Source organism: Clarias gariepinus, chromosome 14 (assembly GCF_024256425.1).
Source record: "Clarias gariepinus isolate MV-2021 ecotype Netherlands chromosome 14, CGAR_prim_01v2, whole genome shotgun sequence".
In the NCBI taxonomy this organism is placed as follows: Eukaryota; Metazoa; Chordata; class Actinopteri; order Siluriformes; family Clariidae; genus Clarias; species Clarias gariepinus.
The window spans coordinates 31,123,673-31,195,761 of NC_071113.1; the positions used below are offsets into that span (position 1 = coordinate 31,123,673).

General features: G+C 40.0%; 3 protein-coding genes across 4 annotated transcripts in view; 1 reads left to right on the forward strand and 2 right to left on the reverse strand.

Annotated features, from left to right (window-relative positions):
* LOC128541061 (proton channel OTOP3-like) overlaps positions 1–7,668 on the reverse strand; it is a 10,305-nt gene extending 2,637 nt beyond the window's left edge. For both annotated transcript variants that reach the window (XM_053511161.1, XM_053511160.1), the window contains exons 1-5: positions 7,199–7,668; positions 3,407–3,543; positions 2,728–2,786; positions 711–838; positions 1–393 (exon numbers count right to left, since the gene is read on the reverse strand). The exon at positions 1–393 is cut by the window's left edge and continues 365 nt beyond it. In XM_053511161.1, the coding sequence (XP_053367136.1) occupies positions 1–393; positions 711–838; positions 2,728–2,786; positions 3,407–3,543; positions 7,199–7,562 (1,081 nt within the window). In that variant the 5' untranslated portion in view covers positions 7,563–7,668. The remainder of the gene's footprint in view (positions 394–710; positions 839–2,727; positions 2,787–3,406; positions 3,544–7,198) is intronic.
* Positions 7,669–10,442: 2,774 nt separating this feature from the next.
* On the forward strand, positions 10,443–19,168 carry LOC128541062 (pre-mRNA splicing regulator USH1G-like). Its single transcript, XM_053511162.1, has 4 exons — positions 10,443–10,606; positions 16,519–16,957; positions 17,161–17,697; positions 18,789–19,168. The coding sequence occupies exons 1-4, from the start codon at positions 10,443–10,445 to the stop codon at positions 19,080–19,082; spliced, it is 1,434 nt and encodes a 477-aa protein (XP_053367137.1). The 3' UTR covers positions 19,083–19,168.
* Positions 19,169–30,331: 11,163 nt separating this feature from the next.
* On the reverse strand, positions 30,332–50,671 carry LOC128541070 (legumain-like). Its single transcript, XM_053511171.1, has 13 exons — positions 50,588–50,671; positions 49,855–49,952; positions 49,025–49,106; positions 48,808–48,893; positions 35,880–35,955; positions 34,017–34,079; positions 33,838–33,904; positions 33,625–33,743; positions 32,297–32,410; positions 31,780–31,989; positions 31,217–31,381; positions 30,986–31,053; positions 30,332–30,887 (listed from the first exon to the last, which is right to left on the reverse strand). Exons 1-13 carry the CDS (start codon positions 50,657–50,659, stop codon positions 30,842–30,844), a joined length of 1,266 nt encoding a protein of 421 aa, XP_053367146.1. The 5' UTR covers positions 50,660–50,671; the 3' UTR covers positions 30,332–30,841.
* Positions 50,672–72,089: the final 21,418 nt, after the last annotated feature.

The window sequence follows — 72,089 nt, forward strand, 5'->3', positions numbered from 1 at the left end:
GCATCCCCATCAGCGAGCACAGAGCCATAGCAGGCATGACGCAAAGGTGAAAGTAGTAGAACATGAGAAAAGCATCCACACGTCGCACTTTCTGCCCAACCCACACCTGGTACACCAGGAACACCACAATCCCAATGATCAGCACCAAAACACCAAAGATCAACCCGAATAAGATTCCACCACGGCGCACGATCCGCAGCGTGATCTTCTGGGCCTGGCCGGAGTGGGATCCAATCACATGACGCTCCACGTTCTTCCACATGACATAGAGCATGCAGCTAGCTAGCAGGCTGAACTCCATGTTGAAGGGATACAGGACCTCATAACCTTTACGCAGAGCGGCGCACACTGGCTGCTTTCTGCACTTACACTTCATCATATTCTCACCATCATCTGAAAAACATTTCTTTAAAATTTTACAAAATTCAATCAGTCACCAGTTCCTCTTTTTTCTATCTTTTAAAGTTAAAACAAAAGCACAGATTCTCATTTATTAGTGGTGACATAACTTTTATAAGGGGTGGGTGGTAAGCTGCCCCAGCAGGGGGCAATTAACATATACTGGTAACTTCCATAGAAACTTTAAAACTGAACATAACTGTGGATCCCATTGTTGTAGAGACACGGGGGAGGTCTCATCTTGCAAGCAACATGCTAATCACATTGGACCCATCAAAGAGCAGCACCCAACAGCATAAGGTATAACGTACCTAATTTCACATGTCTGATGGACTCATTGTACTGTCTCTCCATTTCTATCTCCATGTGGATGCTGTCATCTGTTACTGCATTCAGCCATAACAAGACATCTGTACACAGGGTTAGCATTAGTCCAAACCTATGACACACACACACACACACACACACAAATATAACCGTAAAATATAAAATATAACAATCTGCTCAGTTACAGGAACATGCAAAAGTTTCGGCACCCCTGGTCAGTATTTCTTTTGATTTGAATAATTATGAGAGTTAAAGATGACCTGATCTTTTAAAATGCATTAAGATAAATATTAAACATTTAAGATTTTTATTTTTTTGGACAAGCAGAGTTAGTGGTTTGTTTTTTGTATGCAGGTTTAGAGTGAGAATTAAGAAATGAGATTTAGGCTCTGGTATAAGGTTTATGGTAGTAAGGTTATGGACCGTAATTGACTCATTATAGCTGCAACTTGTTCATAATCCTCTTAAGGAAAGGCCAGATGAGGCAAAATACAAAGCTTTATAGATACTCTTATGGTATCCCAGTAATTAGTAATCATAGGCTTCTCTGCCTAGCATTATAAAAAATAAAATAAATAATACAGCCATGCCCATGAATCAGGATAAAGCTAGATGTTTTCTGGGAGTTGTTTCCTTAGTTAATGGAATTAAGAAATGGGAGTTAATTTAAAAAAAATGCATGTCAAGATAGAGTTTGGAAAAGCTTTCTAAGAATAGAATAGAATAGAATAGAATAGAATAGAATAGAATATATTTTATTGTCATTCAACACATGGCATGTCTAACAAAATTAGGTGCTTCACACATGATACACAAGATACACAAATTACACTCTACACAAGGTATAGTTACAGTTATATAGCACTTTTACTTATAAGCACCTCCTTGTTAGATTGCAGGAAAAGAACATCTAAATGTTTGTTTACTGAAGGCCTTGTCTGATGTAGCAGACTCTGGAGCGGTGGTGCACAAATACATCCTGCATTTAAGAATCATCAGGAAAAAAAAAAAAAATTTGCAAATTTCTGTAAGTAAATTAATGTCTAAAACAATCTGGTGAAAAAAACTGAACCTAAACACACCTGAAATTCCACAGTTAGACCCTTTACACTCCTTGCTGGCTAGAAGAAAGCATTTTCAGGCCACAATACTTGCCAGAGGGAATGTAACTACAGGGTGTAAGAACTTTTGATTGTTATTATGAAACTGTTACAGATTGAAAATATTAAAGAAACTTTTTTTTTCTCGTTACCTTTATACCTCTTGAAAATCTGATCATCTTTCACCCAGTTAGCTATTCACAGAAACATTTTAACCAGGGTGCACAAACTTTTGCATGTGATTGTACATATGCTATTATGTTATACATCTCCTCTGTAAAATGTGTGAGTGGGTAAATATTCATCTTCTCATTTATTTTTTTTAAAGGAAAACGTGATGTAGCAGGAGAGACCCAGAGGTCCAGACGTAAGAAGCTGTTTACAGGAGGGACTACAGAGCTGGGCTTTAAAGGAAAATGACCAGCCGCGTTTGAAGCTTGTCCTAAGACAAGCTGGAGATTCAGCAGACATGAAAAAAGATTTCCAAATTTTTTAGGCAAGAATTCATTATTTTAACTGTGCTAAAAATCGACAAACCCAGCACTGCGCATCACCCTGAAGACACCAGCCTCACTGTAAAGCATGGTGGTGGTGGCAGCAGGTTAATAGCTAATCAAGGTCTCTTGTTTGTTTCTCAGATCCCTTCCCAGTGCATTTTAACACTGTGTGATATTTTTTGTACATCTAATTATAGTTGAGTGAATTTCAGTTGGGCTAAAATATGTATATATAAAAAAAAAAAGTTTTGATGGTGATGGTACATTTTGTAAGCTGTGGAAATAGAGGCTGGTGAGGGAACGACTGTTAAGAGGTGCTAAAACATAAGCAAGAACAGAACCTAATTTATTTCATAAAGTAAAAGGCTAAAAAGTTAGCATGAAGGTAAAGAAGGAGCAGGTACCTGGTGAGGGCTCTGTGTTTGTGGATGCAGTCTTTGGAATGAGCCCAGAGCAGGTAGGTCTACAAGCATAAGGAGAACTCTGAATCAACTTTTTTAATGGAATAAAAAATATATTTCTTATATAGAAGCTAATATATACAATTTTTTAATTTAATATAATATAATGAGAATAAAACACGAAATTCTGTTAAATACTGTCTCTGTTAATTACTAAGCAATGGTGTGGTGTGATGAAGCAAAGCTGCTGTTACCATGGAAACCAGCATGGATTTTATTCAAAATCGAGACGAAGAGCACTGTGAGAAATTTGAAGCAACTCTTTAGAAATAATTAGCATTGTAGGTTTAGAAAGATTACATTAATTTTTATTTCTTATTCACAGTTAAAAAAAAAAAAAGTAAAAGTTGTTTTAATAAAATTTAAAGCAAATAACTAATTTATGGGATAAAGTTATTTTCAGGAGGAGGGTGTGTGTGTGTGTGTGTGTGTGTGTGTGAAACAAGAAGCGCATGCGTGATACATGATACTCTGTACTCGTAAACCAGGACTTGTTTGTTTTCCAAGTCAAAATTTATTAAAAATCTTTGCTCGTCTTGCGGAACACTCACATACTGTGTTACTTGCAATCCGATGTTCCACTGTATTAATGTTTATAGTAAATGTTTAAGAAGGTGTTTACCTGCAGGATGAGGAATGGAGTCTGGAAGAAGGGCTGAAGCACTTTAGTTGATGACTGACATTTCACCATCATGCAGTTGTACGCCATCATGAACACACACAGCAGCAAACTGAATCCTGAAAACAGCAAGAGGACCACTGACACACACACACACACACACACACAGAGTTAAGGTATTGCTGTATTGCCGTGTAAAGAAACCCTAATTTTCACTTTTCACCCGGGAAAACCTTCAAGAGCACCTCCATAGGAATTCTGTCTGCTTGATCACTGAACTGAAACTGTTCCACAGGTTTACTGTATGTTTTAGGATTCCTTAAAATAAACCTTGTTACACTTAAAGTGAATATGCTAAACACATTAGGAGCCAGTTAAAAAATAAATGCAAAAAAAAACAAAAAGTTTTTAGTTAGAAAGTATATTAGAAGGATATTATAGGGTATGTAGGTTTTTTATTCTCATACATGATATTATGTTAAAAATTAGTTATAGTCTATACTTTCTTCTGTACATGTTCTAATGTATTTCCATGAATTCTTTAATTCTGCAACAATGTGACAATGACCACTTTTAAAAGCACAATACACAAATAATATTTATCTAAAATAATACAGGGTTAATGCTGATAAAACTTGAATAACTAATTCAGGGCCAAAATAAATGTAACCGGAAGCATAATAAAACAAAAACTGACAATGTGCGTATATATTTCTTTTTAAAACAGAAAGTCACAAAAGTTAAAAAAGTGCAGAGCAAGTAGCATTCATGATACAACACACCAAACCACACCTACCCTGCAGAATTAAAGTGGAACACACCCGACAGTAGCTTAGAGACGAGGTTAAATATGGGGAAGAGTGGGGATGTACTGTATGAGATGTTACGGTGTTCACGTTAACCAGGGCGACCATAATTCAAGGCAACAGTGTGTGTTTGGAGTTTTAGTCAATGTCGCGTGTTAGACTTTCCAGCGGTGGGTGAGAGAGATGCAGGGTCATGCAGGCATCTGATGCATCTGAGCGGAAAATAAAATGATGGTACTGACACTTACTGCTGGAGATGGGGTATAACATGGGATTCTCCAAGAGTCTGAAGAAGCACATTACAACCCTGAACATCTACGGGCCACATAAATCCCACCCATTTCAAGATGTAAAACATGCAGAAAAACACACAGAAACACACACACTTATGAACCATGCTTACTGCTAATGAACGACTAATGAGGCTTTTATTCCTTAATAAAGAGCACTGACAGCACCAGGAAGAACACAAGACTAGTACAGGATGAGTGATATTAAAAAAAGCTATCATTATGAAAATCTTTTCTTTGTATTTGTTTCTAAACCCTTGATTCTCTTCTGCTCCAGCACTATGTACACACCAGTAACTTGAAAAGCCAGTTTGTCCAGGAGTCATGTTCAGATTTTAATCACATTTCTTTATGATTTTACTGGAGAATACTATAAAGTGTCGTGTGTTGGAGCATTTAAATTCCTTAATATTTTGATCTGCAGACCACTAACAATGTTATCGTAATTGCATTAACAAATGACAGAACAGATATTTAACTCTGCATTCTATTAAATTCAGGTCTGTTTTATTATTTGTAGATTTGAATATTTACATAAATACAGGTGTACATTTGAATCCTAAATGACAAGCCCGAGGTGACGGGGATAACTACAGAAGATGAGACGAACTGGGCTAAACTGTGAACTGATCTTCTAGATGTGGTTATAAATAAATAAGCAAGTAAAGTATGATTAGGTAGTAAATAGAATTGGCTAATCAGATTTATTGGTATTATTATTCGCTTGGTTAATGCTAGCTAAAGAACTAAAACTCATTATGTTCATTTTAATTCTACACCAGATGTGTGTCACAAAACAAATTATAAATTTACAAATTACAAATTTTAATCGTCACATACACATTTACCTTATACGACACCCGTGACCTTTAAATTTTTTTTATATATTTTTAACAGCGCTTCTTTAAATTTCCCCAATATTATTTAACATACCAGTCCAAGTGTTGTTTATGTTTCAGAACTATTTTAAGTGTTTATAGTCAAACCATAAGAATGACATAAAAAAGAAAGAATCCATATTAATTTTTACAAAATCTGCTGCTTTAGAGGTTTTAAATCTTTTTGTTAGATGTTACTATGGTATACTGCCCAGATAGCATTACTTTGTTGGCAACATTTTCATAACCTTTTGTCAGTGCTCTGCCGTCAGGTCAGTCTATCTTTGGTCCCACTAATGGGCCAACGTTGGGTCAATGGACAAAATGACGTTGGACCAACCATTGATACCATGTTGGCCAAACATATGCAATGCCGTTGGGCCAACGTTGGTCCAACGGCACAGTGCTATCTGGGTGAAGTATAATTACTAACATTTCATAAATGTCAAAGGCTTTTATTGAAAATTACATTAAGTTTATACTAAGAGTCTGCAATTCACCCTGTCATGCTGTCAATCAACTTCTGTTCCACACCCTGACTGATGGCGCAGCCCATTCTTACATAATCAACGCTTGGAGTTTGTCAGAATTTGTGTGTATGAAGGTAAGCACTACCATCAGTCCTGTGTCATGCCAACAGTAAAGCATCCTGAGATCATTCATGTGTGGGGTTATTAACAGATCTCTGGCCTGTAACTCGTAATGATTCGTCCCAATGCTGAGTGACTCGCATCACATGATCTCATTCTTCTCTGTGCCATACATTTTATACACACTGCGTAAAATGTGCTTTCTCATTGTTATCTATTATAGCTCGATGTCACTGAGTATATTTATTGACAGTCAACTACGTTATGCACACTTTATATCTGCTTTACATATTCTTTATATTTACATTACCTTTATTTTTTTAAATATGATGGTAAACTTTCAATGAACAGTGTGGTGGCGAAACTCCATAGATGTGATAACCTGGTGATTCAGTACATTCAGGTGGTCAGCTGACTTAACTACATAACGTTGCTGAGTTTAGACCAGAGCAACTGAAGCAACCCCAGATCGTAGAGGCTTGTACAGTGGACACTATGCATGATGGGAGCATCGTTTCATGCGCTTCCCTTATCAACAGATAACCACTGAAGGAGCTTCTGTGCGCACAGTACAACTTTCAACACATGTTGCTGTGCAAAGACTTTCATGGCTACTCGATTGGTAATCAGGGACTATTGGGGAAGGTTCCTCAGGGAAGTATACCAGAGAACATCTGGAGGACTGAAATAATTTTGACTAAAATAGTGGATGATTTGTTATTCCCTTTAACATATGGTATTAAAAAGAAACTGTTAAACAGAAAAGGCATTAAATGATAAAAGTTTTTTGTTAAAGTTATTTTTTATTATTCTATTGCTGAGGGCAAACAGCAGCATAAATCAGCAACAGAATCATGAATAATCAGTCAAAAAATAGTAACTAGCAGTAACTTTGCAACTAGCATATATGTTTAAAATTTGTTCTATTGAGAAATAGCACTGTTTTTGTAATTTGTTGTTTATGCGAAATGTGTTTAAATTATAAAATGACTCTTGTTCTAATATTAACACAGATTGGCACAGTTAATCACCATGTTTGAATATTTTTAAATGAATATAATAAACTTTAATATGTTTTCACGTTTAAGTTATTTTCCGCAAATGATGATAATGTATTGACTTGGCGAGAAAGTGAAGAATGACCTGAAAGTAAATGAAATCACGCAGCTTTTTGTGAAATCTTGTAATTAACCTAAGTTAAGGAGTAATATACAGTAATATATTTACTTACAAAGGACTGTAGTACCCCCCGCGTGATGATCAGTGTGTGGAGCTGCTCCAGGCCACCGTCGTGTCCACAGCAGGTACCACATCATCCACACCACACTGAGCCCCATCAGCAGCAGGAGAAACACTCCAGGCTTATTATGAGGACGTCCATCCGCGTTTAAAGTGTTGCCGGCGACCAGCGCGGCTCCCAGCAGCACTACGTTGATCCCAAAAAGTCCAGAAATAAGTCTACGTCCTGTAGGAACCCACAGGACCACAGCCTGCTCAGAATCACTGCCCTCTTCATCCTCCAAGTCACTGGTCTTTTTCAGGTCATTGTCTGAGTCCAGCTCCAGTTCCTCTGTTTCTCTAGTTTCAGCCTGCATTCCTCCGTGGTGTCTGTATCTCCCTATCTGTATTTATATTTATCCATAGAAAGGAGAGCAAAATATGTCTTCCTTCTTAGTAGAGACGGGAAAAAGTGTGTGCGTGGGTGTGGTGAGTCACAGTATTCTCAAACTGGGCGTGTCTGTGCTGAATGTGAAGAAGGTAAATATTCCGTTCTGATCTGCAGAGTTGGACTGAAATGTTTCATACAGCAGCCTCGGTGTCCCTGTGTCAAGTCCAGGCGCGTGAAAGGTCTAGACGTACAGTATGTGGAGCTCCACAGTAAACAAATGGTTTCTTATCAGAAAGTCAATGTTTAATGACTTATTCACCTTGTGGCAAGTCAAACAGCACAAAAGGATTAATGTACTGTAGACACCAGTAATGAGCGTTAAAGGAAACCTACTATGATTTTTATTGAACATGTTAAAGCTTCAGCTGAATGGCATTGGTTCTTAAAATTCCTTCGATTCATTCCTTCCCCAACCTGCATTATGGAAGTAAACTTCCTTAGCCAATCACAAGGCAGAAAACAGAGCCTTTATAAAATGAGTGGGAAACAAATTACTGCCCGTTTTTCTCTCCCGCCTGTTTCTCAGGGTTTTCAGTATGTTGGGATGCGAGATTATTAATACAAAATGGCTTCAAAAATTTTAGCCTGAAACTCATTAGCCATTTATTAAGAGATAAATATAAAGAAAACTAGCTACAAACTACTTCTATATAACATTGCGTAATTTCCTTTTTGTTTGTTTGTTTGTTTACTTTAAATTAAACCTCATCTCTGGACCATGTCTTACCAGCACGAAGATGAGTCGTCTCACAGTGCGACCACATTAGCCAGATGCACACAGTTAGCACTAAACATTAGCTAACACACTTGGCAATACAGCTAACCAAAACAACTTTAGTTCTTAATAAATCAATGAACTCTAGTCATGTTTATCTATACCACTTATCCTGTGTATCATGTGGGGCATGGAGGGTGCCAATCCATTGCAGGGCACACACACACACCTGACAATTTGGGAACACCAATTAACCTAATCTACATGTCTATGAAATGTGGAAAGAAAACCTGAGTACCCTATAGAAACCCATCAAGCTTGGGGAGAACATGCAAAGAGCTATTTGGCTCTTTAACACCTCACTACAGCGGCATGGAAGTGTGGACTGGGAGATCTAGGCTAAGGCTTGTCTGCTATATATGTCACAGTGTTACACACACAACTCTCTCATCTGTTAGATTTAGTGTCTGCTCAGTTCATCTCACTAGTACAAATTTTGCCATTAGACACAAACTCAGTTTTATTGTCACTTTCATGCTGTTCTTTGCTTAAGTAATATTTTTTGCACTATTGTTTGCTGCACATAAAACTGCACATCAAGCCTGCACTTCAATTAACTTAACATTTCACTTAGTATTGACTTTTTTACTCATAATTCATATGTTGCTTACTGTATATATCTTGTAGTTTTGGTTTGTTTGTTCTTAGCATTGCACCAGTAATGTCTGGTCAGTTCTCACCTTGTGTCTACTGACTGTATGTAAGATATACAGTGTACAATCACACCTACAACCAGATGTGTTACTGTCTGTATTGCTGCTGGATATCTGGAATTTGTTTTTTGGATCATAAAGTATTTATCTACATATCCATAAATCTTTCCATCTATTCCTCACAATTACTAGCCTGAAGCTTTATCCTGCTCCAGTGTGCAATACAAGCTACTGCTATTGCCCAAGTTAAGCAGGCCAATTAATAAATAATAAATAAAAGAACATAACTTTTAAATAAGAACACTTACAGCTTCAGGATATGAAGTCATACCAGAATATTGGTAGCCAGTCTTGAGTTTCAGAATTAAAGCTAATCCAGTGAACAATAGTCTACCAAACAAAGGTCTGATGTGACATCTTTAGCGCACAATGTCAAAAAAAACATTTCCACCATAAATACTCTTTTGCCATTTCCTCATAAGACACTCACTCACTCATCCCCTATACCGCGTTATTCTGTATACAGGGTAGCGAGGGGCCTAGAGCCTATCCCAGGAGACTTAGGGCATGAGGCGAGGTATACCCTGGACAAGGTACCCACTCACATGCTTATTCACACACTATGGGCAATTTGGGAATGCCATTTAGCCTAACCTGCATGTCTGTGGGAGGAAACTGGAGTACCCAAAGGAAACCCACCAGCCACAGGGAGAACATGCAAATTCTATGCACACAGACCCCAAGGAGGGAATCAAACTCAGACCCTGGAGGTGCGAGGCATTGGTGCTAATCACTAAGCCACCGTTCCACCACCAGAAAAGACACTATATAATGGAATAAATAACATTAACAAAGTGATAATGTGCCTTTGAACATCCCCAAGTGTTTTTTTGTAATTAAGATTCCTTCAATACCACAAATCATAAACTGGACACTGGAGACTCCATACAGGTTACAGAAACATCTTACAGAAAATGTCTATTTTTGCTGTACACATCTGTGATTAAGCTGTTCCCAAAGAAATGACGATGCATTAAAGTGAGCGTGTTAATACAAACCTTAACGACTATTAGAGCTGTTTTACAGAATTCAACACCTTCTATCTAATTACAATCCAGAATCAGAATTCAGCAGCTGAAGAAAACTCAGTTTACACTAAACCAAACTGTAGCATTACATACTGAGTGAATTATTGTACCCTATTGTCCAATAGGAAGCTGTTTAAGAATCAACCAATTACATGCCCTGACTAACGTCCCAGCATCCCACTGCTGCCATGACAACGCCCTCATCCTCCTCCTTCTGCTTCTTGATTTCATCTTACGCTCCTCACCAGACAAATCTCTGGACTTTAATCCCGCTTTCAGTTTGTTCCAAAATGAATGACAGATATCACCGAGCGGCGCGAGATGGTCATGTGACCATACTGAAGGAAGCCACCAGGAAAGAACTGAATGCTAAGGATGAGGATGGTATGACCCCGGTGCTCTGGGCGGCTCATCACGGCAACCTGGAGGCTTTGAGAGTGATGCTGGGACGAGGGTGAGTGTTTCATCACCAACCAAACATTCCAACAAAACATTCCTTTCATCTGTCAGGTAGGATTTCCTCAAAGTACATTATTCTGTGCTATATTGTAAGACAAAAAAGATAATTATTATAAATAATATAAATAGATTAATATAATATTATATACAGTATATTTATTATATAAAAATAATTTTTATTTATTATTGTCTACATAATTGTAATATATTATGGATTTTTTTCCCATACATAAAACATTGTAAAATTTATGAAGGAACTGAACATTTATTATATCTCTCATTTAGATAAACTGGATAGTAGAAATACGTCCACCATCATCTGTGCAAATAAAATGCACAAAGAAAAAACTAAATAAAAAGCACATTTCCTGCCCAACTGAAGGACATTTTTAAATAAAGTAAATGGTTTCTGTATACTTCTATACTAAAATAGAGAATGTTATATGAAATGCAGTATTATAAGTATATCCAGGAAATAGTTATTTTTATTTCACTGAAATTAGACATTTAGATAAAAATCATTTACCTTCTGCGCAAGAAAAATGTGTCATTTTATATTTAAATTTTTTTTTTTTTTTATATATATTTTAATTATTTATTATTAATATTAGTATTAGTTGTTTTGTCGTTACCATCCTCTCTAAATTTGCAGTACATTTCTGTTTTGCATTTACAGGCCACAAAACAGAAAGTTGCATAAAGTGTACAATACATCAGCTGGTGTGTGTTTGTGTGTGTGTGTGTGTGTGTGTGTGTGTGTGTGTAGGGGGGGTTAAGGAACAGAGTTACTGGTATTTGCATTTTAATAGCGCTGTTAGAAGAAAAGGTCAATGAGGTACGACATGTCAAGTGTGTAATGTAGTCTATTCACTTCTCGTCACACAGGCCAACATTTATCACACACACACACACACACACACACACACACACACACACACACACACACAAATAGATATGTTCTTAAAGGCAGAATCTAAAAATATCATGCACATATTTTAGATACTGTATTTAATTATGAAGTTCACAGACATTTAAACCAGATAAACATCATGACATTTTGGTTAAAAAACTGTTTTAGATGTCAAGTCTAGCTTTTTAAAAATATTTCTAACATTAAAAGTCTGGTCTTTATAATAAATGTGTTGTTTACAGTCAAATTATGAAATCCACAGGGATAAAGCAGTAAATAAATGATTAGTCCAAGGTTAAATTATCACCAGTGAAATGTTGACGAGGTTTCTGAGTTTTTTATGCAGTACAGAGTGACTGAACCTTTTCTTCAGCACAAAATAGGCAACATGATGAACTGAGTTATATATATATATATACGTATACATTCTCACAATCTGTGAAAACATTCATGTAGAGATCTATATGGCGTTTAGAATTTGGAATGTATTTAAAAGTGCTGACTGTTACCATGACAACCTGATCTACAGCTCTGTTTTATTGAACGTTTCCAATCGCAGGTTGCGGGTTTGATAAGGGCAGCATGTGTAGAGATAGTGAAGGAAATGAGCTTGTCATTAAGGTTTAAACAGGAGAAGGTCATTAGGTAATAAAACTCTTTATTAATCCTATCCTTATCTCTGGTGGAGGATGTTACTGACAGAGAGAGAGAGAGAGAGAGAGAGAGAGAGAGAGAGAGAGACTTTGGAGTGTGTGTTACATAGAAATAATAATATGTTGTGAGGAAAAGGTGTGTGAGCATTAGTATCAGTCCAAATTTGCACGTGTGCGCGCGTGTGTGTGTGTGTGTGTGTGTATGTGTGTGTGTGCACGTAAGGTCAGGGTAAATGAATTGGAAACTCTTCCGCTGACAGCTTTATGACCCGGGTTGTATTACAGCTGTTTCTTTAATGTTTTTTATGCTCTCGGTCTCTAAAAGGTTAAAGGTCACTTAGGCTCCCCTCAGTTCACTTTAGTTGTTCTCCTTGGCTAATTGGAAATTCAAAAGCACTGGCATTTTCTCACTGGGGTCCAGGAACCATTTCCGATCACACTTGGCCAAATGGTTCTGAGCTCGGGAACTAGGGCTGAAACGATTCCTCGAGTAACTCGGGTAATTCAATTACAAAAAGTGATGGAGGCAAAATCTTCTGCCTCGAAGCTTCTTTTAATTAATTTTAAAAGCTTGCGTTATGTTTTTGCGCAATTATTTGTTTGGCGTGACACAGCACACTTCCGAATGCAAGCCGCCAGTAAACACTGACGGAAAAGAAGCGCTTACGTCACCCACAAAGCGGAAGGAGATGCAAACAGTGAGCTGTGTACTGATTTGAGGGAGCGTCCTGTTGGAAGGCAGCGATAAAAATATCAGCGAGCCAAGAGATAAAGAAAGCAGCAAAAGAAAACAACAGAAATTGTCAGTAAAGACTTATATGTTATGTCTAAGCTGTAGATTTTTTAACCTTTTCTGAAAGTTTAGTTGCACACATTAGTGTTTTTGTATAATTATTTATTTTAATGTTTGCCGTAGTTTTTTTAAATCCTTAAAGTCATGTGAAAAAACTTTTTTTTAGTTTTTGCATCTCAGAAAAGGCTTTAAAATAAGTATGTATGGCACTGTAATGCACTTAATTCATCTCAGTCAACTTTAATACCCCTATATACGCAGTTTCGTGCGGTGGCCGGAAGTACGGTTCATGATTCACCGTGGGTTTTTCCGCTGTGATTACGTTTCCGTCTTTCCGCGCAAAAAATTAAACATGTTTAAGCCACCTTAAAAACATGTTTAAACATGTTTACTTTTTTTGTTGATCCTCGCGGAAGCGGATCTTGCAGAACTTTGCGGAACGTCAGCGGAACGTTGGGGGGCAGTCGCGGCGGCTCATGGTGCCTAACCCCACATCTCACCGCGAGTCAAACCGCATAGGTGAGATAGGGGTATAAGTTATTTCTTGTATTGTAAATAATGACAATGTTTTTTTTAATAAAATACATTTAAAAAATAAACATTGATTTTTCTAAATAATAATAATAATCTTTGTTTCTCTTATATATTTTACATTGCTGCTTAATTAAGCAAAAGAACATTTTATATGATTACTCAATTAATCGATTACATTTTTGGTAGAATACTCGATTACTAATATTCAATAGCTTCAGCCCTACTCGGGGAACAAATCCCTGGACCGATTGCAGAGGTGGTCTCGGGAACAAATTATGTATGTGTGTGTGTGTGTGTGTGTGTGTGTGTGGTAAAGTGGTTAGCTCTGTAGCCGTGCACATTCAGGGTTAGATTCCCGTTTTGGTGTTTGTGTGTGTGGGTGTAGTTTCTATGTTCTCCCCGTACTTGGTGTGTTTCCTCTGTGTGTAGTTTCACAGTCAGCTGGAGGTCCTACTCTGATTGTAAAAAGGGAATAATGGCCATCGTTGGCCTCCACGGTCCATAGATAGATGGATGGCATTGGCGTATATTCTAAACTCAAAGTATCACCTGGTATATTTTCTCTCGATATTGAACCTCCATCAAAAGGATCTCTTATTCAAAATGTCACGAAATAACCTTACATTTAATATAAACCTTTTCCTAAATTAATCTTGTTTTTTTTCCCTTATTACAATCTATAGTTTTCTCGAAATATCACTCAACATAGCCGTGCCCTTAATTACACTACTAAACCCCAGCATGGCATGGAGTCGTGCTGCTCTGTAGGCTGGCACAGGCCCCGCCCGCCCACACTCAGAGAGGCCGTTTAAAGAGGCGTGGCCACGTGTTAAACATTCACGCTGATTAACTGTCTTGAGGCGTTGCGTAGCAACTGGTATGGCCTTGTTATTAAACTGCGTGCAGCTGCCTGCGCTTCCGCTTAGCAAGGCATGTGTGTTGTTCTCAGGAATTACTCTTTTACTTTAAAAAGTTAACGGACTACAAATCAGCCCTGTGACAACGATCACACACACACACACACACACACACACACACACACACACACACAAATAGTGACAGCCACAAGCACACACACACACACACACACACACACACACAGCTGGGTCAAAGACAGCAGGGTTTTGTTTAAATAGCAAATCTCAGCATTAGTCTGAAAAACTAATTCTTTACTGAGTGTGTGTGACATATTGTTTTAATCCTGATAAAATATACACTACCGCTCAAAAGTTTTAGAACACTTGCAAATTTCTTTGTTTTTGTTTAGTGATTTATTTTCTACATTCTACAACAATACTGGGGATTTCAAAACTATAAAATAACACATATGGAATTAGGTAATTACGTAACAACAAGAAAAACAACAGTTAGTTGTTATTTTAAGACACAGAGGTCAGCCTTTCTGTAATAGTTCTTGCAAGAACAGTATTGTGTCAAGTGCATTTGCAAAATCCGTCAAGCACCATAATGAAACTGGCTCTCATGAAGGCCGTCCCAGGAGGGCGAGACCAAAACCTACCTCTGTCTCAGACCAGAAGTTCATTTAGAGTTATCAGCTGGAAAAATGACCAATTAACAACCAGCACCTCAGATTAGAGGCGTTATGAAGTCTTTACAGAGCAGAAGTAGCAGAAACATCTCACCATTAACTGTTCAAAGAAGATTAATGCATTTTTTGGACGCCTTCAGCATTTACAATGTAGAAAGAAAAAAAAATCAGGAACCATCATGGAGTTAGAAAGTCACCCCAAACTTTTAAACGGTAGTGTGTGTTTAACTTTTTAAGGTAAATACAGTTAGGAACAAAGAAAAAAAAATAAGCCACTTACAGAGGACAGTAACTTTAAACATTTTGTAAAATATTTTTTTAAATAAAAATTGCTATGAGCAACAAATTAAATTTAATATAATTGTATTTTATTTGTATAGCGCTTTTAATAACGGTAATTGTCGCTAAGCAGCTTTACACAGTCAAAAGAAATGTATGGAAATGTGTGTAAAATGTGAGTGTGTGTGAATCAGAATGATCAGATCGTCCCTGATGAACGAGCCAAGGGTGACGGTGCTGAGGGAAAAACTCCCTGAGATGGTAATAGTTCAAGTTTAAGTCGGCTTTATTGTCATTACAACCACATACAGTTAGTACACAGTGAAACAAAACAACGTTTCTCCAGGACCAAGGTGCTACATGCAACATAAACTTACAACATAAATTAACAGAGACACTAAATTAGCTAACCAATAGGAAGGAACCTTGAGAGGAACCAGACTCAACAGGGAACCCATCCTCATCTGGGTGCATTACTGTAAACTAATGTAAGCTCCTGTAGGTGTCTAGACTATTTGTGGTTCTTTATGCCTGATTTCTTACAAGCAAAAAAGTTACATTTTTGTCCATAAACATATAACTAATTTTGTACAAAAAACACACAAACAGGTCACCTAAGACTTTTGCACAATCCTGTTTTTTTTTTTTTCTTTAATGATATATATTTTTCTATGAACTTTTTCTAAGGTTTTTCTTTTTACACATGAACAATAGATTTTTAAGTACAATTATTATTTAGACAAAAAAAAACATGCACAAGTTTAGCCAAAGATTAACTATAAAACAATTTATATGTGCATATAATCTTAAGTGTTATGATCTGGGGTTGATCAGTTACTCAGGTCGAGACTCAGTAACGTTATGGGGCAATAAAATGAAGTCAGCTGACCACCTGAATGTACTGAATCACCAGAGGAATCACATCTACGAAGGGTTTCTTCTTCCCTGATGGAGCGGACATGTTCCGGGATTGTATTTTCACACAAGAACTAAACAACACAGTGTGTGGAGTCAAAGATTGAAAGAAATCTTAGATTGTGAGACAATTTTTCCCACTGAATCTGTCTGGCCAAGTCTCTTAAACTAAATGAAAATGAAATATGTTCTTCTTTAAAATACTCAACAAAGATAATCCTTAAATCACTTGCTCTTATTTTCATTATTTTTCTCTCTCTTTTTCTTGTCTCAGAGGCAAACCGGATAAGTGTGACATGTGGGGAAACTCTCCTCTCCACCTGGCTGCTGCCAACGGTCACCTCGACTGCATTTCCTTCCTCGTGTCATTCGGTGCCAACGTGTGGTGTTTGGACAACGACTACCACACGCCGCTGGACACGGCCGCTATGCGAGGACACATGGACGCCGTGCGGTATCTGGACTCAGTCGCTGCCAAACAGAGCACCGTCCACCCCAAGCTGGTGAAGAAGCTGAAGGAGCGAGCGTTCCACAATGCAGAGCAACGCATTAAACACTGCGCAGAACTGCTGCATGAAAACCAGCTGCACATGGAGAAAAAGTTCCTGAAAGAGACGGTGGATTATGGAGCGTCTGGGTCCGTCAGGGTATCGGGCTACGGGCGCAAAATCCCACAATTCAACACTGTTAACTCATGTGTCACCTACACACAGGTATACACACATACAGTAGCAGAATTAAAAGCAGAAAACTTGCTCCCTATTCTTTTCCACTAGGAAACATGCAGCAAACAGATTACTGATTATGGAAGGAGTCTCCAGTTTCAGTGTAAAATATAAATTCTTTTAGTTTAATTATGTATCTCTAATTAAACATGCTCTATGTTACTTCAGACTTTTTGTTTTAATCCCTGCAGGCTACACTGAACCCCAAAACAAAAAGTAGGACAAAGAACCCAAAGTGTCTGGAGAAGAAGCAGCACACTGACGGCTCCTTTAAGATATCAGAAGATGGAAGGAAAAGTGTGCGCTCCCTATCTGGGCTTCAGCTGGGGAATGATGTGATGTTCCTGAAGCAGGAGATGTACGCAAACCCTCGGCGCAGACTCCATGTTCGTAACATGTTCCCTCAAAACCTGAAAGGTGATGATGAAGATGATGGTGATGATGATGATGATGATGAGGTTCTGGTTTCTCATGCAGTGAGCGATCCAGGTTTGTACAATGACCCGGGACAGAACTCTCTGTTCTCCCGGCCTGGTCTCGGGACGTTTGTTTTCCGGCGAAACTACAGCAATGATGGAGTTCGGGAAGCTGATTCGTACAGTGTAGATGAGGAGTGGTTGTGGAGAGAGCAGAATATTTACTTTAGAGAGTGTGTACATCTTCGATCTCCCAGCCTGGATCAGAACACCATCAGCAGCTCTGCAAGTCTTCAGAAAAGGAACCTAAAGGTACAGAAACACACCAATCATAAACAACAATCATTTGTCAGATTATAACACGTAATTCTACTCACACTGATATGGGAAATAACATTTTAGGATTTTATTCCATTAGTCAGTCTCTATTATCTACATTTCCATGACGCCATGAGTAGTTTGTCTTTAAAAGGTGTATGATGAACTCTAATGTTGTCATTTGTACCCATGGTTAGCACTGTATTTAATTTTTTTGTCCAAATGAGATACACTGTACTGTTTACTATAACACTGTGACCGTATGTGCGTGTAAAACATATTTTATTGTGTGTCTGTATGCGTGTGTGTACAGTACAGCGCGCGTGTAAAGCAGAAGAAAGTCTCATTAGAGAGGTTAAAGATCCGTTTTTTCTCTCTCCCTGGGTCAGCATGTCGTTATGTGTGTGTGCAGGCGTGATTTATTTCTACTTTTTTTAAAGGTAGTGCAGGTTCATTTGTTTTATTATTACTTTTATATTTTGTATTGATTATTATTATTTTTTTGGGGGGCTGTCTAATGAATAATTTGAGTTTCCATTATCTCTTAAGAGGAAATTCACTATCACATCCATGGAGGTTTTCTTCTTCCCTGATGGCACGGATATATTTCAGGACTCGGAGTGTGAAAGTGTGGTTCAGGGTACATGAGGAATGGAGAAATGAACATGTACAGTAAACTGTACAGTATGTAGCTTCTAAAAATAACACATTTAATAATGCATACACACACACACACACACACACACACACACACACACACTCAAGCACATTTACACATAAGCAGGTGAAACTAGAAGATTGAACAATGCAGAAGAGCTGAAGGCGGCTAAGCATCCTGGTCTTCCATAACACCTCAGCAGTGCCACAGGCTGATAGCTTCCATGCAAAGCCGCACTGAGGCAGTAATTGCTGCAAAAGGGGCCCAAACCAAGTACCGAGTACATACAGTGGCTTGCAAAAGTATTTGGCCCCCTTGAACTTTTCTACATTTTGTCACATTACAGCCACAAACATGAATCAATTTCATTGGAATTCCACGTTTTTGTAAAATGTGCTTAGTTCCATGTTGTACTGATATCTTGCAGGCTTTTCTATGGAATTGTGCTGATGATGACGATGATGATGATGAAATATGGTATGATGATCTGCAGCCCTGCTCCTCTCCCCTGGAGGTGTTCTTGGTGTCTCAGGGTCTAGGCGAGTTCCTGTCCCTGTTCCTGAAGGAGCAGATGGACCTGGAAGCTCTGACGCTGTGCTCCGAGCCTAACTTGGCCATCATCAATGTTCCACTCGGACCCAGGAAGAAGCTTCTGGAAGCCTGCAGTCGGCGCAGACACACCCTGGAGAGGCCACGGGCCATGTGTGACACTCTGCTCTGAATGCGAGCGTTTTTATGATCAGATTTTTAATAATTAGAGCCAATAAATATAAATAGTTTTAGCTGCAACCGAAGGCTTTGTGTATACAGAAGTGCTGTATAGTTTAGAAATTATTTCTTTCAACAAAATACTAAAGTGATAACACCAACAGATTACATGTTACTTAAATATGAATTACTCGTATTTGTTTGCTTGCAATATATTTAATTACAGGTTAGACAAAGAACCTAAAGGCTTAGACATGAAGGTTTGTTTATAGTTGACCATTTTAATAAATGATCATAAAAAATGAATGAATAAAGAACAATATTTAATTGATAAGTGGTGTTTTTTATTTAGGTGCTGTCTGACTGAACACAGGTGTTGCAGGTTAGTAATCAGGAGATCCTAAACTGAGAAAAGTTTTTGTCCATGACTTTCATGTTTATAGGCTGATTGGCGGTCTGAGACCAAGTCCACACAGAGTCGGGTATTTTTAAAAACTGTGATTTTTCTACTTTGCTTCTTTTTCAATAATTCGGGCCACACGACCTACATTTTTAAAAAAATCTTAAAACGCATGGTTAAGTGCTGTCATGAGCTTCCATAATCAATAGAGGGCCAATGAAAAGCCTAGACAAAACATCATTATCGTGAAGAAGTCTGACCAGGGCTCGTCCAAAACTGCTGTCACTGTCTGCGGGGTCTGTCTGCCGCTGGAGTTCTGTATGTAGCAGCAGTGAGCTTTATAGTACATTCAGGCACCTCTGTTTATTAAAATAATGTGTGAGTAACTGCACGTGAATGTACGCGCATGTAAAAAGTCCAGTAAGAAGTAAACAGTCACTGGTTTACTGTACGTAAGTCCCCAATTGCACAATATATCCTCATAAACAAAGCTGATGTCAAATCAAAGACACTAGCACACAGACAATGACGTCATCGGCACATAAGGTGACGTTACTACAAGCAATAATCTCTGTTCCTCCTGTCCGCACAACACCACTGAAAACCATATTACCCAGCAGACAAACCCTAATGCTTATGTGTTTGGAGTGTTGGTGAGCTTCTATTCCTCTCTCTCTCTCTCTCTATAAGTGTCTATAAGAAAACCACTTGTTAGTGAGACTCATCAGAAAAAAAAAGCTTCAGTTTGCTAGGAAGCAAAAAGACTGGACTAATGTATAAAGGTCATGTGACCTGATGGGTCCAGATTGAGCCTATTTCATTCCATTTGATGAGCATGTCAGGGTACTGAACTAGAGAGACCCAGCACACGGCGAGAGCATCACACTAAACTATAGTGAATGAACGAGGTCCTTACCCATTGTGGGTGTATTTGGGTTTTTTTCTTAATTAAAGTTAAAAGGCAAACTATTCTGTTTGCTTTAAATCTGTAGATCCTGAGCTTGATATAAATGCGTTGGCGACCATCATAACACAAGAAATGATCAGAACTATGATCTTTATACACTGTTTTCCTGCATCTTCTCATAACATAACCTTGATTGTCATCAGAACTTTTACCGGTGGTACAGTGGTGTAGTGGTTAGCGTTGTCACCTTGCACCTCCAAGATCCGAGTTCGATTCCCGTCTCTGTGTGCATGAGGTTTGTGTGTTCTTCGTGGGTTTCCTCTGGGTACTGGTTTCCTTCCACAGTCCAAAGATACTGTATGCAAGTTAGGCTAATTAGCATTTCCAAAATTCCCTGTAGTTTGTGAATGTGTGTGCCCTGTGATGGATTGATGCCCTGTCCAGGGTGCACCCTGCCTCGTGCCCTAAGCCTCCTGTGATAGGCTCCAGGTCCCCATGACCCTGAATACAGGATAAATAGAAGTATAGAAGATGAGTGAGAGAGGAACTTTTACTGCTGGGAGGTGTATTGTGTGATGTCACTTTAAAGTTCAAATATTAAATCAAAGAATTTACAATATGAACACACACTATCCTTATGTGCCTTTTTTTGTCACATAAACATTTCAGCACAGTGTAACACAGTGTTTATGTGCTGCATGTGTTTATGTGACGTGTTTGTAAGCTGGGGTCAGAGAACAGGGTCACAGCGCCACCTGGAGCATACATAAAGGGCCTTGTTTTACTGGTGGAGCTGGGGCTTAAACTTCTCATGAATTACCCTGAGCCTTAACCCGCTGAGTTACCCCTGCCCCAAGGTGGGTAAAGATGATGTTCTGTACCTCGACCTTGAATAAAACACAGAGGTGGAAATTTAAGCTAAAACATTTGAGAGTCTGTAGTACAAATATGAAACTGTTGAATTCTATTAGAGTGTTGATATTTAAATTAGCTGTTAATAATAAAAAGTTTTAAATGCACCACTACATGTCATGCAGGCTGAATATTAACATTTAAACTAAAAACATATTATTATTATTATTATTATTATAAAAAAATCTACATGAGGATGAGAGTAAAATATAGCTAAACATTCTTAACATGTAAATCAGGATGTACCGCTCTTGTCTCATGTGTGTGTGTGTGTGTGTGTGTGTGTGTAGCCACATTACTCATTACACTGCTGCTCACATCAATAATCTGATTATTGTTCTGCATTCTCCTACACGCAGAAACATGGATGCTGCCATAAAATCTGTGTGTGTGTGTGTGTGTGTGTGTGTACTGAGACCCCACACAGTCCCCAAGGTCAGGATCCCCTTTGACACATAAAGTTCCATGTCCTATGTTCTATTGTTACATTAATTCAATTCAATTCAATTCAATTCAATTTTAATTGTATAGCGCTTTTAACGATTTACATCATCACAAAGCAGCACTTCACTTTATTTATTTATTTATTCTTTATTTTAACACTTTTTTAAATTATGAAAAATATATAAAGAGTTTATCTGATTAACAGCATTAAAAAAATTACAAGGTAAAATATCTAGAAATTACAAAATAACTAACATTTATAACATAAATAGATTAACTAAAGTCCAGAAATTTTAACAGTAATTGAAAATTGAAGAGTGGTGCAGTGGTAAAGTTCTCGCCCTATCATCCGGAGATCGCTGGTTCGAACCCCGGGTGATGCTGTTTTCCTCTCACAGCCGGAGGTCTAGAGAGAGCTGATTGGCCGAGCTCTCTCAGGGGGGAGGGATGAGAGGTACTTGTGCTCCCACATTAATCACGGCTCTACAGCCAATCAGGGGCGTCTGTAAGATCGCGCACACGGAAGGAGCGGCTAGCGCTTTCCTCCGAGTGTGTTACTCCGCCCCTAACAATGCGCACGCGAGCTGTTCGAAAAGATGTGGTCGGCTCGCGTCACGTGGTTCGGAGGAAACACGGGATAGCTTTCGTCCCCCCGACTGAGTGGTGGTAGTAGCCTTGATGTGTGTGGGAGCCCCCTAGTGACGGGGAGGAATTGGCCACGACTAGATTGGGGAGAAAAATCGGGGAAAAAAGAATTGGACAGGACTAAATAAAAAAAAAAAAAACACAAAAGTAACACAATGTGACATCTGGAGATTTGTTCACTGTAGATTTGTGTTAATCCTGAAAACTGAATTTTCCTGCTGGTTCATAAATCACCGTTGTCATGGTAACCTATAAACACATCAAACACTGAATCTACTGTCCAACAGGAAACAGCTAACAGACAACTTCCTGTTTATCCTTACCTCGTCGTTCTTAATTTTTTTTTCACCTGAAAGGGAAATAAAATATAGTGTTGTAGTGTTTATTAATAATTTCCCATTCCTGGTAAACAGTAAATAACATTTATAAATCAGTTAAACTAAAATTAATAAATGTATGTATTAAACAATTTCACATTATAACTTGTTGAATGTTGTTAATTCTTAAACAGAGCAGAAACACAGTAATAAAACTACAGTGAAACCTCGGATTGCGAGTAACGCAGTTTGCGAGTGTTCAGCAAGATGATCAAAGATTTTTTACTTTTATTTTTTATTTTGACTTGGAAAACGAACAAGGTTTACGAGTACCAAGTATCATGTATCACGCATGTGCTTCTTGTTTTGACGCCAAGTGTCACGTGATCACAACTGAGCCAATGGTTTTTCTCTTTTGTGCTGTGGAATTGTGGGTAATCGTCTTCCCTGCTGGGTCTTGGTGCTCGTCTCTTACTTGTATAATCAACATCCGTGCACGCGTGTACTGTTTACTATAACACTGTGACCACGTGTGCATGTAAAACATATTTTATTTTGTGTCTGTATGTGTGTGTGTACAGCGCTCATGTAAAGCAAAAGCAAGTCTCATTAGAGAGGTTAAAGATCCATTTTCTATCTCTCTGTATTAGCTGAATTTAAAGTAAGCTCCCCTCTCCCTGTTCTCGTCTTAGCTTAGTTTACATTTACACACACACACACACACACACACACACACACACACACACACAGCGCCTGTGCACACAAACGGAAACACTTATCTGTCAGGATTTATTTCTCCTTTTTTTTAAAGGTGAAGTGCAGGTTAATTTGTTTTATTTTTACTTTATATTTTGTGCTAATTATTTTGATGTATTAATTTTTTCAGGCTGTGGAATGATTAATTTAAATTTCCAATATTTCTTATGGAATAATTCGATTTGGTCTATGAGTGTTTGGCAATACGAGCCAATGCCGGAACAAATTATGCTCGTAATCCAAGGTTCCACTGTACAAAACAGTGATTTTAGGAATTTGTTTGTTCTCAAACAGGAGAGAACTTGTGTAACACATTATTATACATTTTCTTTTATTTATCTAATTTGTTTTTATATTAATTCATGTTTTATACAATATTTCTATTTATAATATTAAATCTACACAAATGTATGCATCATTATTGTATTGAGGCAGTATTTTTTCATATGTTTTGCATATGTGTGTGTGTGTGTGTGTGTGTGTGTGTGTGTGTGTCAGTACCTCTGCTCATGATAAGTGCAACAGTGAGGACTACAGCCACTACAAACACACTGATGTAGATCACACTGAACTGAACCTCAACACTCAGGGGGGTTTTATCTGATCAGATACAGAACAAAACAGACATTTAAATATTAATGGGATCAGAAGAAAGTCACTTTATTTTAATATCACATTTACAACAACAGCAGTGGATCCTAATTGCTAATAAAACACACTTAAGAATTAATAACCGATAGAAGTTAAAAAGAAAATAAAGCTAGAAATATATCCTTAAAATCTATTTTTTAAAAATCTATAAAAATCTATGAATTAATAAAAGCATAAGAAACAAATAAATTATTATATACAAGAAAAAATAATGAATTAATTATAAATTCAAACTTGATATTTAAAATTTGGAAATTTTAGTGCATTTGACAAAAAAAGAGAACATTTGTCAGTGTCAGACTGAGCAATTATTAAAAAAAAATCTTCAGGTTTTCAGGTTTGATTTAAAACTAAAAAGGAATCAGCCTTAATGTGAGCCGGGAGGCGACTCCAGTGTCACCGTCACCTCTATTGTTTTAATTATATTACACTTTAAATCAGATACAGAAAAAAGACCAGATGTCAAAAACACAAGACACAAGATCAGACAAAATAAAAAGATTAAACAGAGAATAAAGGAGAAGATTAAAGACTTTTGGTGAAGTTTAAGTCTGTTTTTAAACTTGGACACTTACCTGTCATAGGAACTGGAACAGCAGGAGTACCTGAACATGTCAATAAATATTTAAGATCAGATTAAGATTATGAGATTGTGATTGTACAGTGATGTGTAAAAAGTAAGTGCCCCCTTACCTGCTGTAATGATTTTGGTGCTTACAGGATCTGTGTGGAAAATGTAACGTTAGTAACCTGAAGACTTTAAGGCTTTAGTATCTGCTGTGATACTACATAGATGTCTATAAAGAGGTAAATAAATAAATAAATAAATATATAAATAAATAATAAGCTTTTTTCAGTTTTAACTGAACATCATGAAGCAGAGAACATCATGTTGGCTGTCAGGTTGAATAATGATATTATTATTATTATTATTATTATTATTGTTATTAATAATAATAATATTTTTGTTGATGAAAATTTTTAGATGAAATTAATTTTTCAATAAAAAAAATTGATTTATTTATTTATGATGGTGGTGTACAGCAGCACAAATTCCAAAAATTGTGTCGCTGATAAAAGATTTACGGACCTGACTGTATGCTGAAATGACAGATTTCAGTTTGTAGAATGTTAATGTCTGTTTAAATATATGAAAAAATTAACAGCATAAAATCTGCCAAAAATAAGACAAAAAGATCTGGTCTTATAGTAAACACTTATTGTGTTGTTAGCAATCATGACTGAATTAAGCTGGTTTACATATAAACGTCCTAAACAGCCCTAAAAAGTCTCACCTAGGTAAAAAAAAAAAAAAAAAAGTAAATTTTAAGATCGATATAACACAATTTCTCATAATACTTTTTATCTCCCGATCAGATCTCTATGATCATGCACTTTTCATTTTTCCTTTTTTTGTATTTCAAATTTCCACATTACATTACATATATATATATGCATGAATATTTAGAAAAAAAAGAAAGAAATTTAAACTTAATGTAATGTGGAAATTTGAAATACAAAAAAAGGAAAAATGAAAAGTACATAGATATGCATGAATATTTAGAAAAAAAAGAAAGAAATTTAAACTTAATGTAATGTGGAAATTTGAAATACAAAAAAATTTGAATTTCACATAAAAAGACATAAAACTGAAAAAGTGTATTATTCTAAAATTAAAAAATAATTAAAAATAACAACATGAATTTTACATGGTTTAAAATTTATTTTTTGCTTTTCAAGATTTTACCAAAAATTATCTTTCATACAAAGCACTGAGGAAGCCCTGGAATTTTAATAATGTGTGTGTGTGTGTGTGTGTGTGTGTTAACAATAATTATTGGGCAGATAACAATTTTTTTTTTACTAAATAAACTATAGTTTTCTGTGTTTTTGAACACATAATATAAGGTGTGTATATAATTTGAAGCATTTAAACAAAACCACTTTTAGTAATTTGTGGAAATATCCTTAATATTGCACAGAATGCTTTAAGTTAGGCAACAATTTTTACAGGTCATATGCATCTAGATGCATTTTAGTATCAATACTCTAAAATCATCTCTCCAAAACGGCTGAAGTTTTAGGTAATCACAGTTAAAACACATTGTGTTTATATAGAAGTCGTAGTGTTTACCTGTTACAGTAACATTGATGGTATGGCTTACAGAAGGTGTAGGTGACTTTGTAATACACCTGTAAAGTCCGGCATCCTGTACAGATACATCCCAGAAAAATAGGAAAAACATTCTTTCACTCTCAGTGATGCTCCTCCATTCAGTACTGATGTAATTGGAGTGTATTAAAGGTTTGCAATCATTTTTATCATTAGTTCTGCACCATGTCACTGCTATGTTCTCCCAGCAGTTTGGTTCACTGACTACAGTACAGTTGATTTTCAGGATGGATGTTACATTAACTCTCCACACCGTGTTCCTCGGGACTCTGATAGACGGGATACAGTCAGCCTTGGACTCTAATACACACAATCAGACAAAGAGCAAAACAACATGAGGTAATGAGTGTTAGGAGTTTCAACAAGAAAAAGAAGAAGAACCATGAATAACAAAATATTTCACTTTCTTTTTAAAAATTTAACTTTTTGTGGCGATGCAAGTTTTTTTCTCAAATTGCTTGATTTTCTTCTCTTTATTGTACACACTAGAATGTGTTAAATGTATATGTGGGCAATTATATTAATTATATTATTACATTATTTTAATAATGTATACTAATACTATTAATTAATATTATATACACACTGTTTACTGTCCCTTAGTGTCTTTAATATCAACACTGGTTTAGATTCTCAGTGGATCTCCCTGAAGCCCAGCTCGTGACTCAAGAAAGAAAAAGAATCTAAATCTGATAATAAACTGTGTTTACTCAGACGAGTACATCATTCCCTCATAAACAAAATACCAACATATAAAGTGATTTTATTTTTTAACTTCTAGAACTATCGAATAATTACTTTTATAATAAAAGTACATGGTCATGTAAAAATTTTTGAAAGTATTGTTAGTCTAAAGAATAAATGAAAGTGTATAATCATAACAATAACCATTTTATTAAATTCATTTTATTTGATAATATACATCTTGCTAAATTAAACTAGTATTATTTATTTATTTATTTGCTTATTTATTTATTAACATTTTTTTAAAAAATTCTGCACTAAAATGGCAACAAAAAGAATTATTAAAGAATTAAAGTTTTATTGAGAGTTATTTTGAATAACAGTTTTTAATGGATTTTATCCAAATGGATTTTGTGCTTCTGTTCACTTGTGAGTTTTTATGTAACTTTTTTCTGTCACACAGGATTAAATTAGAGTTAAAGTTTAGTTAAAACTTATACTGGATTTAAGGTTTAAAGTCTTTTTTATAAAGAAAGTTACAAATTTTAAAACAAGATAAAAATATTTTACACACCAAAATAAATATCTGCTTTTTTATATATAATAAAGTTAATAAAGTAAGTGTAGTACAGGAGTACGCTGTGTAACAGTGATGTCACATGATTTCATTCTATTTGAGATGATTATGGTGTGAAGTGGACGAGTGAAGCTGTAACTCACCGTGTGTATTAACGCTGAGACTGAACAGGACCAGCATTAACACCCTGCTGAGGATCAGGAGCGCCGACATCTTTACTCACAGTCTCACAGAGTCATCAAATAGAGTCTCTCACACACGAGCACACACACATCAACACACGCACACACACACACAAACACACTCAAACACATGACATCACATCATGCACTCAAACACATGAGCACACACACATACACACGCACACACACATACACACGCACACACAGATACACACGCACGCACACACACTTGTTCTTGGTGCGTCTTCACATGCTCTGTGAGTTGAGGTTAGCTCAGGACCGTTACACACATCCGGTGAAGATCTCTGAGAGCACAACCTTTTGTTCAGACTTTTCAAACACATGTCCTGAACCGAATGAGTGTGGCTTCCTGAGTGAAGCTTTGCACATCATTGAAGACTCTCTCATCTCTCCATGACATCGAAAAGTGACATCTGGACCGGACATGAGCTTCAAAGTCTCTGTATAATCTCAACATGTTACTATAATAAGTTACTATAATACTATGTTACTAATAATGTTACCCCCAGAGGGCGCCATATGCTCAGACTCCATTTTGTGTTCCTTTGTGTTTTCTTATGGTTGAACTCCGAGTCCCAGAGTGCACCTGGGTCAGGTGATGGGAGCGCTCACCTGAACCGAGGTGGCTGATTAGTTTAATTATAAGTAGTCGTGTGTTTAGTTGGCCCTTTGTCATGAGTCTGTTTAGTTACCTTTTTGTAAATACTCTGTCTCTGCATCATGGCATCATAACTCATCATCTGTTTTGCTCCTATTTTGTTTAGATCCTGTTTTTGTAAAGTTCCTATTCTGTTCCACCCCTGTCTTGTTTTTGTTAGCTGACGGTGCTGTTAGGTTTGGTTAAACTGTTTAGTTTTTAGTTAATTGACTGTTGTGTGTAACCCTTGTTGTCTGTACCAGGCTAATTTCCTTAGTTCCTGTTAGAGTAGATTAATGACTCCATGCTCTTTAGGTTATTGTCTTTATTTCGCTTTTTCAGAGCTCAAAGATTGTAGATTGTTTATCCCTATTGGGGTTTTCTTCTAGTTTTACTGTTTGATCCTTCTCAGTTTCATAGTGTGAGTTTTGTTTAACAGTTACTTCCTACTGAAATGTCATTCAGCAGCCAGAAATCCTCGTATTAAATATAAATGGAAGTAATGACATTACTAAATGATATTTTAAGGAAAACAGTCATGATTAAACATGTTTGGAAGATATATTACGTGTTAAAGTCTGTATGCAGACTAAAAATTTAATCTAAAATGTCTGTGGTTTGACAATTACTATAATAATAATTATTATTAATAATGTAACTGGTTATGGCGAGGTGGCTATAAGGAGTAGATTAAACATCTGGTATCATGGAGTGAAGACAACAATCAGGAACTAAACACCAAAAAGACAAAAGAGATCATTGTGGATTTCCATCAAGCTGGCCATCACACTCATGCTTCCATTCACATGAACGGAGCTGCTGTTGAGTGTGTAACCAGCTTTAAGTTCCTTGGAGTCCATATCTCTGAGGACCTCACCTGGTCCTCTTCTTTCCTGGTTAGAAAGGCATAGCACTGTCTGTACTTTATGAGAAGACTTAAAAAGTGACACCTGTGTCCCGGGATGCTGGAGAACTTTTACCGCCGTGCCATTGAGAGCATTCTTACAAACTGCATCTCGGTGTGGTGCAGCTACTGCACTACTCGGGACCGTAAAGCCCTTCAGAGGGGGTGAAAAACCGCCCAACAAATCATGGGCACCCAGCTACCCAGCCTGGAAGCCTAGAAACGCTGTCTGCAAAGGACGATAAGCATTATCAACGATAATCCTCAAATCCTCTCATCCTTGATTCCTCTACCATCGGGAGGCGCTACAGATGTATCAGAAACCGCACCAGCAGACTGAAAAATAACTTTTTCATGTTGCTATTACTGCATTGAAAGTTCAGATATTAATATCACAAGACAAAGAAAGACCACATGAGAATCTTTTACATGCAAAATCGTGATCTTTATCACAATTAACAGCACAACTCTAATTTTAATTTGTTTCAACTGTGTCTTTGTGTTTACTCTATTTTTAGATCTAGTCTGGGGAAATATCTATTCTTGCCCTTGTGCAGTTTTCTCGCATTACTGTACAACTCACCATTTAGGCAGATAAATACAATCGTGTAAAAGTGCCCCCTTTTTAATTGTGTGTGTGTGTGTGTGTGTGTGTGTGTATGTGTAAAACCATAATATAAAAATCTTTGATCACAGTGGGTCTTATTATTAGGCAAATACAACCTCATACAATTTTTTTTTTTCACCATGCCATTATTTATTAAAAAAAATTAAGCCAAAAGGAAAAAAATGTCCCACGGTGCAGTACTAGACTTCCAGAGGATTTAAGACGGTAAGTTGCAGCCAGATGCTGCTAATCATCACCTTCTGATTAATTGATCATTAGGTGTGCAGAGCTCTGTGAAAATTTGGGAATCCCTCAGGAGGAGCTGGAACCAGTTTATGTGAACTGGACTGACCTCCTCAGCCTGTTAGCACCAGAACTCCCAGAGAGAAAAGTGCGAAGAGAGTGATGAATAAATGAAGGAACACATGAACCATCAAAGTATTGTCTTTGAGTTTTATTACAGACATTAATTATAAGTTGCATTAATTAAAACATAACTGCATGTCAAATCTTTTATAACTTTATTGTAAGATGTGAGTTTGATTACAGTAGAAAATCACAATCACAAATATGATTGAATATATTTATACTTTTAAGACTAATTATTTTTTATAGTTTTTTAAAATGTCGATTAAAAAGCTTTTAAAAAAGTCTTTGGTAATGAAACTTTTGGAGATTGTACACAAGTGTGTGTACTGTAGCTTTACGTACAAATTCTTATCACCTGTCAGTATCATCAGTATCAAGCGTTAAATCTAATTAGAAATATAATATCTACAGTGGTAACTGTAATGTGGTTTCCGAATGCCTCATTAGATCAGGGTGTACAATCAGCTCAACACATGCTTCTTATACACAAAGGTCATTTTATGTGATACTTATATAGAAAGCAGAGACGGTCACAATGAGGAGGAATGAAATCTGCTGCGGCTCTGTAGCCTTGATTGTGTTTCCTTTAGAACTGAATCCTCTGACTGACGTAGTCAATGGCTGCAGTGATACTAAAGGAGACAAAGAGTGAATAAAACACTATGTACAGTAGATGTAATTAATTAAATTAATCAAATGAATTACTGAGGAACTGAAAACCATCACGTACCTCATAACGTCCTGGCAGCACTCACACAGATTCACTAAAACCTGCAGATGTGAGCGAGTGAAAACAAACTGCACAGAGAGAGAGAAAGAGACATTAATATAACTATAAACAGTTATAAACGATATATTTGTTGGATCATACAGGAAAATTTTGGAAACGTTAAATACTGTAAATAAACGAGTATCAACCGGCACCAACAAACCAACTAACTAACTAATTAAAAGGAGGTACCTCATCATCCTCCCAGTTGAAGAGATTTGTCCTAAAATGCTCGGCCACCACTTTGAGTTCGTAGGTGCGAGTCACCTCGTGTTTTTCACTCAGAGCTCGTGAACCTCGATCAGAGGTGCAGCGCTGAGCGATCCTCTTCATGGCCTTGTCCATCACACTCTGCTTCTGCAAATGTAAAGACACTGATTAATCTACTGTGCAAATATAAAGGATAAAAAAAAATCTGGTGCTTTAACTGCATTTGTTTTTGCCCTAAACATCCATCTGTTCTGTATAAAGAAACACACTGATTTGACTGCTTATCTACAGGCACTCGTCTATCACTCACCTTATTAAATACATTAAAAAACACACGCACTTTTCTTTTGGTTCTTGAACCAATGAGCTCTGAACAATTTGCATAAATACATGTGATTGGATAAAATGAAACACTAAAATGTATACTTTGAGATGATGGAGTGGATGTAGATGAGAAGTGTAAATACTGTAAGTGCAAAGGTGTGTATCATAAACTGAACTTGCACATGTGACAATAAGTAAAGAAGTGGAAGCGATGCACTCACCCTCTGAAGCTCATTGTATTGTATCTCAAGATTCTCTCTTCTTCTGGGGTTCCGTTCTTTTTTAATCCTGTTTCCTTGGATTAACAGTGGGACATTCGTGCTCTCTACAACATCGGTCACTTTAAAGCGGCGTGATCGGGATTTGTAAATCCTCCGGAATTCATAAGGAGACTCTCCCAGAAAGTTACTCAGGGGCAGCTGGAGCATGAACTATAACACGTGTTGTAAATACACAATGAAGGTTAGCTTTAAAATATTTATATATATTATTTATATTTTGTGTTATGTAAATAAATGTATTTTTTTGTGCTTAATCATGTTGATCAATACCACAACCTGTCCATTTTAAGCAAATCCAAGTCCATAATAATAAAAATCACCTTTATATACAGTATGTGTATACACTTTTTTTTGAAAGGTTGAATTTTTCTTTGTTTAAATTGTTTCGTTAAATGCTTGAGTTGATTCTCTCTATTGACTTATATCTAATATGATGACATGTTTCTGTGATACACACCCTGTTCCCATAGTGACATGGTGTCTGATCCACTTCCCATTCCATCGCTGTCTCCATGACTTTTTCTTTTATATAATCAAACTGGTCCTCAAGAGTGTTCATCCTGAGGTTTGTCTATCATTGAAAGAGAAAACAAGAAACAACTCAAAAAATTGAATAAATAAATAAATAATATAGAAAAAATCATCTTCTATACCACTTTATCCTGTATTCAGGGTCGCGGGTGCCAATCCTTCGCACACACACATACATACACAGAATCACACGCTCATTCACACACTACAGGCAATTTGGGAATGGCAATTAGCCGAACCTGCATATCTTTGGACTGTGGGAGGAAACCGGAGTACCCGGAGGAAACCCATTAAGCACAGGGAGAACAACCTACAAACTCCATGAACACTGAAATGGGAATCGAGCCTGGCCGGGAATCGAACCCGGACCCTGGAGGTGCAAGGCGACAGGGCTAACCACTACATCACCATGCCGCTCTTATATAATATGATATGATATGATATGATATGATTGATATAATACAATACTCCGGGTCCTGGTTGTTCAACTGCTGTTGATAGGAACATAATTAATTCCCGGGTGACGTGCGCTGGGTGCACTTGGTGTTCTGGTGCCTTTCATTGTAAATGTTAATATGCTAGTGTTTTGTAATGTTAATGTTGTAGTTGATCGGTGTAAAGTTGATCAGTATTACACAGCAGCTACTGTATAAACCATGGTTCCCTCACCAGCCTTTCTTTTCTCTTGAAGTAATAAGACAACCAGAGAAACTGTAGAGAAGCGTAAACTCCTTGGCCCTGAAAACCTACAGTTGCAGCTTTACCTCTGATTGTTACCTCTGCTGACACTAGAGCCTCCTTCCACACATGTTACATAAACATCTTACTTCAAGAAACCTTAACCAAATCTATATGTGTTTACTTTTTAATTATTATTATTTTTTTTTTTTTATCAGCGGAGTGTGTTCTATTAACGAACTGTTGCTATGGAAACCATAACATATCAGAGCAAGTGCATTAATATACACCTGCACTGCTGTCGGAGCTGCAACCTTCAACTCCTTCTGACCAAACAGGATCCATATTTTAGTAGAGTTGTGATGTAAATTTCTAGGAATAAATAGATGATGTTCTTAAATAACTAAAGAAATCAGATTAGTTGGATTAGTTCAAAGACTTCAGAACGTCCAGTTAGAAAAAGATTTAAATTTAGTGTGGTGACAAGAACTCTGCTTTATCGCACCATCCTGTTGTTGATTATTTTTTTCTAACATTAGCACACACGATGATTTATGCCTTATATAAAACACTAACTCTCTTGGTGTGGTGTAGCCAGTAAGCTGTGAATGCATCGGCGAGAAACGCGTTCCTTTTCTTGTCAAAGAAGCAAGCGTATGAGCTCTCGTCTGGTGCGCTCGCTGCAACCGCGTACACTGAAACGACACATTACAGGTTTAAAGACATAGCAGTACTTTTTTCCTTTTTTTTTTTTTTTTTACATAAAAATAAATAAGAAAATGTTCTGACCATTGCCTAGGTTTGGCAGCTCGTTTAGCATTGACCCAGCATGGCATGCTTCCATATAAATAACCATCTGCATGGACAGACAAGCAGGCAAAAGCATTTTTTTTTTAGAATTTTGAGATTGCAAATGTGATGTTGCTCATAAACCAAAAGTTTAAGTCCTTCTACTGTAATATATCTACCTCTGAAAATTTGCCTTTGCTGGACATCTCTTTCACCGTGTCAATGAGGTCATGTGCATAAAGCTGTAACAGACAAAAGCGATTTAATACAATCAGTAAATCAGTTTAACATAAACAGTATTAAGAAAAAAAGTGCATTATTATCATCATCATATTGAAGGAGCTGTTAAAGGATCTTTGTGTGAAATATGGGGTCCCACAAGGGTCAGTTTTAGGACCTCTGCTGTTCTCCATATACTGTACATGCTTCCCTTGGGTAACATTATTTGAAGACATGGGATTAGTTTCCATTGTTTTGCTGATAATACCCAGTTATACATCTCAACAAAACCAGACGAAATATAGAAGTTGTCTAGATTAGCTGAGTGTGTGCAAGATATTAAATATTCGATTATGTATAATTTTCTTTTATGAAATTCAGATAAGACAGAGATATTACTTATTGTCTCAAAAACCAGCACACAACAGCTCTCACAATTTACCCTGCGTTTAGAAGGATGTACTGTTACTACCAGCTCGACAGTGAAAGACCTGGGCATAATATTAGACAGTAACTTGTCCTTTGAAAATCATATTTCCAGTATTATAAAAACAGCCTTTTTCCACCTTAGAAATATTGCCAAGTTTTTTCAAGAAACATTTTATCCGTATCTGATGCAGAAAAGCTAGTTCATGCATTCATGACCTCCAGACTGGACTATTGTAATGCATTACTAGGTAGTTATCCTGCATCCTCAATAAACAAGCTTCAGTTAGTCCAAAATGCAGCCGCCAGGGTTCTCACTAGATCCAGACAATATGATCATATAACCCCAATATTATCATCCCTGCACTGGCTACCTGTTCAGTTTATAAATAAATACAAACTAGCATTACTTACGTACAAGACTCTAAATGGTTTAGCTTCCGCATATCTAGCAGTCTTCTGACACATTACAATCCACCATGCTCCTTAAGATCACAAAACACCAGACTTCTGCTAGTTCCAAGAATATCAAAATCTACAAAAGAGTGTAGAGCGGTCTCATATTTAGCTCCTAAGCTTTGGAATAGCCTTCCAGACAGTGTTCGGGGCTCAGACACAGTCTATCAGTTTAAAAGTAGACTCAAGACCAAGCTTTTTAATCTAGCATACACACAATTCATCACATAACCTCATACTCCAGTAAATCTAAATGCACACTCTCATCTAGTGCTGCTAATATCCTGACCGGCAACTATACTAATTCTTTTTCACCTGTTCTTTCTTTCTCTACCCATCCCGAGGCATCTGGAAATTGTGTCAGCTCCAGTAAACAAAGGCCAACCCTGCGAGGATCCTGATGCATCCAGAGAAGGACCAGCTCCATCTGGATTCTGCTTCATGATGGTTTGTATTTACACATGCTGTTCCTAAGCTTCTCGTGATCCAGACCCTTCTGTGTCCTCTACACCTGCTGACTGATACCTGTGCTGAACTGAACTCTACGATAACTAAGACAACTTCTGTTATACTAATCTTCCAGCAGCCTAACACACACAATGTCGTTATATAATTCCATGCTATCTGTTTCCACCCAGATGAGGATGGGTTCCCTGTTGAGTCTGGTTCCTCTCAAGGTTTCTTCCTATTGCCATCTCAGGGAGTTTTCCTTGTACCCTTGGCTTTCTCATCAGGGACAATCTTATTATTATCTAAACACATTTTTTCTCACTCATACACACTTCCATAAATTTTCTTTTTATTTTGTGAAGCTGCTTTAAGACAATGACCATCATTAAAAATGCTATATAAATGAAATGTAATTTAATTTAATTTAATTGATATTTAAGCAAATGACAATTACATTTCTGAGAGTGGAAACAAAATCTGGCTTCACTTACTGTAGAGCTGGGAAACTTAAAGACCCCGTGGCCTCCATGGTCTGATAAGTAGATGAAGATAGAATCGTTTGCACGACTGTAAAACAACAAATATGGAGAATAAATCTGAAACATGGAACGTCTTAGAAATATATTCAATAAATCCAATTTCAGTCACAGCAGTACACAGACTCCAATAACTTCTATCAAAATTTGTTTATTTATTTTAACGTTTTCTAAGTTTTAAGACAATAGTAACATCACAAAAAGCTGCTTGTTACTTTTGCTCATATCACACACAAAAAATTTTTATAGAATGTGTGAAATAAATTTATTTGTGTATGTGACAAATAAAATTTGAATTTGAAATCATAGTGGGATTATCAGGAAGTCTCAAGATGTCACGCTCTCAGCGCGCCACGCTGATCAAAGACCGCCCTCGTCTGCTGACATTTCCCTTCTTACGCTGTCATGCTCTCCACCACGCTGGTTTGTTTTCCCACGCTGTCATCTCTCCCTCACACACCCCCGGACCGCCCCGCCAACACACCGGCTTCTCATCTGGCGCTGATTTCTTCCGGCTTATAAGGAGGCGCGGCGCGCGAGCGCGCCGCTGGATTATTGTGTGTTTTTGCTGCAGTTCTCTCGCGTTCAAGTTCATGATTTCTTTCTCACGTTACCGACCACGCTTTGTCCCCGTTTTTGCCTCTCGCCTCACGCTTAGGATTTATGATCGCACTCGGATTTAACGGCTTTGAACTTTCGCTTTCGTTTTTCGACTACGGCTCTGCTTAGTGTTTGTTTTGGCTCGTCGCCCCCGCTGACGGATTACACGGCTTCGGACTTCCGCTCTCGCCCCTCGACTACGATCCAGATTCGCCCTTCTACTGCTACACTGCTCCTTATCTCTTTGCTCTGCTCGCCCAACGCCTCACAGAACCACCTGCCTCTCTGCACCTGGATCCATCTCTCCGCCTGCTCGTTCTCACCTCCTGACAGAATAATCCAGCCAGTTATGGATCCAGCAGAGTACGACAGGGTGAGAGTGGCTCTGAAGAACCAGGGCACTCTGCTCGGGAAGCAGCAGCAAGAGCTCCTCACCACCAGGGAGACTCTCGCCAACATCACCACGGAGATGCAACATCTCCGATTAGACTCAGCACGGTCCACAAGCACGGAAGCCCAGCGCGAACCACGCTTGCCAGCCCCACCCACCTACGCAGGGGAGCCAGGTACATGCAGATCTTTTCTCTCCCAATGCTCACTGATCTTTGAGCTACAAGCGTCCACCTTCTCCTCAGAACGGTCACGGGTGGCTTACATCATCACCCTCCTTACAGGCAGAGCCCGAGAGTGGGGCACGGCCCTCTGGGAGGTTCGCGATCCATGTTGCAATGACTTTGGCGCCTTCTCCAAGGAGATGAAGAGGGTTTTTGACCGTTCTCATATTGGCAGGGAAGCTGGGAGCAGGCTGTTGAGGCTCCGCCAGGGAGCCCGCTCCACTTATGATTACGCCATTGAATTTCGGACCCTCGCTGTCACCAGTGGGTGGAACAACAGGGCCCTATCTGACACCTTCCTCGAAGGTTTGTCAGAGGCAGTCAAGGACCAGCTGGTTTCTCAGGAGCTTCTTACCGACCTCAATGAACTCATGGACCTTGCCGGCCGGGTCGACGCGCGTCTCCGTTCAAGGCAGGCCTCCAGAGGACTACTCTCTGCTCGGAGACCCTCATTTCCCAGAACATCTCAAGAACCTCCTTCTCCGAGAGAGCCCAAGCAGGAAGGGCCTATGCAGCTAGATAGGACCCATATCTCCAAGGAGGAAAGACGGCGTCGCCGCCAGGAGGGAGCCTGCTTCTATTGCGGGTCCTCAGGACATGCACTCAAGACCTGCCCATTAAAGAAGAGACGTCCTCTAGTCAGACTGGGAGCACTAGAGGGCGCTCCTCCAGCTAGACTCCCAGAACCTCGCCCCCTACTCCCCGCTACGCTAATCATCGGCGGTAAAGCTCACGTGATTCAGGCGCTCATCGACTCCGGTTCTGACCGTAACCTTATCAGCACCGCTACAGTCAGGAAGCTAGAGATTCCCTGCGCTCCTGTTGAACCTCCACTCTCCGTTCAGGCCCTAGATGGCACTCCCCTACCCGCCATCACACGACGCACCCTCCCACTTACCCTAAGGACCTCGGGTAACCATTTTGAGGAGATCAGTCTGCTGGTCATTGATAGATCCCATGCCGCTGTGGTTCTTGGTTTGCCCTGGCTTGCCCTTCACTGTCCCCAGATTGACTGGACTAAGCAGACCATCACGGGCTGGGGCTCCTCATGTTCCAAGTCTTGTCTTCTCTCTGCTCTTCCTTCTGCTCCAGCTAAGCCGGAAGACCCTCCGGACATCTCAAATGTTCCCGCTGAATATCACGATCTCAAGTTAGTCTTCACCAAGGCTCGGGCTACCTCACTTCCTCCTCACCGGCCAAATATTACAGAGACTTCTCGAAAACAACTTATATGTCAAGGCGGAGAAATGCGAGTTCCACACGACGACTACCACCTTTCTAGGGTTTGTCATCTCCCCCTCGCAGCTGGAGATGGAACCGGCCAAGGTTCAGGCAGTCTCCAACTGGCCAACCCCAGCCTCGCGACGAGACCTCCAACGATTCCTTGGTTTTGCCAATTTCTACCGCCGGTTCATTCGAGGATACAGCTCTGTCGCCGCACCATTAACCTCTCTGACTTCCTCCAAGACGCCCTTCTGTTGGAGTGAGGAGGCAGAGAGAGCCTTCGCCAAGCTCAAGAGAAGGTTCACCTCAGCTCCCATACTAATCATCCCCGACCCTTCCCGCCAATTCGTAGTGGAGGTGGATGCATCAAACACCGGTGCCGGAGGCGTCCTGTCCCAAAGGTCGCCACAGGATAACAAGCTGCACCCCTGTTCCTTTTTTTCCCATCGCCTATCCCCGGCTGAGAGGAACTACGATGTGGGCGATCGAGAGCTACTAGCCATCAAGCTAGCGCTAGAGGAGTGGAGGCACTGGCTGGAGGGAACCGAGCTCCCGTTTCTAGTATGGACTGATCACAGGAACCTCGAATACCTACATAAGGCCAAGAGGCTTAATGCCCGACAGGCTCGCTGGTCCCTTTTCTTCTCCCGGTTCAACTTTGTCCTGTCCTACCGACCCGGCTCCAAGAACACCAAGCCTGATGCTCTATCACGCCAGTTTTCATTTCCCCATGACCCTACGCCGCCCGACACTATCCTACCCTCGCGTTGTCTGATAGCAGCCGTAGAACTGGACATTGAGGCTACGGTTAAGCAGGCACTGACTCAGGAGCCTGGCCCAAGCAATGTCCCTCCAGATTGTCTCTTCGTTCCCCCTCGCCTACGCTCCCAGGTCCTGGAATGGGGCCATGGCTCCAAGCTGTCCTGTCACCCAGGCTCTGCTCGGACACTCTTTATTCTTCAACAACGCTTCTGGTGGCCCACAATGGGTAGGGACGTTTCCAGCTTTGTGGCAGCCTGCGACATCTGCACCCGCTGCAAACCCAACAACCGCCCACCGGCCGGCCTTCTCAGACCATTACCCATACCTCACCGGCCCTGGTCGCACATCTCGCTGGACTTCGTGACGGGCCTACCCTCCTCTGATGGGAACACATGTATCATGACCATCGTTGACCGTTTTTCCAAATCCGTCCACCTGGTTCCACTCCCCAAGCTTCCCTCCGCCAAGGAGACTGCCGAACAGCTAATCCTTCATGTTTTCCGTCTCCACGGTCTCCCCTCTGACATAGTATCAGATCGTGGTCCTCAGTTCAACTCACGCTTTTGGAGAGCCTTCTGTAAACTCATCGGGGCCACCCCCAGCCTGTCTTCCGGCTTTCATCCCCAGTCCAATGGCCAGACAGAACGCAAGAACCAAGCTATGGAGATCGCCCTCCGGTGTATGACCACCCAGGATGCCACTACCTGGAGCAAGTTCTTACCGTGGATCGAGTACGCTCACAACTCTCTGCCTTCTGCCGCCACAGGGCTCTCCCCATTCCAGTGCTGTTTGGGCTACCAACCACCGCTGTTTCCCTCTCAGGAGGAGGAGGTAGAGGTCCCCTCGGCGCAACATTTTGTCCGCCGCTGCAAGCGGACGTGGTTACGAGCCAGACGATCCCTACTGCAAGCGTCCAGATCGTACAAGAGACAGGCTGACCGCCACCGCTCCAAGACTCCCAGGTATCATGTGGGAGACAGAGTCATGCTCGCCACCAGGGACATTCCCCTAAGGACACTTTCACGCAAGCTCTCTCCACGTTTCATTGGTCCATTCACAATAACCAAGCTAATCAATCCATGCGCTGTCCGACTTTTACTCCCTTCATCCATGCGACGCATTCATCCCACCTTCCACGTGTCCCAGCTACGACGCATCGTAAACTGTCCTCTAAGTGGGTTTCCACCTCCGTGAAACCACAGTGAGCACCTCTGTTAATTCAAATCACAGGCTGGCTGGCAAAGGGGGCCATAGCGCATGTTCCCCTCCCAGACGAAGCCATCCGGCGCCAACACGTCGCCCTAGCTCACCTATCTTTCTCTTCAGGGCAAAGTTCTAACGCCCAAAAGCGTTCTCCTTCCTGCACGAGATAGGAGCTTGAGTGTCATGCGGAATCCGAGCGCAAGGCCGGCACAGCTGTTTCCTGCGTGCGCCGAATTCCATACAGCACTCCAAAAGAGTATAAGCTAGGCCAGGTGGTAACATTACTGCTACCAGAGTGGTTTCAGTGGTGGCTAAGTGCCGGGGGATTTCATCTAAGGGCCAATCCCCAGAGGCAACAAGGGTTACGCGCCGGGAGCTTCGTACCCTTTCTATGTGGTTCAGACCCTCGTCCTTGACTCTGGGTCCCACTCTAGGTCCGTGCTGTCGTCGCGAGTTGCTAACGGCAGACGTTTTTCCCTTAGGGGCCGGAGCGCAACCTTAGATGGCCGCCCAGCCCAAGGGAGCTGGAGAGGTCATCTTCTCGTGTGGCACATTAATTGCCCCGAAACGATGACTCTATTTCTGGCCCTGAAATACTCCCTCCAGCAACTGAGAGGCAACAGGGGGTTACGCGCCGAGAGCTTCGTACCCTCTTCATGGAGCTAGCGCCTTGGCATCAACATGTCATTGTAGCTCACCTCGTTTTCTTTAGGATCGAGTCCCAACGCCACGGAAAGTGTTCTCTTTCCTACACAAAGCATACATTGAGTGTCATGTGAGATCCGACCGCAATGCGGGCACAGCTGTCTCCTGCGCGCGTCGAGTCTATTCTGAACACTCTAAAGGAGTTCAAGCTAAGCAGGAAGTAACTTTCACCGCTTCTGTGGTGGCTAAGTGCCTGGGGATTTCATCCAAGGGCCAATCCCCAGAGGTAATGAGGGTTATGCGCCGGGAGCTTCGTACCCTTTTTATGTGGTGCAGACCCTCGTCCTTGACCCTGGGTCCCACTCTAGGTCCGTCCTGTCGTCGCAAGTTGCTAACGGCAGACGTTTTTCCCTTAGGGGCCGAAGTGCGGCCTAAGATGGCCGCCCAGCCCAAGGGATCTGGAGAGGTCATCTGCTCGTGTGGCACATAAATTGCCCCGAAACGATGACTTTATTTCTGGCCCTGAAATACTCCCTCCAGCAGTCAGGAGGTTAACATGTCCTAGCGTGGAAAACTACACTAGGACATGGCAAAACATGCAGACCCAGTCCACTGCCGAACTGCTTCAGTGCTGGAGCTTCTGCAAGAAAATTGACCTCAGGCTTTTGCCCTAGTGCACTCAGAACATACGTAGCCGCTCCTCGCCTACGTCCTGACTGATGGGGCTGGTGGAAAGCACCCCTTAGTTGCAGGCTTATTCACGGGCCTCATCAGCCTTCTTATTGTGCTTAGGCTTCGCCATTGGCTAGCTAGAGCTATTCTGCATCCTCACCCAGCTATCTTCTGCAGTTGTCTTCGAAGCTTCTGTTCTCCGCCGTTACAGCCACGGGGCAGTAAGACTTCATTAACTGCGTCTAGTTCATGCTCATTAGGATTTACAGTACACCACCACACTAGCCAGTGGCGTAAATCAGAGCAGATTTCATATGTCTTGGGGCCGCAGCCGGAGGGTAGCCGCCATTAGACGAGTTGGGTTAAAGATGCTAGCGCTCTAGCCTAGGAGTACAGGAGAAATTCTGTCCCTCGGGACCTTTTACACTCCAGCCCAACTATCTTCCACAGTCGAAGCCTTCTGTCCTCCGCCGCTAGCTCCGGAGCAGTTAAGACTTCAGTCGCTGTGTCCAGCTCATGCTCTTCAATTTACAGCGCACCTTTGCATTAAGCCAGGGCCGTAAATTAGAGCAGGGTTTCATACGTCTTGGGGGCGCGGCCGAAGGGCAGCCGCCATTAGACGAGTTGGGTTGGAAATGCTAGTGCCCTAGCCTAGGAGGACAGGACAAATTCTGTCCTTCAGGATCTTTTACATTCCAGGACATAAAACATGTAGACCCAGTCCACTGCCAAACTGTTACAGTGCTGGAAGTTGCTGCAAAAAAAAAAAAAAAAAGCCGTTCTGCATTTTTACCCAACTATCTCCCACAGTTGAAGCCTTCGGTCCTCCGCCGTTAGCTCCGGAGCAGTAAGTCTTCATTCGCTGTGTCCAGCTCATGCTCTTCAATTTACAGCGCACCTCTGCATTAAGCCGGGGCCGTAAATTAGAGCAGGGTCTCATATGTCGTGGGGCCGCGGCCCAAGGGCCGCCGCCACTAGACGAGTTGGGTTAAAGATGCTAGTGCTCTAGCCTATGAGGCGCGTGGCATACTTCGCCTCTAGTGACTAGGGCCGTTCGACCAGGAAGCTTGCCTTTGTCTATTGCTCCGGCAGGAGGGGCTTCCAAAGATGGCATGCGGCAGGCTGCCTTTCCGCAAGACATCGGTCAGGCGTCATGGTTTGATGCCATGCTTACGGGGTCTAGGACTCCTTGGGGGTACTGTGCGCACACGACACAACCCTGGGGGTCCAGACACTTGCAGTGCGGCGGAGTGGGTATTCTCGTTCCCATAGCGCTTTCGCGCAGCATCGAGTGTAGCTTTTGAAAGGGAACGTCTCGGGTTACTTTGCTGTAACCCTGTTCCCTGAAAAAGCGGGAACGAGATGCTGCGCTACAATGCTGCACTGCATGCGTGACTGGACATCCTTCAGACAAAATTGACCTGAGGGTGTTTCCGGTTCATGCCTATTTATAACCTCCAGGTGCACCTCATCGGTTGACGTCACCTGCCTGAGGTTATAGATGCCAAAATATTTGGCGTGTTTGACACACACGTGCTTCACAACCGGTCACGAGGAATCGTTTCCCATAGCGCTTTCGCGCAGCATCTCGTTCCCGCTTTTTCAGGGAACAGGGTTACAGCAAAGTAACCCGAGACGATTTAAATGAAGATTAAGGTGGTGGTTAACAGACGAGCCGACAGGACAAGAAGGAACAACACTAATAATGGATCGGCTTTTATACGCTCCATGCATAAAAACAAAACATAGCAAGTCCTAACAAACTGAAATGGGTTTGAGAGAAATCGTAACAGGGCTTTTCAGAACAATTCTAGTAAATACATGTTCTGTTGGTAAATTGTTTAAGATCACAGGCATCGTGGTACAGGATGTGTTACAGCTCACAGTGGAGTAGACAGTCAGATGTCAGTTATTTGTGAGTACGTTTTAACATTTCACGGCTGCTATGTTGTAATTTTGTAGGAGATTAGGACGAGTGATGCCACAGAGACAAGCAAGTAAGCACCATTAGGAGTTTTAATTCAAAACTTTTTTTCGCGCTCTCATGTAGACTTCAGGGATATGTTAAAAGCTCCTAAGTTTGTAATTATGAAAATTAGTTAATTAATAGCAGTTAATACTGTAAAGATTGCAATCGAAGGATCTTAAAAGCGCTTATGTTTTAAAATATTTTATTACAATCCTAAACAATTTTAGCAAATAATCTACTCGAACCACACCATACACTGTTCCCTTTCAAAGGCTACACTCGATGCTGCGTGAAAACGCTATGGGAACATCTTGTCATGTTGCCGGTTGTAAAGCATGTGTGTACCAAACACGCCAAATTTTTGGCTTTTATAACCTCGGTCAGGTGACGTCATCTGATAGGACGCACCTGCAGGTTATAAATAGGAGTGAACCGGAAACATTCCTCAGATTCTTGTCTTCACCTTGTCTAGTTGTGAGCGTGTTGTGTCTAACCAGCAAAAATAAGTGTTTAACTCACCGATAATGGCAGAGTTTAAACGAGATGTCCCTCCGTGTGTATAATCCATATCGGAGGGCGATCTCTACACTTTACTGCTTCGATTAAGTGCTACGCGTGCGCCACGCATTCCTTGAGAATCTTTGAGCCGCCGCGCATTCCTGGGGCTTAAACTCGTGCATCCGGCAGAGCAGTGAGAGACGGATTTAAAACTCCTTTCTTTCGCGTTCTCATCGGATCGGGAAATCCCTCTGTCCGCTCACAAGCGCGCGCCGCGCTTCTTGTGAATGGGCAAGGATAAACATCCTCTCTTGCTTCCGCGGAGATGGTAATAGGCTCTAAGCACTTAACAAAAAAAAAAAAAACATAGACGGCAGGTTCTGTCGGGTGACCAGGGGCGGAGCCTCAATGACGCTCTCTCCCCTTTTCTTAGCAATCTCCATAAAAGTTAACCCTTTCATGGAGTAAGCTGTATTCATCCCGTGTTTTCCTGCCATCAACTTATTTATTTATTTAAATATAATTGAGGTAGAAACGCGGAGTTATATGATGACACCCAGATAGAAGAGACGCTTCCAGGCTATCTCTCTTCTGGGACATCATCCTTCCTGAAAAGCTATTATTTCCTTTCAAGCTGTGTAGACTTTTTATCTTCCCTGGAGGGAAAAGCTTTTCAGGCAGCAGGTCAGGTTTGTGCTCCATTGCACACCACGGCGGTTTTGCATGCCTACCAGGCTGACCTGCTGAGAGACTTGAGTACTGGCGGGGCTCTGCAAGGTAAGGCGTATTGGATTTACGCCGGGCCACAGACTTGTCTCTTCGTGCAACAAAGCACGGCTCGTGCTATCGGGCGTTTTATGGCTGCTATGGTCTCCGCGGAGAGGCACTTGTGGTTGAATCTCAGGGGCATTAAGGAGTAGGATCGTGTATTCCTCCTCGATGCCCCATCTCGCCTCCCGGCCTACTTGGCGATGTCGTTAACTCGGTCGCCACTAGGTTCATGAGGCGAAGTTTGTATAACAAGCCTTCGGGAAATTCCTTCCCCGCCTTGCTCAAGAGTAGGGACTGTCGGCCACCCAGTCTCGACCGGGTCTGACTGTTGCGAGGCATGAAACACACAAGGAGAGTGTTTTTGAGCTGGGCACCCCCTCGCAAGATTGGGGTGCGTCACGCAATCCACCTCAAAAGAGGTCAGACTATATTGTCTTCACAAAGAAGCCCTAAGGTTCATGTGCCCAGGCCGTGGGGGTGGCCCCCCAATGGGGAGAGGCACGCAGAATTCCTTTCAAAGAATAAAGTGTTCTCCCTGGCACCCCCAGGAGGTTGGTGTTCTTGCTCCGCCACCACTGGTGTTTCGGGCAACTCCAGTCTCCAATAAAATGTTAGTTCTTCGGGTTTTTCCTGCCGTGTTTCAGGATGCCGAACATCTAACATCCCCCCTGTTTAACCAAGCCGCTGAGCTTTGCCCCTTTCTGAGAAACTGGCAGCGTGGAAGCTACTGCCAAGTATATCTCCTTGGGCACTAAGCACTGTACAGAGAAACTACAGGATTCAGTTCTCACATCACCCTCCGCGTTTCAATGGCGTGGTCTCCACTTCCATGAAACCGGAAAGTGCAAGAGGAACGGGGGGCTGCGTCCAATTTTTTTTTAGATTTTGCGGGCTTTACCGCTATCTAAAAATAAATCAATGGAAATATTGCCACAACACAGGAGGTTCCTGAGGTTCGCTTTCGGGGGCGAAGCTTACCAGTATCGGGTCCTTCCATTTGGTCTAGCTTTTTCACCCGCACATACACAAAATACATGGATGTAGTTCTGGCTCTTACGACTCCAGAGCATCCGTATTGAATTACATGACTGGCTGGCCCAGTCTCAGTAGCTAGCGCTTCGACATCAGCATGTCGTTCTAGCTAATCTTTGTTTCCTAGGATTGAGATCCAATGCCATGAAAGCATGCTCTTTCCTGTTTAGAGGACAACATTTTTGGGTGTCACATGGAATTTGAGCGTAAGCGGGCACAGCTGTCTCCCGCTCGTGTCGAATCCATTCTCAACACTGTCAAGGAAATCAAGCTAGACCAGAAAGTGACCATCACTTTCAGAGATCTTAGTTCTCATGGCTAAGAACCAGGGGATTTTACTCTAGGGCCAATCCCCAATAAGGGCAACGCGCCAGGTGCTTCGTACCCTTCCTATGTGGTTCAGACCCCGGTTTCTGACTCTGGGTCCCACTCTAAGTTCGTCTTGTCGTCGCAGATGCAAACGACAGACGCTTCCCTCATGGGCTGAGGTGCGGTCTTAAATGACAAGGGAGCTGGAGAGGCCATCTTTTTGTGCGGCACATCAATTGCCTCAAAATCATGGCTCTATTTCAGGCCCTAAAGCACTTCCTCCAGCAGTTGAGACTACCATGTCCTAGTGCGGGTGGACAACACTATGGCAGTCTCGTATATTAATCGCCAGGGCGGACTGTGCTCGCGCCGCTAAATAGCTAGCGCGCCAGATTCCTGTCCCTCAGGGCGATTTACATTCTTGGAAAATTTCATGTAGCGTAGGTGGACCTCTTTGCCTCGCAAGATCAGCAAATGTCCCCTTTACTACTCTCTGACTCTAAGTCAAGCTGGTCTTCCAGCCAGCGTAATTAAGACTATTCTAAGTACTAGGACTGCCTCCCCTCAAATAGAATGTATTTGAAAAGTTGGGATGGTTTTTCTAAATGGTGTTACCTCTCTAAGAGGATCGGACAGCTATTGCCCTCTCCTATGAGGCGCGTGGGCTCACTTCGCCTCTAGGAATCAGGGCTCATTCAACCAGGGGAATCGCCTCATCAATTGCATTAGCAAGAGGTATTCCCTTGCAGCAAGTATGTGACACGGAGGGTTGGTCCTCTCCACACACATTTGCCAACATGCATCCTATTGTTTTGAAGCCTTCTGTCCTCCGCCTTTACAGCTTCGGAGCAGGAGAGACATCACTTACTGTGCCCAGTACGTGCTCTTCAGATTTACATCCACCGCATTAGCCAGTGGCGTAAGTCAGAGCAGTTTTTACATGTTTTGAAGCCGCAAGCTACGTGAGAGATGCTATTGCCCTCTCCTATGAGGCGCGTGGGTTCACTTCGCCTCTAGGAATCGGGGCTCATTCAACCAGGGGGATCGCCTCATCTATTGCACTAGCAGAAGGTATTCCTTTGCAGCAAGTCTGTGATGCGGAGGGTTGGTCCTCTCCGCACACATTTGCCAATATGCATCCTATTGTTTTGAAGCCTTCTGTCCTCCGCCTTTACAGCTTCGGAGCAGGAGAGACTTCACTTACTGTGTCCAGTACGTGCTCTTCAGATTTATGTCCACCGCATTAGCCAGTGGCGTAAGTCAGAGCAGCTTTTACATGTTTTGAAGCCGCAAGCTACGTGAGAGATGCTATTGCCCTCTCCTATGAGGCGCGTGGGCTCACTTCGCCTCTAGGAATCAGGGTTCATTCAACCAGGGGAATCGCCTCATCAATTGCACTAGCAAGAGGTATTCCCTTGCAGCAAGACTTCACTTACTTTGTCCAGTACGTGCTCTTTAGATTTACGTCCACCGCATCAGCTAGTGGCGTAAGTCAAAGCAGCTTTTACATGGTCTGGGGCCGCAACGGGGGGTGGCCCCCACTACACTGGGCTTATTGCCCTCTCCTATGAGGCGCGTGGGCTCACTTCGCTTCTAGGAATCGGGGCTCATTCAACCAGGGGGATCGCCTCATCTATTGCACTAGCAGGAGGTATTCCCCTGCAGCAAGTGTGTGACACGGAGGGTTGTCCTCTCCGCACACATTTATTACATTTATAGTCTGGATGTTCATGCTACTCCGGGCTCACGGGTCCTCGAGTCAGCTACCCAGACATAGTTCTGAGACCTTCTCAGCCTTGTGCGCACACGCTACACAACCTTGGAGTCCAGACACTCGCAGTGCGGCGGCGTTGGCACTCTCGTTCCCATAGCGTTTTCACGCAGCATCGAGTGTAGCCTTTGAAAGGGAACGTCTCGGGTTACTTTGCTGTAACCCTGTTCCCTGAAAAGGCGGGAACGAGATGCTGCGTCCCAATGCCGCACTGCCTATGTGACTGGACGTTCGTTCAGACAAATCAATCTGAGGAATGTTCCGGTTCACTCCTATTTATAACCTGCAGGTGCGTCCTATCAGATGACGTCACCTGACCGAGGTTATAAAAGCCAAACATTTGGCGTGTTTGGTACACACATGCTTCACAACCGGCAACATGACAAGATGTTCCCATAGCGTTTTCACGCAGCATCTCGTTCCCGCCTTTTCAGGGAACAGGGTTATAGCAAAGTAACCCGAGACGTGCTGCCTGACGATGTGTCAGGAGTTGAGAGAGCAGCACCTGTAGGATTATAGAGGAACTGCAACATTTTACCAATTCAAATCCAAACGTATATAAATTAAAATTTCAAAACTCGAACGAGATCAGAATTATAAACAATTTAATCCTGCTATTTGAAATCTGCATTATTTATGCTGTTTTTTAAGCATATTTCTCACTCAATAAACTCAATAAACTGTTGTAAATTCTATAACATACTGTATAATAGTGTGCCTCAATGTATGATGAAAATTCTTTAACATTAGACTTACAATTAAAGGGCATTAATACGTTCTACAATGTTCTGAAATCAAAGAGATGTTTAATACCTTTTAATGACTTTTTTCGATCCTCTTTTCCTGATAGCTCGGAAATCTCCACGCAGGACAGAGAGAAAGTTAGCAGCTGATACATGCTAGGAATAAATTCAATCAACCGTTTAATTTTCTAATAAGTTATTATTATTATTATATCATTTTGTAATGCCTAAATGTATTATTATTATTATTATTATTATTATTAACAGTATGCCATAAAATAAACTACCTCTCCGGTGTAGTCTTTGGGAACCCCATCATAAACATCTGGACCTTTTGGGACATTGATGATGCTGCCAGGGAACGGATTTCTAAGAAAAAATAGATTTAAAGCAGAAAATGTCTTTATGTATGTAATCAGTATTATTTATAAATGAATAGAAATAAAGTAAGTGTGGTGAAATAAATATATCCAGTTACTCTAACTTACTATCTTACTGCTTAATATAACAACAAGAATGGATATGGAAATTATCAGGCATGAGGTTCATGAGTTTGGAGTAGCAGTGAACTGGTGATAGGATAATTTTCAACAAAGGTTCTCCCATGCCTTGGGGGACCAAAGGCCAGCCCACCTGGTCCAATCTCACAGAAAAGATGATACCTTTCTGTCATGACCAGTATTGACCGTTTGGAGTATTTTTAATGTATCAGAACATCCAGCACACCACAGACCACCCCACACAGGGCCCAGCAGGCAAAGAGCCCAGGGCGCAGCTTCCAAACTCCCCAGGTCCCAATCCTATCAAGCCCCATGGGATGCACAATCCAGATCTTGTGGGCTCCCACCCGAGGGTTCAGAGCTGCCTAGGTAGCACAAGGGGTATCCTAAAAACTATGTGGTTTTATTGTTATGCCTGATCCGTATACATTGGGAGATTCGCACCTGTCCAGGAATGAGTGACGACCCTGGCACTTGTGATTTGCAGACTTGCTACTGTATGATCTGATTAAATATTCATCGAGCACATCACTGGCTGCTGAGTCATGACTTACAGCACTCGATTTCTTTAAGATTTGAAATTCAAAAAAACATTTTTATATGTGAAAGGTACTTACTCTTCATTTTGAGCGATGTCATCATACATCATCACAATGATCTGTTCATCTGGAATGCCATTCTGGCTTATGACCTGGTAGGCGTGGCACACATCAGCCTGCAAGAGAATCGATGCACTTAGTGTTTAAGCTTATGGATTTAATCATGCCTCTCAGGACATATGGACCATGAAAAACTCACTAGTAAAGATCGGTTTATTATTTACATTTCAAATGCATCAGAAGATCTCAACACACACAGACATGCAGGAAGTAAATAGACACCCATATGTGTACTTTTTTTTGTCCTTCTTTTCAGATTGGAATAAACCCGTATTTAAGTCTAGAAGTGAAAATCCCAAGATGAGAGGATCGTTCATCAGTCTGAGTGTATTCTGTCCCAGATACACAAGGCTAGGAAGCTTGAAATCTCCTTTCTACCATTAACAAAATTATAGTTCAACAGACTCATGAGCTGGTCGTCCTGGGCCTCTGGAAAGACAATTTGTCAGATGTGAAGATCTATTGATGACTTTTTTGTTTAAAAACTTTATAAGCACAAAAAACAATTCCTAGTCAGCCCAACAACAGCAACAAATTATCTTTAAATTGTCTTTATAGAAATTGTGGACGTGCAGTCAGGAGGACATCCGTGGATAAATAGGTGGTGTCTGATTACTTTTTGTTGTGCTGTGTGTGAGTGAGTGTATCTTTATTAAACAGTAAACTCAAGCAGCGTATTTAATATTCTTACCTGGTGTCTGTAGTTCTCCCAGCCTTTAGAACCCGCTGCCAGGAGAACCCACTGTTTCCCACCACTCGCCATATCTAGAGTAATGCTCTGTAATGTGATGAAAAATATTCTGATAATATTCTGTAGCCACTGTTTTTTCTTTTAAGGTTTTTAAACTCATTGCAAGTTGCACTGTAAACATTACAAAGTAATTAAATAATGTGAAAAGTAAAAAGAAATTAAAAATGTGATATTTCTTACCTGCTTTCCCTCCTGTGAGTCTGAGTTCTGTGTTATTCAGTGTCAGAAACAGGAAACGCCTTTAAGTCATCAGCTTTTGACTTTCACTTTCGTTTCACATTAAGTCATCCAGAGCTTTACAAGGAAACTGTCCAGACGTTTAACTTTCACATCATAACTGAAGCCTGGTCACTAAGTCAATAAACTGGGAGAGGATTTTCATACAGTAGCAACTTTAAAATGACTTTGTGGGTTTCGTGCAGACGGAGAGAATATTTTGCTCATGTTTTCTTTGATTCACAGGGGTGATAAAGCACAAAGGCCTAATGTTTTTACATTGTTTTGGTTATTTTATTGAAAATGTTTGCAGAACACTATAACTCCAACTTGTACAGATTTATCACGACAGATGAATCAGCCTGCAGTTGTGTTTGTAGTCATTTAATCGTGTATTCATTATCAATAATATGTTAGTTGAGTTTTAATTAAAACAGTATTGCAAACTCATACTTTGCATATATTTCTGTTGTTATTTGCAACATATTCAAATATGTTACAGTGGTGTGAAAAACTATTTGCCCCCTTCCTGATTTCTTATTCTTTTGCATGTTTGTCACACTTAAATGTTTCTGCTCATCAAAAACCGTTAACTATTAGTCAAAGATAACATAATTGAACACAAAATGCAGTTTTTAAATGATGGTTTTTATTATTTAGGGAGAAAAAAAATCCAAACCTACATGGCCCTGTGTGAAAAAGTAATTGCCCCCTGAACCTAATAACTGGTTGGGCCACCCTTAGCAGCAATAACTGCAATCAAGCGTTTGCGATGGGTTTCCCCCTTGTGTGCCTGTGCAGCTCTGAGCCCTCGGAGCATAACGCCACAAGACTTGCTTATTGGGAAAGTGCAGCGTGCTGGCTCTTTGTCAGATTATTGTTTGTCCATGCTTAATTGTCTCATGTTTACTTTGATGGATCTCACATTGCCAAGTCTGTCTAGTTGGCAATGTGAGATCCTCATCTCACGATTCGGGATTGTTGCCTCGCTGACGAATTTTACAGCTCTGACCTTATGCCTCCGCCCTCATGATTAGGGTCAGTCACAACAGTGACAACGCTGATGAATCTTATGGCTCTGTTTCAATGCTCCCACTTTCACTACTACCTCTCTGCCTGAGCGATTCTCAGATCTAAAGAGCTCACAGCCTGCACCTACACCTTGATCCACCTCCACAGCCCACAAGCCCCGCTTTCTGACAGGATCAGGGTTGGGACTCAGTGGATCAGACTTTTTTGTTGTTATTATTCTGTTTATTTAATAATGACATACATGGTCTTATTATACAAAAAAAGCTGAAATTTGTTTTTATAGTCTTGGTCATTTTAATAATATGTGCATCAAACTTAAGTTTGGGGTCTACAGTGACCCCTAAATACTTTCACTTTCTCAATTTCTTTTTGGTCAATTTTGATTTACAATGTGATCTGGCCTTTGTTCTTTAATGAAAAACACATTGAAACTGTTTTAGTATAATTTAACATTACGGTTATCCTAAACCTTGTGGTACTCCTAGTTTGCATTTATAAAGTGGTGACTATACACAGTTGATTTTAGCAAATTGCTGTCTGCAATCCAGTTATGATTGTAAACTAGTTTAAAGCTTGTTGAAGTTAAATTGTTTTATTTATTTATAAGTACTTCTTCATGGTTCACAGTATCAAATGCCTAGAAAAGTCTAGAAACCGCGCTCCCACTACTTTTCCGCGGTCCAAATAACTTTTTATGGTTTCAATGACATACAGTATAGTCATTTCTGTTGAATACTTTGGTCGAAACCGGAATTGTTTGAGATATAATTACGTACTTCATCGGTTTCACAGACTTAAAAACTGGGGTTACAACAGCTAATTTACTAAATTTACTATTGGCTTTGTAAATGTTTTACTGTTTTTTCTGTTTTGTTTTGCTTTTTGTTTTTAAATAAAATAAGTATCTAGACCAAATATATCTTTGGTTTTTGAATTATTTAGTTGATTTTATGGATTTTGCCCTGATCAACATGTACAGTGTAAAATAATGAAGGTAAATCTCTCACTACATTATCCGATGGACAAACAGGATTGAAATTTGTTAAATTCATTAGCAGTTTCCATAGCATCGGTACTGACCTTTCCATTTATATTTTAGTTATAGTTTAGTTATATCTTTTACTTTGATTGTTTTCGTGATTGTTTAATTTATTCAAATGTTTCCAAGTAAGTGAGCTACTGTATTGCCCCGAAAATCAGCAAACAACTGCATGAAATAAGCTGACTTTGCTTTTCTCAGTTCATTAACCACTTTATTCCTTCAGCTTTTAAAGATAAGTAAATCAGTTTGCTTTATTGTTAATATGGATTTTTTTTAACGCAAGATCCCTCTTTTTAATTAGTTGAATATAATTGTTTAGAGAACCTTTTTTTTTTAATTACGTTTGAAGACACATGTAAACTTATGGATTGTATTTACAAGTGTGTCCAACATAAATTAGAGATGAATCATATTTGTAGAAATATTAGTATTTAGCCAGGTTTCATTCAGAGCTAAAAATCATTTAATAAATGTTGGATAAAAAATAAATGAAATGTCTCTTTTCGGTAAGACACTGCGTATATTAAGATAGCCTCCAAAAATACCCTTCGGTTTTGTCCTCTGATTCCAAATCACTTTTGCATGAATCACTGTTTGAATATATTTTAGTTCTTTTTGTTTATGTGCTGCATACTGTAACCAAATTTTTCTTTACCAGTGAAGTACAATTTAACATTTAACACAACGTAGTTGACCAAAGTAATAGATAATCCTAAAATACTGAAATGAATCCTTAAATGAAAATTTATCTAAATGTCAGAGTGGCTGCAGTATTTTGAGTGACAGATGTCTTGTCCAATCAGTAGTGAGAATTGACATGCCCATGTGTGGTTTGCAAATTAAATTCTTATTGCTGATCTTTAGTGGCAGATGTCTCGTCCAATCAGCGGTAAGAATTTCATTCGCAAACCACACTTACCTTTTTTGGCTTGTTGATTCTTACCGCTGATTGCACGAGACATCTGTCACTCAAAATATAGTACGTCTATATGAAGTACTGCAGGCACACGGACATTTAGATGTATTTTCATTAATTTTAGTATTTTAGGCTTATACAGCACTTTTGGTCAACTAAGTTGTGTTAAATGTGCTTTAAAAATGATTCTGACTTCACTTGATAGTACTTCTTGTATGTCTTGAGTGACAGATGTCTCAACCAATCAGCAATAAGAATTTAATTTGCAAACTATACCTACTTTTTCCGGTTTGACTGAATTGTCATTGTGTTTTCTATTTTGGTATTTTGTTTCTGGATATGTCGTTGTGGTTTCTGATTTGTTATATTGTATTTGGTTTTGTTATTTTGTTTTTTCGGTTTTGTTATTTTGCTTTGCACTTCTCGGCCACTGTAGTAATGCTATAAAACTTTTTACTGTATTTTGCATCATACTTGTACTATACTGTATCACAGTTCTACAGGCTATTTTACAAATATTATAATCTTGAGTTTGTAGTAACGCTTTATTAAAAATGAGTGTTCATAGGAGTTTATAAAAAATTTGTAAAATAACTTTTTTTTTTTTTTGTACTGTGGCTTTATTTGAAAGTGTTTGATCCTAAATTTAGGAAACGTCTGTAAAATAACAGTGTTTCGCTGCTAAATGTCTAATGCTTTTGCTTTATTAAAGGTGTTTGATTGTAATAATTTGGGGGGAAAACTGTAAAATAAAAACATTTTGCAGCTACACATCTAGTGCTGTTTTAGTAAAGGTGTTAAATCATATACATTTAGGAAAAATCTGTAAAATAATAATGATTGGAATTATGGTAACCCCCATTTGTCTACTTAGTGCTCAACCTGTTTTCTGCACGTCCGGTCTGGCAAGGGAACCCCTTAATGAAACACATAAGTCAGTGCTTAGTGAGATATTTCAAGTTTATTGTGAAAGACAGAGGTATATACTGTATATGCACACACACACAAAGCACCAAAAAAGGAGGGTGCAGAAGTGGTTACATCTGGTTTGGAACTTTTATAAAAGATAACGTACAGAAAAACAGAAGCTTGGGAACAGTTCTGCAATTATGAGCCTTCAGCAGTTATATGGCCCTGAACATAGATTATACCAAGGAATGTGTTTCCTAATAGCACAGCGTGCCAATGTCAAAGAAAGAACACATTTTATTTTTATGCACACATGATATCATGAAACACACTAAAAATGAAATATTCCCTACATCTGTAAAAGATAAAATATCAATTTCTGTAAATTTAATGCTTTTGCACATGATATGAACTAGAGGATTTTACCTAAATTTTAGGGTTTTTGTTTGGCATAGCTGCCGGTCATTTGCCCGTGTTTTTTACGATTTTTTACAGTGCACTATGAGATAAAACATGCGTTATGTGCTTAAATCTAAATGTTAAGTAAAAGTGATGTTATGAACAGTTATGTGTGGGATTTAATAATCTACTTTAAAATAATCTACTAATGCGATACTGTCTCAATGTAAACAAACACCTGCACCAATAGATATTAATTAGAAAAGATAAAGTGGATATTTTTACTGGGATTAGTTCATATTTTCACTTTGGCTGAAATAACAGCGCTGAAGTGGTATAAGTGAATTTTAACACGCTGGAGTGGTTTTAAGACAAAACTTCATCTTTATCCTTTTATCTACTTTTTCCATTTCTCATCTGTGATTCACTCTCCGATTACCGAACAGGGAGTGTATTTGTCTGAGCACCAAAGAAGGACAACTTAGTGTAAACAAGGCGTAAGATACTCAACCTTACAGAATGGGATTTCTTTGTATTAATAAGTTAGACAGAGAGTTCTGCTGTACAGAGAGACACACAGACATGGACGTGGGCTTCAACCTCAAATAGTAATCATAATAATAATAATAATAATAATAATAATAATATCACTGATTACATTAAAGATCAGCAAATTATCATTAGATTTAACCTTTTACAAATTTAAATAACAAAATTTTTATTATATTTGTCACGTACACAGTCATACACAGTACGATATGCAGTAAAATGCTTACACAACCGCCAGTAAACTTAAAAAAATAAAAACGTATACGTGAGGAATAAATATGAATAAAAAGAAATACTAAAGAAAAATAAATGTAACTAGTAAAATAAACTGTACAAATAAGGGCATAATTGCCGACTCAGGTACGATATCATGTCTAATATTCAGCTTGTTCAGTGTGTAGAGTGCAGGATGTTTAGACATTCTTCCTCCGTCGTTAGCGGTAATTTTATTTGTGATAGGTGTGTGTTAGTGAGCACTCTGATGGAGAAGATATCAGCGTTAGAGGAGCGCATCCAGACTTTAGAGAGGGTTAGAGAGTGTGAGAGCAGTGTTATTCCTGTAGCGGACAGTCTGGGTGCCGCAGGCGGAGATAACCAGCCCCCGACTCCGGCTAACGCTAAGGCTAGCCCACCGGAGCACACCTCTTCTGCGCTTCACGTGTCCAACAGGTTTGCTCTCCTCAGTGATGCACCCACTGAGAAACCTGAAAGAGCTCTGGTTATAGGAGACTCTATAATGAGACACGTGAAATTAGCTTGACCTTTAGGGGCGCCAGCGGCAGTGGTTAGGTGTATCCCGGGAGCCAGAGCACAGGACAGCACAGGTTCTCCAAGATAGTGGTACATGCTGGGGCTAATGATATACGCCTTCGTCAGTCAGAGGTTAGTAAGAATAACTTTATAGAGGTGTTTAAATTAGCGAAGGCGATGTCCGATGGAGTAGTATGCTCTGGTCCCATCCCAATGAGACGTGGTGACATAACTTACAGCAGGTTATGGTCGCTGAACCGCTGGATGTCCAGGTGGTGCTCCGAAAACAACGTGGGCTTCATTGATAATTGGAAGACCTTTGAGGGCAAAACTGGCCTGTTAGGGCGGGACGGTGTCCATCCCACTCGGGAAGGTGCTGCTCTCATTTTTTGTAGTATAGCTCATAGTCTTAGAAAAGGCCTAGTTAATCGGTGACAATCCAGAGCCCAGGCCAGGGAGCAGACAGACAGGCTAACCCAACCGTCTGCTAGCTGCATAGAGTCGTCACTCAGGGTTCACTCTATTGAGACTGTGTCTGTTCCCCGAGCTAAAATCAAATTTAGAAAGACTCAGAAAGTCTGTTTTAGTAATTTAATTAACATAAAGACTACAAACTTGGATCAGACTGAATGTGCAGCCGGCACCTCTGATCTGAAGCTAGGACTGTTTAATATTAGATCTCTCACATCTAAAGCAGTTATTGTTAATGAAACTATCACAGATCAGGAGTTTGATATACTCTGTTTAACAGAAACCTGGATTAAACAGGACGAGTATGTAGCTCTAAATGAAGCTAGTCCTCCTGGATACAGCTACATACACCAGCCTCGGTTAACTGGTAGAGGAGGAGGCGTCGCAGTTATTCACAATGATAATCTGACTATTGTACAAAAACGGACACAAATTTAATTCATTTGAAATTCTTTATAGTAACATAAGTGTATTTAACTATATTAAGTCAGCTTAGTCGATCCCGCTAATTGTCATTTACAGACCTCCAGGGCCGTACTCGGAATTTCTTAGTGAATTTGCAGATTTCCTTTCAAACCTAGTCGTTTCTGTAGACAAAGTGTTAATTGCTGGAGATTTTAATATTTATTTTGAAAATCCAGAAGACCCTCTAAGAACAGCATTTATGTCCATACTGGACTCGGTAGGAGTAAATCAGTGTGTAGTGGGACCCACTCATAAAGCAGGTCATACTTTAGATTTAATAATATTATTTGGATTAAGTATAAGGAATTTATTCACAATTCCACTATCTGAAGTTATCTCAGATCACTATCTTGTCTCAATTCAAGTGTGTCACAATAATAATGTACACACAGCGCCGCGCTACCGTATGAAACGTACATTCACGTCAACTACCAAACAGAGTTTTATCAGTAATCTCCCAGAGTTCCCAACTTCGATTAGATCACCGTCTGACCCCAAAGAACTCGATCAGGCGACTGAATATTTAGAGTCGACATTTCGCTATACCTTAGATAATGTAGCTCCAGTCAAAAGAATTCAATTCAATTCAATTTTATTTATATAGCGCTTTTAACAATGGTCATTGTCTCAAAGCAGCTTCACAAAAAAAAATTAAAGAATTTTTTTTTTTTCTAGAAAAGAAAAGAAAAGAAAATATTTGGAAGTGTGTATGTGTGAGAAAAATGTGTCTAGATAATAATATGATGAATGAAATGTCTCTGATGAGCAAGCCAAGGGTGACGGCGACAGTGGCAAGGAAAAACTTTCTGAGATGGCAATAGGAAGAAACCTTGAGAGGAACCCATCCTCATCTGGGTGATAACAGATAGAAATAACATCATGTGTGTTGTGCAGGTGAAAGTTCAATATAACAGAAGTTGTGTAGATTCAGTTCAGCAGTAGGTGCAGAGGGCAGATGGGGTCAGGATCACTGGAAGCACAGGAGCAGGATGGTAGCTCCAGCCATCATAAAGCAGAATCTAGCTGGAGCAGGTCCTTCTCAAGATGCCTTAGAAACCTCGCAGGGTTGGCCTTTGTCTACTGAAGCTGGTACAATCTCCAGATGCCTCGGGATGGGTAGAAAAATACAGAAAAGATGGAGAGAATTAGCGTAGTTGCCATTCAGGATAGGTGCACTGGAGTATGAGGTTATGGGATGAGTTACGCGTATGCCAGATTAAAGAGATGCGTCTTGAGTCTACTTTTGAATTGGGAAACCGTGTCTGCTCCCCGAACACTGTCTGGAAGGCTATTCCAAAGCTTTGGAGCCAAATATGAAAATGCCCTGCCCCCTTTTGTAGATTTTAAAATTCTGGGAATTACCAGAAGTCCGGAGTTTTGTGATCTTAAGGGACGTGGTGGATTGTAGCGTTTCAGAAGACTGGTTAGGTATGTGGGAGCTAAACCATTTAAAGCCTTGTATGTAAGTAATACTATTTTGTAATTAATTCTAAACTGAACAGGTAGCCAGTGCAGTGATGATAATATTGGGGTTATATGATCATATTTTCTGGATCTAGTGAGAACCCTGGCGGCTGCATTTTGGACTAACTGTAGCTTGTTTATTGAGGATGCAGGACAACCACCTAGTAATGCATTACAATAGTCCAGTCTGGAGGTCATGAATGCATGAACTAGCTTTTCTGCATCAGATACGGATAAGATGCTCCTAAGTTTGGCAATATTTCTAAGATGGAAAAAGGCTGTTTTTGTGATATTGGAAATATGATTTTCAAAGGACAAGTTACTGTCTAATATTACGCCCAGGTCTTTTACTGTTGAGCTAGTAGTAACAGTATATCCTTCTAAACGCAGGCTGAATTGTGAAAGCTGTTGTGTGCTGGTTTTTGGGCCGATGAGTAATATCTCTGTCTTATCTAAATTTGGTAAAAGAAAGTTATTGGTCATCCAATCTTTTATGTCCTGGACACACTCTGTTAATCTAGACAACTTGGGTATTTCATCTGGTTTTGTTGAGATGTATAATTGGGTATCATCAGCATAACAATGGAAAAAGAAAAATTATTAGAGATAAGAAACTTGCTCCCTGGTATAACGATCACACGCGCACTTTAAAACAGACCGCTCGGAAATTAGAACGTACATGGCGTCAAACTAAATTGTTAGTTTTTCAAATAGCATGGAAGGAGAGCATCCTGAACTATAGAAAAGCTCTTAGTGTAGCTAGATCAACATATCTCTCCACTCTTATAGAAAATAACAAAAATAATCCTAGATTTTTATTTAATGCTGTAGCCAAATTAACCAGAAATAAGACCACTGCAGAAATCTCCACAACATCATGCAATAGTGAGGACTTCATGAACTTTTTTAATAATAAAATTGTAAATATTAGGCATAAAATTGAGGTTTTGAAACCGAACAATGTAATTGATGCAGATGTTAATCTAGCCATGTCAGATCAGAACCTAGAATACTTCACTCCCCTTGAAGAGAATGAACTAATTTCACTCATCTCTTCTGCAAAACCTGTATATTAGATCCTGTACCGACACATTTTCTTAAACAGATAGTACCAGCAATAACAGAATCTCTGTTGAGAATAATTAATTCTTCACTCAGCATTGGTTATGTTCCAAAATCTTTTAAATTAGCAGTTATCAAACCAATAATTAAGAAACCTGACCTCGACCCCTGTCAGCTGTCCAGTTACAGGCCAATATCAAACCTCCCCTTTATCCCTAAGATTCTGTAGTAAATGACATCCTATTGGCCTCTGATCAGGGTTGTGTAACTATGCTTGTATTACTCGACCCCAGTGCAGCTTTTGACACCATTGATCACGCTATTCTTCTTCACAGATTAGAAAATGTAGTAGGAATTAAGGGTACAGCCCTCTCCTGGCTCAGATCCTATCTGACCCATCGTTATCAGTATGTAGACTTAAATAGTGATTATTCTGCATGTTCTCTAGTGGAGTTTGGCGTTCCGCAGGGTTCAGTTTTAGGTCCACTGCTTTTTTCCCTTTACAGTACATGCTTCCTCTGGGCAACATAATCCGTAAGCATGATATTAGTTTTCATTGTTATGCTGACGATACACAGTTATATGTCTCAGCAAAACCTGATGAGAAAAAACAGCTTACTAAAATTGAGCAATGTGTGCAGGACATAAGAAATTGAATGCTAATTAACTTCCTTCTGCTTAATCTGGATAAGACAGAAGTTCTAGTCATAGGACCGCATACAGCTAGGAGTAAAATTTCCTTTGATCGAAGTAGGCATGGCGGATCGTAAGACACTAGCAGTTCACTCAGATACTGCGGCGCGAGACCATTTAATCCTTTATATGTCAAGAGTAGTATTTAAAAATTGATGCGAAATTTTATAGCGAGCCGATGCAGTGAAGATAAGAAAGGGGTGATGTGCTTGTACTGTATCTTCTAGTTCTAGTGAGGACTCTCGCTGCTGCATTCTGGACTAGCTGAAGCTTGTTTATGCACCTAGTTGAACAACCAGACAGTAAGGCATTACAATAGTCCAACCTAGAGGTGATAAAAGCATGAACTAGTTTTTCCGCATCGTTTTTAATGACAGTATATTTCTTACCTTGTCAATATTTTTGAGATGAAAGAATGCTATCCTGGTAATTCTATCTATATCTAACCCTGATACAAACCTTCCTCTTAGTCTGTGTTTAATTTGTTTTAATGAATTCTAAAATACTCCACAATCAAGGAGAGAGAAAAAACAACACAGCAATAACTCAAATCCTAGAGTATGGTCTGTTTTCAGTTACATAAAAACAAAGACAGTTTTGAGATATCAATGAATAAAGACCTTTATAATTAACTTTTTGGGTACTGTTTGTCTTGGAACATCAAACTAGAAAACCAAAGACTTCCTTGTAAACCTAACAAAGAGCTGAGACAGAAGCAAAAAATGTTCTAAATATAAAAACTAGTTTATCCACATGGTTCATCAACCTCCGAAAAAAACCTGCAGTTGAAGTCACTGAGAGAAAACAACACATTTCTTCTTCATCACACTAAAAATAAGATTAAAAAGGAATTCTTTTATAAAATAGTCACATAATTTGGTGTAATGTATTCACAATGTATAACAATGTGTTTTGGTGATGTTTTGGTGAATGATGGTTTTGGACTTTCAGATCACGTCTTCGGCCTTGTCCCTTACACACAGATTTCTCCAGTTTCTCTGAGTCTTCTGATGATGTCATGAGCTGCAGATGATGAGATTTGCAAAGCCTTTGCAATTTGATGGTGAGGAAAGTTGTTTTTAAAGTATTCCATAATCTTTATACTCACTCTTTCACAGATTTAAGAGCCTCTCCCCGTCTTAACTCCTGAGAGAGGCTGAAGCCAAATATTTTTCCAGCTGAACCTTTTGATGCTTTTTCAGCCCTTGGTTGCCTCCGTCCCAACGTTTTTGTAGAAGACATCAAACTTGAAATGAGTTTATTTATTGAATAAAAGTGTAAAATTTATCAATTTATACATTTATGTTCTATTGTGAAGAAAATATTGTCTCATGTTATTTGGAATTAGTTGTTATTTAATTTTATTTTAGTTTAAGCAGAGAGAAGAATAACAGAAAGACAAAGAAGAAGAACTTGCTTCTGTGTTGCTACACAAACCAACCCCCTGCACTTAAATATACACACCAGCAATCACAGTAATGAGCCGAGCCATTTTTCTCCTGTTACCTTCAAACAGTGAGATTTGGGATTTAGGCAAAATAAATTTTTTGCTTTAAAGTAAAGGCTCATAATATCATAATTAACAGCACTTTGTTGCGCTGTATGCTGCATTTTTCCTCCCTGTACCTGACCCCACCCAACCTGACTCACCCGACCCGCTCTAATATTTGCAAATCCAGCACTGGGACCCACCATTACTTCCATCTACATTTAGTATAAAGATTTTTGGTTGCCGAATGCTGCTGAACAGTTAAGGAGACGAGACCCAGGCTTAAGAATCAATAAGAGCTTAATAACAGTGCTTAAAAATTTAGTCTAGAGACACAAGCTGAAACAAACATGACAGAATTCACACCGAGCCCAAGAGAGGCTGTACGGAGCCGTTACCGACCTCTACCGAGCTCTCCAGAGGTTATAACAAATTTGCATTGGTGTAGATTCAGTAGCAAATTGTTCTGAGTGGAATGGTATAACTTAGGAGCTTTCTGAGAAGATTTGTAAAAGCTTTATAAATATGCCCCAGGAAAGGAAGCAAAAGTTTCCTCTTATAAATTTGTCACGTCACCTAATGTTACTCCCACGTGGGGCAAAAAAGTGCAGAGAGAAGAGGCTATAATTATACTGATAGAGAGAGCATGTTGTTTAGGTGGCTAATGACTTCTAAAGCCTACCACCGAGACACCAACATGCTGTGTGTGCTAAAGATAAACTCAGATAATAATAATACACAAATTGTATTACCTTGAAGTCATAGATGCTTATTAGAAATGTCAAAATATTGCTAAGGCGTGTTAGTCATGTCACCAACAAGTAAAAGCTCTACCAGGGCTAAAAATTCAGTAATAATAATTTTAAACACTGATAATAAAGCTTAAAGTGAAGCTTTCAAAAATATGTACTGTACTAGCGTTAGTATGCGTCGAGCTACAGTTAAAGCTCAAAATTATCTAATGAGCTTATAATTACATACTTATAATAATTTATAATTACATATCATTTAAATCTATACTTATAATCATTTGTAATTAGGAATTAATTAATAACTAATAATAATTAATTAATAATGATTAATAATAATTACAAATTAATTAATTACTAAGTTGTACGTCTTTCGTCATCAGCTAAATACACTTCCTGTTTAAAGTAATTATTAAATCTGACACATGAATGTTCATAACATTACAAAGTCTGTGAAAGAAATTTGAAAAAACCTGTTTGTCCCAGGGTGAGATATTTTCAGTTAAGCTTCTGTCTGTGTTTGTAGCTTGTTGTAGAGTTTGTATAGTCATATAGTTTAAGGTGTGAGCTGAAGCCTAGATTTAAAGTTGTAAAACTTCTATACACGTGATTATAAGTATGTTTGAAGGCCTACTTATTTTAAATGTCTTTTATAATTAATTAAAAATCTTCCTAAGTAAAAAAAAAAAACTACACTAAGTATACTTAAATCCTAGCATACCAAAGTACACTTAAATTGACTAATGACTAGTATACATGAAGTTTGCTATTTTAAAACAACTTACTTTGTACTAAGCGCATTTAAGTTGTAATTAAATCATACATAAGCAAATTTGTAAGTGTATTAAGTATACTTCTGTGTGCTAAAGTGGAACATCTTCAAGTATACTTAGTAAATACTTAGTACACTTCAAGTATATGGCTTTTTGTGTACTAACGTACATACCTGACAGTAATTACTGAAATTAAAGCGTATATATTTAATGTATTGTAAGTACATTACAGCCATTTTTTTACTGAGTTACAAATACGCGAGTAATATACCATCAATATATTATTAATGCAGCAGTAGCATGCCTTCAGCCAAATATTGGACTTTGTGGTTACGGCGCCACCACAGAAGAATATCCAACCCACACACCCGATGCCCTTTCTGAGACAGGCAACCACAGACAGCAGGGCTCGAACTCAAATCCTCAGATTCCCCCAAATCAACAACCTAGCGCAATTAACCAACTGAGACAACTCTCCCTTTTATTGCTGTTTATAACCAGTACATTAAAGGGTTTTAGGACCTTTTACAACTGCTAAATGCATTATCTACACCATAACATGTTTTTGAAGAACACATTACATCAGCTTTTATTCATGAGTTCAACAGACTTCATTTGCACAAGGTTACAAAAAATAAAATAAAAAACAGTACTATAGTCTTCAACAAAACTTCAGGATGTCTTACAAAAACAAAAAAATATTCTGGTTCATGGACAGGCATATACAGTAGAATATACAGTATTAGTTTAAACCTGGTGTGTTGATTCTAGCTGTTACACAGAGACTGAAAACAGGCGAAGAGCTATGGAGCATTAAACCACAAGCAAAGCACATAAGATTTAGTGATAACACATCAGACAGCACATTCTATAGCTTAAACTTTGGGCTTACTTACAAACTACCTAAAAAAAATCATTAAATTTTCTCAATGCAGATAAAAATAAAATAATTATGATAAGAACTAACGCACGCAATGTTGCAGCTTCCAGCCGTAAATTGAAACTATAAGTAGAAAACAGCAGAGACCACCTCCAGTTTCTGATTGGCTGGTATTGCCCCACTCTAGTCTCTAGTTGGCTGGAATAGTGAAAGAGTTCTAATGCTGTCACAGTTCAAGCACGTGTAGCTTTATGATATTGAGCGCACAGAAGAGACAGAGTTCAAAAACACATAAATGAGCCTGAAACGAGCGCGAGAGCGGGAGAGTACTGCATCAAATATTAGAATGAATGAGTACATTCAAATTTAGCTAAAAATATACTGAGACTACTGTGTAATAAAATTTGTGTTCTAATGTATACTTTCTGTACATTGTATCGTATCGGAAATATACTTTAATGAAAGGTCAGTGGTATTTCCAAAACACTTATTTAAACTTTATTTTTCAATTTATTTTAATATATTTTTAAGTCATTGTAACAATGTACATACAAATATATATTAGAACACAAAATGTAACATTCTGTAGTCTCAGTATACTTTTAGTTACATTTTAATATACTTATTTATGCTTACGTTTTAGTGCACTACTCTCTCTCTCTCTCTTTCTCTCTCACACGCTCTCAAACTCACTTTTGCACGTTCAAGATCATTAATCCATGTTTGAACTCCATATCTCGTGTGCACTCAACAAAACACAAAGCTACACTTAACCAAACTGCAGCAGAGTTATAACTACGCCACTATTTCAGCCAACCAGAGACTAGAGGCAGATCGATACCAGTGAGTGAGAAACTGGAGGCGGGCACATTCTCACAGCCTGTTTCTAATTGGCTCCACTTTTCTCCACTTCTGGTTTAAATGTAATGATTAGAAGCTGCATCATTGTGTGTGTTAGTTCATATCGTTATTATTTTATTTTCATCAGCATAAGGTATTTCATGGTTTTTGGTTGTTTAAGATTAAGTATATAGTTTAAACTACAGAATGTATTGTCTAATGGTAGCAGTTACTAAATCGTATGTACTCTTATACTCCGTAGCTCTCAATCTGTTTTCAGTGTCTGTGTAACAGATAGAAAAAAATGCATTCAGCATTTGCTTCTAAAACCCTTTAGTGTACTGGTACAGTAACACATTTGTAGTACGGCAGTATTAAGCAAATAAAAGTGAGAGGTGGCTACCCCTTGCCTTTCCCTGCCACTTTTCCCCAGCCTGGGTAGAAAAATGGGAGGGATGTGTCAGCATATAACCTGTCCCAAATTTTGTGTGGGTTGGGTGATCTGCTGTGGGGACCCCTTGACCACAAAATGTACTTTTTTAGTATTTCGAATTAGCCAGAAGTATAACAGCTGCTACTGCTACAATAATCATATATATCTGTAGTACATTACTGGTGTATTTGTAACAGAAAAAAAATGCTGTAATGCACTTACAGTATAATACTGTAGCGTTTTTCACTGCTACCAAGGAACTTGGAGAGACGAGTGAGCTTCCTTGCTGCCCAATGCAAATGGCTGTGAGTATTTTATTCAGCACTGCACATAAACGGCACATTCAACAGGTCACACATCAGAGAGCTGGGCATGGACCGTGCAGGGGCCCACCCAGTGCGACATAAGCTTAGACGAGAGCCCCCTTTTCCTTCCGGGGGAATACACCCAAACCTGCTCCCCAGTAGCAAAGTCTCGCCCCCGGCTGTGAGTATCATACAAGCGGCGCTGCTTAACACCGGCGTCCGCCAAGTGTCTACGCACCAACTTGTGGACACGGAACAGTTTGTCTTTTAAAGAACAAAAATAATCCAACCCCGGCTTCGTAGGTAAATCCACTTGTGGAGGGGGCCTGAACACAAGGTCCACGGGCGTGCGCAACTCGCGACCGAACATTAACGCAGCTGGCGTCAGCTGTGAGGACTCCTTCACTGCTGTGCAATAAACCCAAAGCACGAGAGTCAAATGGATGAAGGGGAGTGGTGCGGGTCTTTTTCACCCTGAGGCGCTTGCATACCGCCGCAAACATCGCCGCCTCGAAGTTACGCCCCTGATCGCTGTGCAACTGCTCCGGGGCGCCGAATCGGCTGAACACCACATCCACCAGCACTCGAGCCGTGGTGGAAGCGCTCTGGTCAGGAACAGCAAACGCCTCCGGCCACTTAATAATCCATGGCTACCAGCACATACTGGTTCCCGCGGAGATGGGAAACCGCAGAAGAATGTCCACGCCCATACGCTCCATAGGTGCCCCCACCCGAAAGTCTTGCAAGAGTGCTCGCGAGCGCTGGGTAGGGCCCTTCTTTGCCGTGCAGAAGTCGCATCTGTGAACAAAGAGTTCACTATCAGTGTGACAGCCCGGCCAGTAGAAGCGAGCGCGCAACCACCGCAGCGTTTTGGTGACTCCCAAGTGTCCCGCACCCGCATGCTAGATAGAGTAAACCCCCCCGCAACGCTAGTCGGTTAAACTGCAAATGGAGAGCTTTTTCCTCTGGTCCCAGGTGAGCAACCGCGGCATACTCCGGTCTCTGGCCCGCGTTAACCCAACCTAGTACCGGCTGCAGTGCCGGATCATTCTCCTGCTCGACAATTAGCTGATCACAGTCCATCTGTGGCACAGGCGATGGTTTACGCGACGCAGTTACTCGGCTGCACGCCAGCTCGGACGGCTGATTACCGACGGGGGCTCCGGAGAACTGCGCGGGGAGAATGTTCTGATTCACGGGGGTCGGAGAGTGTTCAATGTCGCAACCACCCACGCGCTCTTCAACCTGCTCGCAGTGCCGACAACGCTTTTTGCTGCACGGTCGGCGGGATAAAGCATCGGCGTTAGCATGCAGTTTTCCCGCTCGGTGCTGAATGTTAAAATTATAATCCTGCAACCGATCGGTCCGCAGCAAGAAGGATTGCCCGTATAAATACGGCCTAAAATGTTTAAGGGCCGAGATGACCGCTAGCAGCTCGCGCCCGTGTGACGCAGTAATTCTTCCCCGGTCCAGACAACGCGCGGCTGAAGTAAGCGATAGCACGCTCTTTGCCCTCGGAAACCTGAGACAGGACGGCCCCCAGCCCTACATCGCTTGCGTCCGTGTCGAGGATAAACATACGAGATTTATCAGGATATCCGAGAACAGGCGACGTGACCAGAGCTACGCACGTGCACCCTGTTCCAGCGAAACGGCTGATTCTTCCTCGTGAGCCCGTGCAGCGGACTGGAGATCATGGCAAAATCCTTCACAAACCGACGATAGTAAGAGGCTAACCCGAGGAAGGTGCGTAGCTGTGACACATTTAGCGGTTCAGGCCAATTCTGTACTGCCGCAATTTTGGCTGGATCGGTGGCAATCCCTCTAGCACTAATTACGTGTCCTAGGAAACTGGTCTCTCGCCGCAACAGCTGGCACTTTTTGGGGTTGAGCCGCAAATTCGGCGGCTAGCTCCACTTGGGCGAGGAATGCGTGGGGCTCGACGCCGCCATTGTAGGCCGGCAGGCGCAGCTGCAGGTCGCCTCGCTACTGCGTCACTGTAGGAATCCCCTCCGAGGTCCAGTGCCAGAACCTGAAACGCGCCGCTCCGCTCGCCGCTCTTTGTTTGCGCTGGCCCCGTCAGAGAGGGTTTTCTTCCTCCTTAGCTGTTCTGCTACTCGGCGGCCTACTTGAATCCTTCGGATTTCCTCCGGGGTGCGCTCTGGATCCCCGCTACTCTCCATCCCACTTCTGACACCAATTGTAGCATTTTTCACTGCTACCAAGGAACTTGGAGAGACGAGTGAGCTTCCTTGCTGCCCAATGCAAATGGCTGGGAGTATTTTATTCAGCACTACACATAAACGGCACATTCAACAGGTCACACACAATCAACAAGACACACTTCTAACACACACACACACAACCTGGCCGAAGCCACTAACCCAAACACCTTTTCAACAGGGTGAACACATAACAACCCCTCCCGCAAAGCATGATGGTTCCTAATCGAAACCCCGCCCACGCCACAATACATTAAATATAAACCTTATACTTACTTTAAGTTATAGCCATATGCTTAAAGTGTACTAAGTATGCATGTTCCACTTAAGCCCATAAAAGTATACTTAATACACTTAAAATTGTGATTTTGTATAATTTTAATTACAGCTGAAATGCAGTTAGTACAAAATAAGTTGTTCCAAAAAAGCAAGCTTCAAGTAACCTAAGTAATTAATCCACTTAAGTGTGCTTTGGCAGGCTAGGATTTAATATACTTAGTGCACTCATTTTTCACTTGGGATCGGGCACTGTGAACTGACCTTACTGGGTTTGATTATCTTCTAATCTGAAATTTCCCTTTGCTAATGAGTTAAAACATCTTTTTTGACATAATTATATGGACACACTCTATTCAGTGAGTTTGAGGAGGAGTTACTTCAAAATACTACACGAGAATGAATTCTTTTTTATTGTGAGCATAGAGTAGTGAAAATAATTAGTTCCTGGCAGAGTTACATTAATAGATCCACTGAGGATCTTTTTTTTTATAATTCTGGGGGGGGGGAAATAATAAAATAAAATTAAACCCATAAAAATAAATCTATTAGCATAAAGTAGGTCCCTCTAAACTGATATATGTGGGTTTTAGATCTGAAGTTCCCCTTTAACTTTAAACAGTAGGACAACAGTAAACTATAAATTTAAGAGGCGTAGCAGATAATCTTAGGCTCTAAGGCAAGCCAGGGGGTTTAACTATGATTACTGACATCAAGGCTATTGATATGTAATAGCTGTAGAATGCTTTGGGCCCATCCCAATATTCCAAAACAATAAATATCGTCACAATACAGAATAGTTTCAGGTAGTGTCGTGTGTTTTAGACAAATGAAATTCTTTTGAGGGCGAGGCTGGCCTGTTAGACTGGAATGGTATCCAACTCACTCTGGAAGGTGCTGCTCTCAGAATAACAAGCTAAAGATCCGTTCCTTTACAGAGGGTGTTCTTAAGAAAAAGTATGCTAAATCATATGCTAAATCACCAATTTACATTAGGTCAGATAGATATGTATCTATATAGACTGCCTGTCCAAAAAAACACACAGTGAGGGTATCTGATCACAAAGTGATCATTATTAAAGTTACACTTTAAATTTCACTTTAAATTAGTTTAGGACCAGGGAAAAAAGATTGGACGGCGCCGATTTTTGATTTACAGCAGATTCATCTAAGATTATTCTCCTCAGTGGCGGACCCAGTGGAAACAAATCACTGGGAGACGCCCTTGATCATCATGTCCTTGTGAAAACCAGTTATTTCTTCTGCTCACTCAGTTCCTTGGTTTAACCATGAGCTCCAAAAAAAATATGCACTACAGAACCTGTTATGCAATTTCTTCCTTGGCTCCCTGTTTCCTACAGGACACAATATAGAGTTCTACTCCTGACCAACAAGTGCATCATGGGACTTGAGGACTCTTCTTTTTCCACTAAGTGAGTAATAAAGAACTCTACACAATACTTAATTTCTGAGCAATAATTCCTGAGCTCATTTACTGGGAAGAATCTGTGTTCCCAATGGGAAATGGGAGATTCTGCTGCTCGTGCCTGTGGAATTCCCTCCCATAATACTTATGTTCTTCACATTGTCTATCTGCTTTTAAATCAGTCCTAAAAACCTGTTTACAAGGGCATTTATAGTGCATCCGGAAAGTATTCACAGCATTTCACTTTTTCCACATTTTGTTATGTTACAGCCTTATTTCAAAATGGATTAAACTAACTATTTTTTCTTAAAATTCTACAAACAATACCTCATAATGACAACATGAAAAAAGTTAGTTCAAAATCTCTGAAAAAATATTAAAAATATAAACAAAACAAAAAGTATTCAGTATTCACACCCTTTGCACAAAACTGTTCAAAAAACATGCTCGAACTTCAGCAGCGTTATAACTACGCCACTATTCCAGCCAAGCAGAGACTAGAGGCGGGTCAATACCAGCCAGTGAGAAAGTGAAGGCAGGCACATTCTCACAGCCTGTTTCTACTTGCCTCCACTTTCTTTTTTTGTAACCTTGTGAAAATTAAATCTGTTGAACTGATAAAAAAAAAGAAATCTGCCTCGTCATTACGGATGTAACGTGTAAAACTATAAAAACGTTATAGTGTAAAAAATGCATTCAGCATTTATCAATTATCCTAAAACCCTTTAGTGTACTGGCAACACATTTGCAATACTGTAGTATTAAGCAAAGAAAGTGAGAGGTGGCCCGCTAGGCTTGTTCAGTATTTCAAATTAGCCAGAAGTATAACAGCATGCTACTGCTATAATAATTATAGTACATTACTTGTGTATTTGTAACAAATAAAAGTAAGTATAACCCTTAATTGTATTAATTACTGTGTCTGGTACGTACGTTACTACACAAACAGCCATATACTTTAAGTGTACTAAGTATTCATGTTACACTTTAGCTCATAAGAGCATATTTAATACACTCAAAATTGTGCTTTTGTATAATTTAATTACAGCTGAAATGCAGTTAGTACAAAATAAGTTGTTCCAAAATAGTAAACTTCAAGTATTCTAGTCATTAGTCCACTTAAGTGTGCTTTGGTATGCTAGGATTTAATATGTCTGGCGTTCTCATTTTTCACTTGGGGTCAGTTACTGTGAACTGAGCTTACTGTGTTCGATTATCTTCTAATCTAAAATTTTCCTTTGCTAATGAGTTAAAAGATCAAAATTTGCTCCTGGCACAGTTATAGTTATGTTAACAGATGCACTAAAGATCTGTAACGACGTGGGTCTCACGAGGGGCAGAAGAGGCAGCTACCCCCCTGTTCTGAACTAGCAAAGGCGTGGCCATTTATTCACGCGGTTGCCAGGCAACACCGCTGCCGCAAGGCAATCAGCCTGAATGAGCCTCACCAGGAGGCATGTCTATTTAAGGGTCGTAAAACCTCGGCACTTCGTGGGATCATTTAGGTAGCACAGGTAAGGTATTAGGGCCAAAGACAGACGAGCGCGCTGAAGAGAGGCAAAAACACAGCCTCTGTCTCCCTTAAACGTCGACATGAGAGAGAGAAAGAGTGTGAAAGAGGGAGCGACACACCTCAGTTCAGCTGCGCACTTGGTCATAGTGCAAAGCGCACATTAAGAAACTTGCTCTCTCCTATACACACACACAAACATTATCACTTAGCTTAACTCAACTACATCAAAACATCAATACATCAAAACATTGAGACTGGACTGACTAATCACAAGCGCAGACTCACACTGACCTACACCACCAAACTATCATACACACAAATCTGTAAATGCTTCACTGTTTATTTCTTTTGCACAATATTCATTACTTTTTGCACTAATTTCTATGTTTACTACCTCAACACCATATTTTATGTTCTGATATGTCGTTGTCGCACTGTCACTTTGTTGTTGCTCGTTTGCACATTTGCACGTGCACTTTATGTTGTCTGTTGTCTGTAAAACCTGTAGATAGTCTTCCTTAGTTAGTTAGTTTTAGTTAGTTTTTGGTAATTTATGTTGTAATTTATG

What these genes read in the sequence shown, in the direction of transcription:
- LOC128541070 (XM_053511171.1), bottom strand. Translation starts at nt 50,659, where the DNA reads ATGGCGAGTGGTGGGAAACAGTGGGTTCTCCTGGCAGCGGGTTCTAAA. An exon ending in TTAAGTTTCCCAGCTCTACA is followed by an intron (nt 34,080 to 35,879) that starts GTAAGTGAAGCC and finishes TGTCTGTTACAG; the next exon opens with CTTTATGCACATGACCTCAT. An exon ending in GGCTACACCACACCAAGAGA is followed by an intron (nt 32,411 to 33,624) that starts GTTAGTGTTTTA and finishes TTTCAATGATAG; the next exon opens with ACAAACCTCAGGATGAACAC.
- LOC128541062 (XM_053511162.1), top strand. Translation starts at nt 10,443, where the DNA reads ATGAATGACAGATATCACCGAGCGGCGCGAGATGGTCATGTGACCATA. An exon ending in AGAGTGATGCTGGGACGAGG is followed by an intron (nt 10,607 to 16,518) that starts GTGAGTGTTTCA and finishes TTCTTGTCTCAG; the next exon opens with AGGCAAACCGGATAAGTGTG. An exon ending in TTCAGAAAAGGAACCTAAAG is followed by an intron (nt 17,698 to 18,788) that starts GTACAGAAACAC and finishes GATATCTTGCAG; the next exon opens with GCTTTTCTATGGAATTGTGC.